We start from the raw sequence: 72,089 nt of genomic DNA, 5'->3' as shown, positions 1-72,089 counted from the left end.
CACTGTCATCATCCTGGTATGGTCTAGACCAATACCTTCTTTGCATAAATTAAATAAAGTATTGGATTAATGAAGATTGTAACAAATCTTTTAGTTTGACTCTGAATGAGTTCCAACTGGAACTCATGTAAGTTTGTTCTATATAGAACTCCCTAGGTCTACCATGAGTCAAAAATTATTCCCAGACACAGCTTGCTGGTTCTGTCATAAGAACTGCTTTTTTTAGGGTCAAAACTTCTACAGAAAATATTAGTGTTTGGTCCATTAGGGAGAATGGGTGAAAAAAAGTGGGTTTCAAGGTGATGTACAATGCTTTCTTAGTGTCTCAGGGGGAAAGTATAAACTAAAGTGTAAAAATATGAAGAAAATTTGAGTAGTTATCTTCTGAATCTTTTATTGTTAACAGCTTTCTGGATGAGTACAGTGCAACAAAGAGCCAGGATCCTGGTGCTGGTAACTCCCCAGTCTTGCATCAACAAGGATGAAACACAGAGGTTTAGTTGCACAGGATGGGATCTGATGACATTATGTTTAAAAATACTACCTAACTCTTCTTATCAGTATATGCCACAACATCTTATAAAGAGTGTCAGTGTCATTATTCCCATTTCAAAGACAGAAGAACAGACAAGTTAAAAGACGGCGGCTAAGATTACGTGTAAAACTAGAAACAAAGGTATCTGAAATCCACAACCACTGCTTTTCTGATTAGGAAATACCGTGACTTTACTAAGTTTTACAGTTTTTAGACATCTCTTCATTCACTGAAACCATTTTCCGTAAAAGAATAAAGGTGGGACAAAGGAAAAATAAGTAGTGCACTTTCTTTTTTTATATCATAATTTTTTTATGAGTAGGAACAGTGCCGAAATAAAATTCTAAAGAAGACAGGAGAAAACCAATTTAATATAAAAATCAAACTTGGGTGACAAACCATGGGTCCATTTAATTAATCTAACTTTCAAATCACATTCTCTCCAGGATATCTAAATCCAATCCACAGTAATCAATTCCAGGGTGAACACTTCATATTTCACACCATTAAAATTCAACACGATAGCATGTTTCTTATCTTTTGAAGAAATAGAGCTGTTATACTCATCAATATGCATCTCCAAGGGCAAAGGGTTTTCATGTTGGTTTAAGCAACAAGTCTTTCACAGCATTAATGAGATGAAGATGAAAAAGAATGTTTTATAGTCATTGTGGGATCTGGTGTTAAAACATAAATATCTATAGAAACCGTTCCATTAGTTCTATAGATTTATTTTCCTACTTAATATGCACTTTAAAACATGCAATTTTTAAAATTTGCAATTAAAAAAAATCAACCTTTAATAATATCCCAACAATATCTAAAGTCTTGATTTAGATCAAGTTCATAGTGGGTTAGACTGAGTCAAGGAGTCACTAACAAAGCTATGTTTGAGGAATATTGTTAGATATCCTTTCTCTTTATCTATATAACAAAAATAATTTATTGTTGCAATGAAGCATTTCCAGCCAGTATGAGTTCATCTATTACAAGCTCTCTGTGAAACACTAGTTAAGGGTGTCTCTTTTGCTGACTGGATACACAGAATGTGATAAGGCATTTTTTTTCTGTCCCTGGATTCTTTACTCTGCTGAGAGCAACTGTGACAAACCAAAGCAACTTCTCCACAGCTTCCTCAAGGCTATGCTCAAAGGTGGTATACTGCCGACAACAAAAATATTCAGAAATACTTCAGAGGTATTGCCTTTGCAGACACAGAAGGAACATAGTTTAGTAACTAGACAGTGCCTTTCCCCCTTCTCTTACATGTGGATATCAACTAGGTCATTTTGAAGGTAGACTGAAGGATTGCCTCTTGGGTTTAGTCCTGCAACAAACTGAAAGATCCCTTTCCTCATAGGGTAAACAGTCTAAACAAAACCACAGTGTCCTTTGATCACAGACATTCTTTGAAAGGGTATCCATTGTCCTTTTTTTCTCATTTATTTCTCAATTCTTTGACATCCTGCCTTTCTGCATTTTAAACTCTTCCTAGGATTTGGGGTTTTTTGTGCGTCTCAAAATGTTTTTTCCTCCCTCATTAGGTGGAATCACATGAAGAATCCTTCTGTATTCAAAGCAGTCAATAGTGAAAGAATTATGCAAAAAGCCATTTCACTGCCTAAATAACATATGATGCCTTCTTAGAGGAGTATCTCAATTTCTCCTCCAAATTATCAATATACATGGGAAGTACAGTCCATCCTCAGTGTAGATTTAGAAAGAATGGACATCCCTCCACTGAGACCTTTTTCCATTGGGGGATGTTGACTGACCTGTCTTGTGCAACTGTGGCAGGTCAAAGAAATGCAGTTTGAAAAAAAAAAAGAAATTAATATAGTTTCAAAGAGAGAAAATAGATATTAAACTGGATTCTTCTTCTTACTGAAGCAAACGCACACTACAGTGTTTGGAAACCCCTGGTTTCTCAGGTTTAGTACTTAGTCTTAAAAGGTAACTACCACTCCAGAGAATATGAATCAGCAGGAGCAGGAGACTCCATTTCTGTCTAGAAAAGAAGAAAATATAAAGGGGCTTCTATTTAAGGTAGGCCTGCCTGAATTCAACTTTTACAGTTTCAGCTGCAATAGGCCTGATGCTGAGGAAGAAGATAGTTAGCAATAGTGGGCTTTGAGAACATTAGGAGAACATTTGGAAATGTTTAGTAATCCTTTTGCCTCCAGATGCTCACATTTCAAGTGCCCTCACAGTCTTGTTTTTAACAGATCAGATCCTATTTGCCATAGTTTCATTTCCTCTAGAAATTAAGATTTTCACTACTTCCCAAGTAGAATAATTAGATTTTTCTCATTTCTAAAGAGCCATCACCCTGGATTATGTAGCACAGTGAGAAGTCACTCCAAGTGAAATGTCAGCCAGCAAAACTTCCAATAAACTCAGTCACTCAGTGGTGACAGCTGAGAATGTTTTCAATACTGGATATAGGAAACAGAATGATAACAAAAGGGCATGAGACAAGAGATATGATACCAGTAAACTGCAACAACAAAATAGCTTTTACGCTTCTCCTCAGACCAATTCATAGGTGTCCCTTCTGTTCCTATTCTATCTCAAGAGCAGTCTCTCATCCTGCATTAAAGCTTTTCTGCTAAGCTTCAGTTTAGTTTTTTCCCATATTATGCTCACAGTCATGGAACTTACTGCTATTTCAGCAAGACAGTTTGCTATGCCTGGAAATGCCCAGACAATCTGTTTGCAGTTTAATATCCAACCCCTCCAGCGAGTGTTCCTGTACAACCTCTTGGGAGCCATCACAGACTTTACCTTTAAAGGATGACAGCATAACATATCTTGGTTGAGGTGTCTGTGAGAGTGCCTTGACTTTTGCTATGGGATCTCAGGTTAAAAAAGAAGGGAAGATTTAGATATCTTACAACAGCATTCTTAGAACCAATGTCTAAATATCTGCTCTAAGTACTAAAGATTTAATTGAGCAGAAAATAGGTAACTTCAGATCAGAAAATGAGTCCAAAGGAATTTTAGTCATTACCTCTTTAAAAGAAGCCAGTTATTTTCTTGTTTGTTTTTCCTTCTCTTCAATGGTGTTTCAGGGATCATCTGTAATTCTAATTCTTCTGGGATGTTTTAATTCTTCTAACATGTTCTAGACGGAATACATGGTAGAACGCAAACACTCAAGAAAACAGAGTTTTAGGGGTAACTCCATGACACCAAGGGAGAACTTGTCAGGGATGTGATATTTGATGACACCCTTGGTGATACTGGCCATGAAACAGCAGAGATAAAAAATGGGGTGAGAAAATCAAGTAGCAGAGTGCGTGAATAATGTCTCTACAGTGAGTTATATCATAACTAAGATTTAATTCAAAATAACGAAGTTCTTTTTTGTATGAGAGTTCCACAGTTTTAGGGAAACTATTTCAAGAAGCATTCTGTACAAAAACAACAAAAGCAGCAGAAATATTAAAAAGTTCTTAGAATACAATTAGCCTTTTGGAGAAGATGCTTTAGAATGCCCATAAAACTGATATGGAATTATCTGTAATTACTCTCAGATAATCAAGCTATAATCTAGTTCACCAAGAGAAAAACCCATAAACTTAATTAATATTGTCAAGAAGATTTATGAAAAAAATATGATTGTTACTTTGTTTTTGACACCTAAAGTATATATTCTTGATATAAAATTGCATTCCTAACTTTCATAGACATTATAGGGAGATATTTATCTGCCTCTAGAAGGCCATCAACGAAAATGAGAGGTTTTTTCATGGTCAAAATGTAAAAAGATACTTTTTCCAATCTTCTTCCTACTGATTCTATTGGAAACAGATCACCACATCACTGGTTTAGTGCTATAAAACTACACAAATGTATTTTGTCAGTAGTAGTTAATTTGGTCACAATGTTTTGGGACTGAATAAGACTGTCAGGAAAGCAGAAACACTACAAACAGCCTGCAGAGGTGAGATACTCTCTGATGTGTTTTTAGAAACAAATTTCTTACACAGACACTGCAATAGATCTAAACTGTCTCTAAGTTATGGCCAGGGTTCAAAAAATTATGCAAAAATGACTGCTAGTTTTTGGATATAAACATATCAAGGAAAGCAAATTGCATACTTCAAATCCCATGAAAGTCTTCATTGCAAGACTAGTTATACATGCAGGAAAATATCAATTTTAGACTTTTTCCTTTAAAAGGAGAATTTAGTCTTTCGAAGCTAAAGTTATTCCAGAAAGATGTTTTATATATGTCAACAATTAATAACACTACTTGTTTCTTATGTAAACGTGTCATACTTTTAATAATAATGCTGCAGGTAACTATTTCTATAAAAAATTACCAAAGCAGCAATTTTTCAGTACTGGAACCTTCACATGGATTTGCTAATACAGAATTCATAGGGTATGAATATGAATTTGCATTGTGCAGCTGCTCTGTCAATTGAAAAAACAGAGAGTAAAATTTATGTATTAATGTTTCCTGATAAGTATAAATGAATACTTAGTTTCTTCCCTCTCTGGCAAAAAGAAAAAAAAAAAGAAAAAAAGGCATCAGAACCAGAGTTCCTCATACAGAAATCAGTGCTTTTACAATGCCAGAGTTTTCTCGTAAGAATTTTCTTGGAGGAAATTAGAAAAAACAACCATAAACCCCCAGGGATTGTCCTTTGTCATTGGGGCATTTAAAGAGTTTCTTATGTTTTGGGAAGATAAAACAATTATCTTCCTTTTGAATGTACTTTTGTGCACAGCCTGGGATACTTACTGACTTCTAGTCATGATTCAAGACATATTCCTCTTTTTCTTTAAAAGCAACTGGTTAGAAACAAATCTGACAACACAAAATCATCTTAAATTTTTTTAAAGGTAAATTTAGCAGTTGTTCAATTAAACAATTATACAATAGGTATTTTCTTACTTCTAGTTTAAATCAGTAGGAGGTGTGGATGCACAAAACCAACATCAGATGCCTAACTGTGTTCTAGGGCTTTACATTTATTAAATACAGACTGCAAGCACTAGTATGAAGCTAAAAGGCATTATTTATGATTTGTAACAGCACAACTAAAACAGGAAAAGATAATAGTGAGTGTAAAGTAAAGAACACAGAGTTACACTCTTTGCCAAGGTGATCATCTCTTCTGCAGGTATGTTGCACTGTGGAGTGGCAGATTGAGCCAGGAAAAACCATGGGGAGCTCTGAGACCTGCCAGGAGCTGGCAACTTGAGGCAGATGAACCATGGGGTGGGTCAAGGGCAATGATGGTCACCCCCACACACAGTAAGAGCAGTCCTAGGGAGTACTAGTGGAATGACCAGGAGTGGCATGACCAGAGTGGGCAAACAGGGTATTGAGAGTTTTTCCTGTTCAGTACAATTAATTTATTCTCTTACATGAAGCTTTTATCTGTATGATAATATCACTAAAATTTTGCTTGACATTAGGGAAAATACTCCTGAAAAATGTATATAAACTTGCAAAGATGAATAAGATAATTTGATTTTACAATTTCTTCAAACCTTTTAAATATTAGAAACAAATGTTTGAACTACGGTAATTCAGAAATGCTTGTGTTTGACTTTCAGGCAAAACTCTTTGAACCCCAAGTTTTCCAAAATGCCAAGCTTAAAATTGCCACTGTACAAGCTCATGGTGGCCCATGTTTTTTTATTCGTGATGGTTGCTTAAAAATTATTGAAAACTGCTAATTTATCAGAGTTTTGGGGAGTGGTGATTCTATTTGTAGGCTTTAGCTTCTTTGATTCTCATTATTTACTTTTTAAAGCAACATTTTAATTGCTAGTGTTGCCTGCCTCTGTAACATGAAAAAAGATTATATTAAATATTTTTATCTATGTTACCATAAATTGCAGAGTACCATGAAGCCAATTTTGAACTAGATATATTAAGTAGTCACAAAAAGATTTGGTAGTCAATTAGAACAAATGCTGAAATTTCAATAAATCATTTACCAGCTTGTAAAATCCTACTGTTCTTCTTTGTGTAGACTCCAGTAGTTATTATTTTAACATTATGTCTCACAAACAAATTAAGTTCAACTAAAAATACACACACAGTAGAGGGAAAAACAACTGTATATTCCACAGAATTAGGTTGTTTAAACAAATTGTCGCTGCTGGCTTTTAGGTAAGATAATCTACACTGGAAAAGATTTGAAAATAACATGGAGACTTATGGGAATGATTTAAAGAATAATTAGTCTTATTTTGTAGATAGATAAACTTGGGCAGTAGTTTTAAAGTGGCTTCTGAAAAAGTCTATAAAAAGTAAGTGGCAAAGCTATCTATATAACCCAGCAATTCTGCCATCATTGTTCTGTCCATTGCCTTCTGCTCTTCAATAATTCATGTCTTATTGCTCAGCCTAGTGATAGGTCTGAAGTGTGAATGTTGTTTTAGAGCACGGTCTTAAAGCACTGCTGCACAAGGGAGGACACTGCTGACCCAGGTGATGCAGCAGTAATTATGTGATTCCTGCTTCAATGTGCACTGTGGGGTGCAAGCACGCTACTCTACTCTCATCAACCTCCTATCTACTGCTCCTCTAACCTCCCCATGTCCATTAGAGAAAAGGAGGTAAATAACGCAGAAAACTAATTTAGAATGTAAAAAACCCACCTGCAGCATCAGGTATTTGGGAGTGTGCTGGTAAAGGGTAAGAAAGAGCAGGAATTACAAAATTAGTACAGTAGATGTGTCGATATTTTTCTTTCAGAACAGCAACAACTAAAGAGGGCACTGCTCCTTTTGGTGTCTATCAAATAAATTGAGGATGAGGTGTTAAAACTATATAAGTCCTAAAAATATTTTTGTAATTTTCTGCTTCTTGTCATGATGATCATGTATAGTTTACAATGTTATTTAAATTTCAATCTATATCAAGTATCAGGTCAAAGTTTTGGAGGCTGTCAGGATCAGCTGAAAAAACACCTATTAAAAACTAGAGTTCATTTTTCCTCCTATTCCTATGTCAAGGCTTTTTCTGCAAATGAGCTTCCACAAGAACTCCTGAATTTACATTAAAAAGGAATCTTCAAGCAAAGATGATTTTCAGATTTAAGTCTTGTGTCAGAAGTCTCTGTCCATTTCACCTTTATCTTTCCTTCACTCATGTTACAAGAAGTACCTAATTACTAAACAATAGTCATTTACTTGCCTTGTAGTAGGGGAAAAAAAGGAGAGTATCTACCAGAGATGTCTCAGATTTTTTGACTGAAATTGGCAATTCTTCTGAAGGAAAGATAAATTTACTGAGATGGTTAGGTCTGATAAATAAATTATACAGGAAAATCCCTATCTATTCTCCTTTCTGGAGGGAAAATGCTTGTATATGGGTTTCTTTGTGATTCTTTATTGATATATGTAAAGCCAAAGATAATAGTGGGAGGTCAATGTACAGCCTACTTAATACTAGAAAGTTGATGATTTTTAGGGAGCTTTTATTTGCAAATGTGATTACTGCCAATGGAAAAGCAATCAAAAGTCCTTTACAGTTCATTATTCTCCAACTGACAGGCACAGGGAAAGACACTTACTTCTCCTTTCCCCCCATCCCCACAAACAGAAGAACAGAAAAAACAATTATTGGTCAAGAAAATCTATATAGTACATAGAATGGGTATATTAAAATGGAGAGAAGGGAAGGGAATGAGGGAGGGAAGGGAAAAAGGGAGGGAAAGTGGAGGAAGAGGAGGAAAGGAAGAGGGAGGACAGCAAGAGAGGGAGGAAATGAAGAAGGAAGGAAAGTGGGAAGGAGAGAAAGAGGAAGGGAGGGGAAATGACTAAAATATAAAGTGATGATACAACGCAGAATAAGGTATAGATAGTACTAGCTAAAACGTATCCCATATGTCTGACAGCCACAGTTAGAACCTTTAAAGTAAATGCAGAAAAAAGAAAATATTGTTGACTTATATCTTGATCTTTCTAATTATCTGTCAAGAATGAAAATAGGATTTACCTGTAATTATTTTATTTTCATTAATTAATTTTAGTTCTAGAGAAGATGCCTTCTGAGAAAAAGCTATTGATCTTACTTCCTATTAGATATATAAATATTAATGATAATTTAAGAACTCAGCATTTTAAGATATTGCAACAGGTCCATCTGACTTAAACAATGTCTATCACCTCAGGAGAAGTCCTCTATCAGCCAGCATGACTACCCTTTCTGTATGAAAGTTCAGTCAAGCATTTATCCTATCCACATCTAGCTAACATCACATTTTAAATGTCTAACATATTTTTGTGCAGCAAACACACCCATGCAATATCTCGGAAAAAAAAAGAAACAAAACAACAAAAAAGAGGACATCCCACTCTTATCTGCCCTTCCTTATTCCAGTTAGAATTGAGAGGTAGCTTTTGTATACTATTTTCTTTTGATGGGGAAGTGGAGACCAGGACAATGGAGATGGTGAAGTTGAAGGTAATGGTGATGGAAGGTGAAAGACTTGGTTAGAAAGAACTCCAAAAGGAGTTCCAGCAGTGGAACTGAATACCATCAGCTGACAGAGGCATGAGGAGAGTGACTATTGCTGATGTTTCCACAGGGTCAGGCATGCCTCAGATGTATAGCTCAGTCCTATACTCTTTCCAGTCCTTCAAATTCTCAGCATGATTCTCAGCTTGGGTGATATAATTCATATACAGCAAAGGCTGAGATCATGGTTGATATCACAAGGAAATGGAAAAGCTTAGAAAGCTCTTCTCTTATGTCCAGATAAGACACCACATTCAAAAGAGAGGGAGAATCTATACCTGGGGACCTTGGGGGGTGGGATACTTAGATCCTGATAGAAGTTAAGACTAAGACACCTCTATTTAAGAGAAGTGATTGGTAGCTTTATAATAGAGTCTTAAACACATGTAAAACAGACGAGTGGGTGGTGGGATGGCAGTAATCAGCATTACTATGATTAACTCATTTTTTGATGGAATATGTTATGAAAGCAATGGATTATACTTCACTACTCAGTTGCTTGGGTTTGGACTTTTTTTTTTTTTAATTTTCTATAAGGAACAGATCAAAGCTTTAATTCATTATAGTTGGATATTTTGTATAACACCTGGTACAATGCACACTGCAGTAAACAGAAAGCCTCTTTTTAGCACCTTAGATATGATGAATCTAACATATTCACTGGCAAAACTAGCAGTGACAATTTCAGGCACTGCAAGCACCAACTTTTCTCTTTGCTGTTCTGCTGGCATTGACTGCAACCTCTCACCAGTCAGCAGAGAGGAGCTCGTGTGGCAGCCCCACGCAATTACATCCCACCAGTGCAGCTTGCAGCGCTGCACCAAGACAACAGGAGTTACCTCTTGGAACTCTGACAGAGTGGCAAGGCAACACTGTAACACTTAAACTTTGTTTAAGACAGTAATGTCTACACTGTAGACTTCCCATATCAGACTGGTAAATTAACTGCCAGGGTGACAAAATTCATTCCTTTAGAAGACTAGTTGCTAATTATGCAATTGCTACCTCAGCTTATTAAGTTATACAAGACTAATACTAGTATTTCATGTTCATTTAAAAAAGGTATCTAAAGATATATGTTTCCATGAGTATACTTTTGAATCAAAAGGGAAATTTATGGATAAAAACCCATTGGTTGAGAATGGTTGTGGGACTGAGCCTCTCATTTTCAAACTACAGAATTACTTGAGCAGCATGTCTAGGCAAAGCAGTAATATAGATGCTTTGAAACAGAAAGTTACAGCAGAGCTAAAGACAGAATTATTAATTTACCTTGAAATCTGTTATATTGCTAAAAAGCACTTTACTCAAATACAACTTAATTGGCAATGTCCATTAGTGCATTTTAGTAGTAATGTGTATGAAATCCTTTAAATAATCCATCTGTCTTAGGCATCACACCCTGGTGCTGTACTGTTGTGTTAGTGTTTGAATATAATGGCATAACACATCTTTTCATTCTATTTTATAGCACCTGTGGTGCACTAGCACAGGTTCATGTCAAAAGGAGTTTAGTTTCTTTATCGTGTTTCTTAGCAGGGTATGTATATTATATATACAAGTTCAGGAAAAGCAGACCCCTATGAGTATTTCCAAACCACACATGGCAAGCAAGCCTGAGCCTTCAAGAGATGTGAGATTAATAGCCGAGTACAGTTTCCAAGATGCAATGAATCCAGAAAGAAACATTACCTACCAATAGCTAGTGTTAGATTCTTCACACAGACTACACTTTTCTATAGTGTGTCTTGGCTCTTGAAGACAGAAACATTTTCTTGTAGACAAAATAGTCAAAGTGTACTATGTTCTACTGCTCTGTGCCTATGTGCGTGGTTTACATGGGCTACCAATTCTGTCTCCTTCAAAACCAAAAATCAAATATATAAAGAACCACAAAGAGAAGAAAGACTGGGCTGGAAGACTAATTTGTATGTGGATCCACACTCTTTGGAAAAGCATTTCTTAGTACTTTGAATTCCTGCATTCTGTGCAGTTGCTTTACCAGAAAGTGTCCAGCTGAGGATCTTGAATTCCTGTTTCATGGATTGTTATTTTAGCCATACCGCTTTTAAGTGGAACTGCGCCTACTGAAATGTTGGTGGAAAAACAGATAATCAGTCCACAGGCATTTTCAGGATCCAGATACTGGGCATGGCAAATGTAGAAGTTCTGGCAGGATGCTCCCTGACTTTCCATTGGAATGTTGTGGAACTTTGGCAGTTTCACAGATAATCTGGAATCTCTGCCCTTAAAAATCACCAAGGGCAGAGAACTGAGCCTCAGGTCTTCCTTCAGTGGGAAACCTGTGGGCAAAGACCTATTTAAAGTGCCTACACCTGTGGAAATAAAACACAATTGTCTTTCTGACTTTGAGGGAGAAGTGCTGCATCACACCTAAAAGCATGAGACATAGAGAAATAAACAGGAAAGTTAATTAATCTTTTAATCAAGAAACAGGCCAGGATGAAAGTCTGATGCTGCTTTAGGAATAAATGCAAAGTGATTGCTAAAGCTCAATCTGTCGAGTGAAAATCCCAAGGACCTAACTCTCCCCTAGTTGTCCAAGGCATTGTAGTGACTAGCAGAAATATCCTCTTTAAAGACCAGATGAAGCAAGGACAAGAGGTATCTATGAAAAGTTTGTTGAACACCAAAACCTGCTGTTACATGATAGTTGCTCGAGAAAAAGAATACACTCCCTGTTTCATAGTATTCTTTTCACTGTCATCATCAGAAAAAGCAGCACCAGAGCGAAAGGCCAGGCATAAACCAATGGGTATAACTGGGCATGTTGATCTGTACCCATACATTGAAATTGACAAACTAGTTAAAAATATAAAGTGCTAATTGAAACTTTGGCTGCTATAAAATATTTGCTCTAATTCACTTTGAATACGTACCACTGAGAAAAAGGCACTGCTTTTCTCAGAAATCCATACATTTCAGAGACAATTTGTAGCTAAATAGAGTCAGTTGAAAAATACAAATATTTATTTTTAAAATAAAGCTGATTTTAATTTTATGTTAGATACTTCATGATGACGTGCATGTTTTGTTAAGATTAATTCAGTTTGTAGTTCCGGCACTGTTTTCAGGATTAGTATTTCTTCTCATTAGCTTATAAAATTCAATTACACAAGAAATTTTGTAATAATTGTTAGTGGTTTAACCCCAGTAGGTAGCTAAACATCATATAGGCACTTGCTCACTCCCCCACCAGAAGGACTGGGGAGAGAATTGGAAGGGTAAAAATGAGGAAAAATTATGGGTTGAGATAAGGACAGTTTAAGACGGAAAGCAAAAGCTATGCACACAAGCAAAGAACATGAAATTTATTCATCACTTCCCATGGGCAGGGAGGTTTCAGCCAACCCCAGGAAGCAGGGCCCCATCACACATAATGATGATTTAGAAAGACAAATGCCATCACCCTGAATGACTCTCTTCCTTTTACTTCCCCCAGATTTATATACTGGGCATGATATCATATGGTATGGAATGTCCCTTTTGTCAGCTGGGGTCAGCTGTCTTGGCTGTGTCACCTCCCAACTTCTTGTGCACCCCCAGACTCCTTGCTGGGGGTGGAGTGAGAAGAAGAAAAGGCTTTGGCTCTGTGTAAGCATTGCTCAGCAGTGACTTAAACATTCCTGAATTATCAACAGGATTTCCAGCACAAAAACATTTGGAGGACACAAAGAACAGGAATAAATCGTAGTTAAAAGGTCTAGAGGTTTGAATGAAACAATATGGGAAATATGCTAGTTTTAAGACCTTAAGAAGTCAAATAGCATTGACAATAACAGAAAGAGATAAAAAAGGACCATATTGTAGCAATAAAATGCTTTGATTCATGCCACATGGAAAAAGTAGAGATTTTCAGAATTTAAACTTCTGCTGCAATCAGTTCCTTGACTTGCCATTTCTTATTTCCTCTTTCCTTATCTACTCCATATAATATGACATGAAGTGAGAATGACAGTGCTTACCTATTGTTTACTGTAAAGAATCATAAGCTCTATATTCTTCCTCTGCATACAGGATGTCTTTTATAGCCTTTCCTCTTGAAATCTCATTCAACTCACGTCACTGAATATATCTGTCCTTAGAAGGAATAAAAAAAAAAAAAGATTTATGATATTGTGCCAAAATATTGAAGAGAAAGAGATTCAAGACCCACTGTTCTTGTAGTTATTAGCTCTCAGATCGTGTTTGATATAGAAGAAAAGGTGACTGTATACAACTTCAATAATAATCTGATGCAGAATTGTCACTTTATGTTGTTAACAGCTATAGTAATAATTAAAGAAGAGTGACAGGTCATTTGTCATGATGTAAAAATTCATTAAATTTCTTTTTCACCACATACCCCTGAAAAAAATTGCTCTCTGACAGACTACCTAGGAATGCAAGTACAAATCTAACACCATTTCTTTGTAATTTATTAACATGAGAAAAGTTATGGATAGTTCTTAGCAATAAGCACAGGTCTGAAAAATAAAAAAATCTTATTGAGCAGTATTATCCACATGAACTTGTCCTAGAATGACACGGTAGTATTAATTGTACAACTAAGTAACGTATTTGTGTGCAACTAATGAATTCCTAAGGTAGTTGAAGAACTGCATACTGAGAAAAATAATTTTGTCCAGTCTCCTGTATATTTCACACAACCTTGAGGGATAAAACACATGAATAACAAGTAGAACTCATGGGAATTTTATGAATATAAGTAATAGGAGGGATAAGAGGTCTTTCCCTTCTTTGTCTCTGGAGCTAAGATGACATGAACCTGCCCCATCTACTCTGTAGATGAGTAATATAGGTCTTGTCTGTGAAAATAATTCCACACCTTCAGAACCTGTTAGTATTGGTAGCGTTGCACGCTAAAACGGCAACATATGTTCCAGAGCACCATCCCTCCAAGTTTATCACCTGTAAGATAGGAGCAGCTCAGCAACTTTCTGCATTTGTCTCCAATTCATCAGAATTTTTTGAAAGCTTTTTTTTTTATTTTAGTCAAAGTCATTCAGATTTGAAGAGTTTTAGCCATACACAGCTCTTCTAGTTTAAAATGGAACTAGGATTACGGAATTCACGTGTCTGAGATGCAAATTCTCTGTGCAGTACTCACTGGTTGCAGATTCTGCTACTCCAGGAGCCTTTGAAACTCCTGAAGCCACATGTCTAAGTCTCCAGGCTTCTCCTGTAGATCTTTCAAGCACATTTCTTCTTGCTATATGAAGAGATGTATTAGACTATGTTGTGGTAGGAAACACCTGAAATTTTTCAACATAAAATGGGTCATAAAACCCACTAGCTATTCAGTGTATTCTTTAGCATTCAGTTGTGCCTCAGTTGCTGTGAGATGCATATCAAGGCCAAACTTCATTTACACTCACCAGCAATCAGAAGGACTAACAAAATGGGAAATAGGCTTCAGTAATGGACTACAGATGTTGGAAACTCTCTTGTTGTAGGATTGGTAAGGCTGGGAATAATTTGTGTCTCTTGCCAAAATGATGGATATTACCTGCAAAAAACTTCACATAACTTTTTTTCCCCTGGGTCTATTGCTCCAGACTGTCTTCCCAGAAGGTTACTCCATAGACTAATATCCCAGACAACTTCGCATCTAGTCAGGAAAATCCACATTTACAACTGTTTTTCAATTCTGAGGGCAAAAAATTTGCTTGATGCATTTAATCTCTTTTAATTTCAGTGACTAGTTGAAGTATTCTCTCTAGTTTACAGAAAATGATGAAAAAATATGCTTTTGGTTTGTTTCAAATGGAAAATAAGTCAAAAGTAGATCCCCAGCTTTCATGTGAATTACTAACCTTGGCTTTTAGTAGCTTCTGGTAGTTAGGCACCTCAGCTGTGGTGCTAAGAGAAGTGGGAAGCATCATAGTAATGAATTTCAGGCAGCAGTAAACCTTCAAAATCAAAATGAACTTGACGCATTGGATATTTTGTTTTGTAAAATAAAATAAATCCTGTAAATTCTGAGCACAAGTGAAGCATAAAAACTTTAGTAAAGGCCATAATTTCACATCAAAGTTTCATTGTCATTTTACATGCTTTATGCAGAGTCCTTCAGAACACCTTTAAGCTCTGGAAGAGCAGTTTGCAGAACACAGAGTCAGTCTGTATAGAATACAGACAAGTTTTGAAAATATTTAAAAGAAATCTGTGATCCATAAACTGATTTTTGAACAGTTCTTGATCACTTATGTATTATTCATATACTAGTAAAGATAAACACTGATTGCATACCTTTGCCACAACCAAGTTGGATCATCAGTGGATGTTTTGATATTCACACATGCAGACTTTTAAACAGAAAATTATTAATTGCAATTTATTTTTGAACAAGTTAAAAAATTTGCTTGAGAGTATTGTAGCAAGACTCTTCATAATTTCCTTGTTAGTTGAAGAAAAATACTCTTTTATTTTGTTATACATTGCTAGGTTCATTCTTGAGCTACTTCAGCAAATATCATTAAAGCTCCACAGGTTTCATCTAAGTTCTTCTGTAAATATGACATGGTTCAGTTTGGGGGGTTTTTTTGGTATTTCACTGTGAGAGGTATATAATAAATTACAATGTTTCTGTATGGTTCAAAGGACATAAGGACATAAGGATTTCAACCAAGTAAGAAATAGCAATAATGGAAATAAGATTCTGCGATATACTTCATCATTTTAACTAAGTTTGACAGGTTTTCCATAACCTAACTTAGGCAGACAAAAACAAAATATTGGTGGTGGTAGTGCAGCTGATCTATAACTATCCACAGGTATACTTGGTTCGGATCTATCATTCACTTTGATTATGCATTATTTAAAGGAGTATTTACATGCTTATTTTTAAACATTCATCTTAAAATGTCCCACCTATCCATTGGACCCAAGGACCACACTAAAAATACTTAGGACTTCTAAAAAATTGATACTCCCAAAAAATCCTGCAATACTACTGCTGTTTTTGAGCAATGGGGCAGTAAGATTTATGAAGAACTTATGGAGAATTTATGATGAAAATGTGAATTTGACCTTATGCTTTAGTCTCACCTGGAAAGTATTGCAAGGCATCTTGGCACATTACAGGGTTTTCCAGACTAACATCCACAGACTACTGCTATATTATGTTTCAACAATTTGAAACATAATATAGTTTCAGATATATTGTGGCAGAAGAGCCACTACTCTAGAGCAGAAAGAGAATGATCTTTCTTCATTAGAGTGTGCTACTGTGCAGCAACAGAGCAGAGAGTGTGCAGACACCTCTCAGGCTGCTCTGGAAAAAAGAAGCTGAAAGGAAAGCAGATGAAAGCACGATAGATGGCAAAGATCTGGAAACAAAAGCATTTTCACATTTTAGATTTTAGGAGGAAAAGAAAAACCAAGAAAATACTTGTGTGACTGTTCTTATCTAGAAATCTGTATTTGTGAAGAAAATAATAACTTAAAGTGAAATGCTTTCTTGGAAACCCTAAGCTTCCTTGGGAAGCTAGTAGTGTAGGTTCAGGCTGACTAGGCTCTGAACTGACCAGCCCTTTTTATGCTCAAACTAGGTCTTGTCTGAGTTACTTTGATCACTGAAAACCTTGGTTTTTATTCTCTTTTTTAAATTATTACTGTGCTAAATAACACAGTGATTAATGATAAAACACTGAGGGATTTCCATAAATTCCATGGCATTCTATTATTATATGCCTATATGCATGTCAAATGTTTTCATGATGATTAGTATAAAACCAATATCAACTGAATTAGAGACTTCCTCTGCCTGCCATCCATGCCCCTCTACCCCCCAGTTTGGTCAATGAATAAGATCAAAAAGCCAAATAAATTAACAATTTTTAGACAAATTATCTATATTGGTAATGATTCATCAGCATATAATGTTAACATATTATTGTCTTAGCTCACCATAAGTAGCAAATATATTTCTTTTGATAGACATTGTTACAATATTAAGTTATTTTGTTAGTCATATTGATGTAATGACTTTGGAGGAAAGTTGTTTTCTAGACAAAAGTCTTTAATCAGTGAAATGCACTAATTCAACTGTATTGTTGTATGGATCTTCACTGAATCCTAGTCAGAAAAAGATTATGAAGTAGCTCAGCATTCCTAGCTATGGAGCAGAACAGTGATCATCCTTCAGAACATTCTCAGGTTTAAGAAAACATAAAAAAAGAAAGTAAAAATTCCTACAGGTCAAATGTTTGCCTTCTCTGAAGACAATCTATAACCAACAACAGACTATAATTTTTTTTTTACAGAAGAAATAATATCTTTATAAATACCTGTAATAGAGGCTGGGGACAATTTAGGGAACAGTGCTCTTTCTGTTGAAGAAAATTGTTTTGCCAAGTTTTCCAAGAATGATGCATGTGAAGAAGAAACTTTAAATTCTGAAAAGTGCAACCACTGAGGGAAAGAGAAGCCATAGGTTACTGTAAAATACACAAGTACTGGTCTATCAATAAATAGGAGGAGAAGGAAGTATTGTGTCTCTTCACTAAAAACTTTGCAAAGGTTTGTTCTCTGCTTTTCCAGAATACAGTGCTGTGTAAACATAAGAAAAGTAGTTTAAATCAGGTGTACGTGGATCCTTTCTGTGCAAGAATAAAGCACCAAATAGTCTGAAACTAGAGGTAATCTGATTCCTCAGTATTAAAAAACTTGATGTGGTTCTATTAAAAAGTGTTTAAACACATCTGATGTGAACAGGAATCTGAAATTAAGAAAACCAATAACTAAGTAGTGTTAGAGGTGTGAAACATTGGTGAAAACAGTGATTTTCCCCCAAAAAAGTAGAGGTACCAAAGGCATTTTGACCTTCAAAATATTTTGATTTATCAGTGTTGAATAACGAATGGTAGCTTATGAACTGAAAGATGAGATGGATAGTAAGTATGAGGAGAAATGGTTTTTCATAATTATTATTCTTACTACATATGCAGCCTATATCTATGAAGATTAATGTTGCCATTGCTAAGGTGAGAGTATAAACGTTATATTAAGCAGCCCTCCAGGAACAATGGTTATAGGAGAAAGCTATGTTTCTCATCATGAACATCATGGACTTAACACAGACTCTGTTTACAAAAAAAAAAAAAATATACAACAAAATTATCTGACTGATCAAATTCGTTATTGGGACAGTCCCAAATTCCTTATCCTTCAATTATAAGATCAGTTTCTGGAAAAGGCAGTGTGTCTACCACTGCCTATTTCTGTTAGACCACACATCATCTGTCTCTGTGCTGTGAGAGGGCTGGTACTCAGGCTGTTGCTGTCTGCATCGTGTGCTGCTGTGCTCCTTGCCTGTGAGGGTCTGAAATGACTCGTAAGAATGGCGCTGTGCTGTGCATCCTTGGAACTGACTCTAACAGGCAGAACGGTCAACATCGCACAAGATGTGGTACTGTCCACCTCCCACGCTCCTACAGCCTCACCAGGCTTCACTCCTCAGCATACTTGCATCATACGTGAAGGCATAAAGACATCTTATCAATTCACTCTGTGAAAAAAAGACTTGGACAGGCTATGAAATGACTGCCATTAAATTTGAATAGAAAAGGCAAATTCATACAAAATAATTATGGGTTTAGGGTCATATAAGGATGAGAGTGAAGTTGTAATGCACGCATAAACAGTGAGGGTATGCCTCTTGTTCTCTACACTTAATTTGTTTTGTTTGCTGGTATTGATGTAGGCGGTGCCTGCCATTGGAAGAATCAATAACAATGGATCTATATAGTCAAGGCCATTCTGAGTCACACCACATGCTTGTTTCTATTTTTTCCAAAATAAAATAAGTAATAAATGGAAACCCAGGAAATAATAAATAATTTGAGAATTGTCTGTGACACTTCTGCCTCATATTCTTTCCAATATTTTTTTGTTCTGGAGGTTCTATGTATGTATTTAGTAGGTACCTTTGGACTCTTCTTCCATAAGTTTTCCCAATCTCTCCTTTAACCCATGTTCCTTTTAGTATTTCCAACATTCTATGGAGCAGTTCCATCAGCCTACAGATACTGTGTGAAGAACTAAAATAGTTTTGAACCTGATTTCTACTAACTTTTATTTTGGACAATTTTATAATCACAATAGATTATGAGTGCTTACTTAATCTGTCCCAGGGACTCTTTTTTAAAGAGCTCTTTATTCATCTCATTCTTTTATCATTTTTTTCCAAGTTTTACAGTCTTCTCTTTTTTCATTACTTTATACAAAGAAGCTGTTCCATATAGTTGATAATCCTTGTTCTCCTTCCGTTTTCTTGTTTTCATATATTCTATTTCAAGTGGCTGAGAAAGGGGTGATTCCAGAGAATTATACAATGAGATATTATGTTGCCTGTTTTCTTCTTTATTCCTTTTAAAAATAATTCTTAGCTTTAATTTGCCTTTCTAATCAATATTGGGCTGACGTTTCCATAGAACCATTTATTACAAGCCAAGATTTTGTTCCTGAGTGCTAATGACCAGTTCAGGGCCCATTGTGTTGTTCCCATACACATGGCTGGACATTTATCTACACTGAATTTCACCTGCCATTTTATTGGCTACTCATTCATCTTCCTAAGGTTCTTCTGGAATTCTTCATAGTCTACCTTCATTTTTACTGAATAACTTGTTATCAGCAGTAGTTTGCCACTTCACTAATGACTTGCTGTTCCAGGTCATCTATGAATATTATGAACTGTACAAGACCCGACACAGTTCTGTGTGGAATTCACTGGCGATTAGACTGTAAAGAGTATTCATTCCTACCCCCTCTTTTGTCATTTAACCAAATGATGAAAAAAAATGAGGAACTTTATCCCTTATGCTGTAGCTGCTTAGGATCATTAAAGCTGTGGGTGACAAACTGTCAAAAACTTAGTAGGACTCCAGGTAGGATATATCAGACAGAATACCCTTACCAACATGCTGAACATTCAAAGAAATACAGTGTGTTTATGACACAGGATTTCCCTTCTGGAATCCACATGGTCTCTTCCCCAGGATATTGTCAGGTTTATCCATGTGATTTAAAATGTACCTTCATATCAACTAAGTACTTCAAGTACCAGGAGAATTTTAAGTAAATCTTGGATGCATAATTTGATCCTGACAAATAGTCAGTGTTCATTTTATCATTGCTGTTGCTAATTTTATTCCACCCTAGCAGATTGTCCTCTTTCCACCAAGTTTTGGTTATGTCTGCTATTTTAATATTCGTGTCCCTTCACTGACAACTTAGATTTTCTCTTGTTACTGTACAGGTTTGGTTCTCTTCTCAACATCCAGTTTAAAACATACTGTGTGTTTGACTAATTCCATCCTGGGTTCTAGCCTTCACAGAGACTAAAAACATCACGCTTAATACATATGTCATCTTCATGTCTGTGCTGTTCTGGAATTGTCAGCTTGCTCCTACTCTTTCATTGAAAAGCTTACTCTCAATCTCCTGGATGCTAAGTGGTTGCAGCTTGACCCACTTGTCATTCAAAGTACATCTCTCCTGCATGACCATCCAGTGTCTCCAGCTTCTGATGCATCTTAACCCTTGCTACTGGATTCTCAGCCCAGCACTGAAAGTTTGCCTCTCTTCCTCCTTTGGTGCCTCAGGAATTATGGAGAGCATTACAAAGAACACTAGTTTAGTGGGTTTGGTACTCGCATAACATTCTTAAAATCTACTCCATCTCTCTCCTGCCTTTCATTCTGGTATTTTTATTCCTACACGCACCAGCTACAGATCGCCTCTGTTTTCTTCCTACAGTTGGTAGAGACATTTCACAAGGTCTGACACATTTGTGCACTTGGCAAGCAAGTCACCATGAAATTCTCTCTGCAGTCACAAGCCCAGCTTGATATTTTCGTGGTAGCACTTGCCCACCACTGCAGTCTGCCACTTGCTTCCAGCAGAGCATTTCCTTGGTGAAGGATGGCAGATGCGTAACTTTCAGCAAGACAGACTCCTGACTGGGATCCTTTGCTCTTCACGCACCAGATGCACCCCATCCTACCCCCAGTGGGGCGTTTTCTTTGGTCTCAGTCCCTCTACGTCAATCTGAAGTGCAAAGACGAACCTCTCTGTGTATCTGTGCTGCTTCTCAGCAGTATTGGTTTTGTTGACTAGAAGAAGAGAGTGATTAATTAAATATCTCTAAAAGCTCTTGAAGAATCTCTCCAGACTCTTAGGTCATTCAGATCAACCACTCTAGCCTCAGAACAGTTTGGGGTTTTTTTAATGTTAGTTACGGCGTAACTGCAGTATACACATCTGCTACTTGCCCATTGAAAATATATCCTTTAGTATGATACTAGACACAGCAAAATGATCCATTCCCTCCACCTTTAACCTGGAGAACATCATCTCTATTTCTTCTCTCCGAAAGGATGAGAAGTTGATTCCTAGTGTAAGTATGCAAATCTGATTTAATAATTAGCCTATAAAAAAACCCAAATAACCTTTAACTTTACCCAAAATTTATACATGCTTTTCACAGTTTCATTGTAACTATAACTATTTTTCAATGCTAAATCTTCACATAATTGACTAAACCAATGTTATTCAGCTCTATGTAATAAAGACATTGTAGGGTTTAGTCAAATATTTTCCCAGAAATCTTGATCACTTTTGTAATATGTCATGTACTTTTTATCTTTTATTAATACACCCATATTTTAGTCAAAATCAAATCTGAAGACTCCTATAAAATTGAAAATAGAGAATTTAGATTTTAATTTGAATGTAGATGGGATAGTCAGTTTTCTATGTTGCATGAAACACACACTATCTAAACTGTATCTTCTTTGTCGAAGTAGAACTCACATACTTGTACTTCAGTGTTAAAGACTGAGATTTAAAACAAAAGCATATTCATTCACTGTCAAAAAATGAAACCAGACTTATATGAAGCCAGATAACACACTTTCCAGAGCTGATAAGAAAACAAGAGACTCTGAGATTTTCACACAATGTCAAATGTTACTTGCAATATTTTCATTTTTTTTCACTATTATTTTGTCTCCAGTAATGTTTATGATTTATTTTTATCTCAATTTATGTACTATGTGATTTGTTACTTCAGCCACTGAATAAAGAAAATAATGATTTGAAACAACATTTCTCTGCTGGCACCCTGGATATATTGCTTGCTTCCCACAAATATTAATTTTGTTCATTTTTTAAATATTTTTGCAGACACAATGGCAACTTGTCTTCTAGAAAAGGTCTTTCTTTGAGATGGATTATTTTCCTGCCTGTAATTCCATATGATTTGTCTGTGAAGAACTGTGGAAAACTCATATAAAGTTTACTATATAAATGAGGATTGTAGTTATTAAGATCTTAGTTATTATAGAAGCTTTTCCATTCTCTTTGTAAATCATAAATGGTTTCAATGAATATTAACTAAATAAAAGGTCCATATTATTTATTGTAACCATTTACATTAAACAAACAGAAAAAATTACATTACACAAAATCAAGATTAAAATGTTGATTGTAATGCTGAAAATTTCCAGAGAAAAGATTTCAGGGAAGGTCACAGATCATTTCATGTACCACTTAAAATACTATGTTAAAGAAAAAGGTCTTCTTTATTATTGTTGAAACACAAAAAAATTTCAAAATGTGTTTTGAGTAGAAAATACTCTTGGTCTTTTTTTAAATCAAATTCTGTCACAGAAATGGGTGGAAATAGCAACTACAATTCTTATCTTCTGGAGTTTATTTTTACTTATTTTCTGATAGAGAGACAAAAAGAAAACTCAGAGCAATTAGAACTAGAGAGAGATTTTGCAGTTGCTGTCAAATCATAAAATGCATCACTGTGATTTAAAATGTATTTTTAGTGGGGTTTAATTCAATTGTCTAACAAGACGCCTTTCCATTGGTGTAATTTGAAAGTAAGCCACGCTCCAATCTCATTCTCAGAAAGCTTTTCTTGATATTCACTTTAAATGTTCCTTTTTAAAACCTCATCCAATTAGTCATGTTATAGCTATATATATATATATATATCACCTAAACAACTTTTTCCTAGATTCATGGTGATGTTTTTCCAAATGTTGTGTGCAGACAGCTATGTCTCCAAACTACACATATTTATATATCTTTTTTTCCCTGTCAACATTTACCTACATAAGATAATTATATCACCTATATTGCCTTTTTATTTCAGCATAAAAGACCTGCATTGTAAAAAAGTACTCCTTCCATTTTACAGGTTGGGAATGAGGCATTAAGAGGTAAAGCAATTTTTAGATTAATGAAAGGGAAATTATTTGAAGGTAAATTGAAGGATAGTGATACAATCACTGGTTCTCTTCTATGAAAAATACGTTTACTTTCTATGGGTAAGCATAGTAAAATATAAAGCTAATAGCCATTTCTGCCAAACTAAAGCAGCACACATTTACATGTGAAGTACTGAAATTTTGTTTCTTTATTTTATGGTAAACTTATTTGGAAATGTGATGTAATATCTAGATTTTCCATAACTGATGTGGATCTATTTTATAATTATTCTGTTAATCTCTTCCCAATAGCCCAAGAACCACCACTTATTATATGCGAACATGGTAAAAGTTGGAATAATGGTTTTGCCCTTATCACTACTTTCTCACTTGGTAGAAGAACTACAGTATGACAGTGGAAACAAGTGAAAAGTAGTCATTTTGTGGAAGAGAAATAGACATGATAATTACACCCAGTAAAAGAAAAAAATGTGATAGTCAGCAACGGTGATAAGTTTTTACGCCTGTACAGTTTCAGTTCTTGGCTAATAATATGCAGTTTATTTGTCTGGATGCACACAATACTGCAGTAGCATGCCTTTGTCACCAGTCAGCTGTAAGCAAATTCCATCTTTGCCGTTCGTTAACACACAGCCTCTGTTACTTTTAAGGATCTCAGGTGTGCCTGTTCATCCAGAAGTCTTTATTCAGAACAAAAGGAACAGATGGTTCTGATGTCTTGCTGGGATCCCCTCTTTTTCTCCACATTTCTTTGTCTGACATGCAGACATCACTCATACTTAGTTACATGAGTTGTTGCTTTGTTTTCTGAAATAGCTTCTAGCAGTACATTCATGAGTGTTTAAGTTGCAAAATGATAGCATTTTGTCTTCTATATGATCATCTAATCCAAGAGACTAGGTGTAAAGTCCATCTCAAGCACTAGGAACTTGCATCTTTTAAAATGTGACTCCTTGTGATATCCCCCTTTATTTTGTTGGCATCTTGGTGTAGCTGGTGGCAGATGCCATTTCAAGATGAGAGCCCAGCATGTCTACAGAAAAATCTAATGAGAAAGGCTGTCTAAAGGAGTGACATCCGTGGTAGTATGATTGCTCTTGAAAACCAGAAAAAGACAATGACTGATTATGAAAATACAGATGAATAAGGCAAAAAAACAGTCGTCTCAGCAGGAACAAAGGAATAAAGGAGGCCTGTGGTAACCTGATATATCACCAATTTCTTCACACACCACCAGGAACCCTTGCTGAGGAGACAGTTTTGCATTGCTCCTGTTATTCCAGTCTTTCACTTTTTCACAGTAAATCTTATATTAAGCTGAAATAGTGGATTGTCTGTAATATATTCTTTTACAGCTCACCAAAATTCATACCAGCATCTTGACAGTGTTCCTGTACCTGCTTTTCGTTATCTTCAGGGAAAAGTGAGAAAAGAAATTTAGTCTGCTACTGGCTTTGTATGCCTCTCTCATCTTCAGAAGAGTCTTTTGTTTAGTGGGGTTAAAAGGTGTTTAGGTTGTATCTGAACCTTCACAGGTATATGACTGCACATAGAGATTTTGACAAAAATATGACCATTTCTAAAGTTGGCTAATTACAAAGTTTTTCTGAAACATTGTACACAAATCCATATAGGACAACAAAGTGGTAGAAACTTCAATTTCATTAAAATATTTGTCAAATCATAGATCCTTTGAGTAGAAATGAAAAAATAGCAGTCAAGAATGAGGAAATATTAAGAGTGTTTCTATGATAACTTAAAATAATGAATTTTTGTTTGTTTGTTTTTTGTTGTATAACTGAAATGATTCACACTTCAGGGCAATATGAGGAGCTGGAATATTTTGTGAATTAATTTTACATGCAGTGCAAGAGATTTTATATACTTTCAAAACCTATTGTTGGATCCTTTTCCTCAGGAAAGCTACAAAGAATTTGGACCCCACATGTACGTTCTTCAAAAATTTATGAGTTCAACAAAGATCAACTTCACTGTGAAAGGCTGTGTAAGAGTAGTTTTGCTTTTGGAAGCATTTGTAAACCTACCATTTGGAAAGCTAGGAACATGTTTTCACTTAGGAAACCTGTAAAGTACCTTCTCAAGGGGGTTAGATTTTTTTTTTCCCCTTCTGCAGTCCAGAGTGGGTTGCAGAGAGAGATGTGTTATGTCTCTCTCTGCTATGCTGGAGAGAGAAAACCCTAACAGACATGTACAGAGGCCTTGGGAAGATGGGGCAGAAGTACAGAGGATAAAGAGGCTCTGGAGAGGGAGGGAACTTGCCTTTTCTCCCTGGGGCTCAGTGCTTCAATTAGCACTGTGAGGTATTTTTAAGTTTCTTGTGTTCTGGCCTTCTAAATAAACTTTTGAATTCTCTCCACTGACTTGGCATGTCTAGGGATACCTGTGTATCTTAATTTACAGGCTGTAAACGTGGAGACATAGGGTTGGGTCTGTTCACATAAAAGTTCTTTGCTTTTATTCATAGTTGGGTATATAAATATTTGGACGTTACAAGCCTATACTTCATTATGTTTGCTTTTATAATTTGGTACTGCCTCTAGTCAGCTTCAACCAAATAATACCATTTACTGACATCCCCATTTCTAATGTTTTATGATTCTTATCATTCAGGGACATTAGACAGTGACATAAATTTTAACTTTCGCTCTTGCTCATTTGAATGCTATAAAACACTTAAAATCTTTAATAAGGTGGTAAAGTTTGAATTATATTAGTTCTCAATGTACAAACTGTTTTTCTCAAAAGCCCTGACCAGTCTTACATGGAACTTGCACTCACATCTTCTGCCCACGAGCCCAGGAGCTCCATTTAATCTTGGGTCTGGGCCCCCAGTCTTGACCTGACTTGTGATGTGGGTGTGCCACCTCCAGTCCTGTTTCTGACCTGTCTTCTTGGTGAACCCTGTACCCACATTGTAGTCTTTCCTCCAGTAGAGTCTCCTGCTGCTCCTGGTTGAAATCCTTGTATGGACCCTGAATCACTCCTTTTATCTGGGACTATTACCCCTACAAAGCTGAGCCGACCTAGCTCAAGTGTTACAGGACTGTGCCCAGGTCAGTAAGGACAAGTGCTGCAGTCACTCCTGTCACCTCATTCTTCCCTTGAGGAGCAGCCATGAACTTGCTGCTCTCTGACATATATCAACTATGGTCTAGTTGATGTTTGAATATAGCACTTTTGAATTTGAGCAAGAGATGGGCAATCAGGTAGTTCTATGGTCAGATCATGTAACAACCTTACAGGAGTGCCTTTTGTATAGGGCTGTAGGTCACATGCTAACAAACCAAACCTCTTTCAAAAGAAAAAAACCCATTTTAATAATTATTGATAATGTGTTTTTCTCTTCCAATCAAACAAGGAAACTATATTTGTCACTTTGTCAACTGGATACCAGCATTTGACTTTCATTTAGGTCTGCAATAATTGAAACTACCTTAGCTAGCCATTCTTTCTGATTTCTGTCTCAAGCATTTGTTTACAGGTAAAGGCACTTCAGTCATATCAGTGAAAAAATTTTCACATTATTTTTGACAAAATGCAATGAAATGATTGACAGTAAAGGAGGCCATCAGTTAACAAAGGTGGAAGACAGCATAAATGATGCATCACACTCCTTTCCAACCTATAAGCAAAGTCACACAGGGCACTAGAAAATGGAAACAGTACTGAATGAAAAATAAGATACTGTGCATTTGTGCAGAGCAATTTCAGCTCATGAATTTGTAAAGATGTCAAGTTGCTATTTAAATAAGAGAGGAAAATAGTTCTGGTATTCTCTCATTAACTCTTCAGGAGTCATGAACCACAGTCTAAGACTTCAAGCTAGACCCACATTAGCCCTCCAGTAGCAACCGAAACTCTTTGATAGGATGCAGTCCTGTGCTAGGATACTAAATGCATGCAAAGACAGAAAATATCCATGCAAAGAGACTCACAGAACAATGCAAAAAGTGCATTATCTACAACTAGTAGTAAAATGTACACCTGTGTAGAGATCATAGGGCAGATTTGGAGTTTCAAGGAGGCACTAATGAGGTTTTGAACATGAAGACTTCTGTAACTTCTGTATTATTCTCAATATCCCTCAATCTGATGCATACACCGAGCTGTGTAGTGAGGTCAACATGCTCGAGGGAAGTGATGCCATCCAGAGGGACCTTGAAAGGCTTGAGAGGTGAGCCTGTCTGAACCTCATGAGATTCAAAAAGGCCAAATGCCAGGTCCTGCACCTGGATCGGGTCAAGCATGAATACGGACTGGGCAGAGAGTGGATTGAGAGCAGCCCTGAGGAGAAGGACTTCAGGGTGTTGGTGTAGGAAAAGCTGGACATGACTTTGTAATGTGTGTTTGCAGCCCAGAAAGTGAACTGTGTCCTGGGCTGCATCAAAAGCTGCATGACCAGCAGGTCAAGGGAGGTGATTCTACCTCTCTACTCTGATCTTGTGAGACCTCACCTGGAGTAGTGTGTGCAGCAATGGGACCCTCAGCACACGAATGACATGGACCTACTGGAATGAGTCTAGAGAAAGGCTACCAAGATGATCAGAGAGCTGGACCACCTCTCCTATCAGGTAAGGTTATTCAGCCTGGAAAAGAGAAGGTTTTGGGAGACCTCATAGCAGCCTTCCAGTACCTAAAGGGGGCCTAAAGAGAGGCAGAGAGATATTTTTCAAAAGGGCATGAAATGATAGGACAAGGGTTAATGGCTTTAAACTGAAAGAGGGTAGATAGATTAGATACTAGAAAGAAGTTCTTTACTCTGAGGGTGATGAGACATTGGAACAAGGGGCCTAGAGAAATTGTGAACACGCCACCGCTGGAAGTGCTCAGGGCCAGGATGGATAGGGGTTTGAGCAACCCAGTCAAGTGGAAGGTGTCCCTAGGGGGAACTGGAACTAGATGAGCTCCAAGGAGCCTTCCAGCCTAAACCATTCTATGATTCTATGGAACAAGACGAAATCTTATTTTGACTTATCAGATACTTATTTAGGAGGAGATATTAAAGAGAAGCAAAAGGAGATATGGAATTTTTTAAAACACTGTCTAGAAAATGTAGTCATCATATTTCTTGTGTAATAACATTAGCATTTGCTAACCATAGATTTGAGAAAATCAGATTTATTATAATATATGGGAAGAAAAAGGGATCTCAGACATATAATTAAAAAGTGCCTACATCTAAAAAATGTTCCCTTTGAAAGCATATGGAATTCCTTGCCAGATATCAGACTTAAGAGCTATGATTAGATAAATTTAAGTATAATAACATTTCACTTTACTAAACATGATAACAAAATAAAATTATGCTTCCTGAAGAATTCAACTTAAAAATTACTTAGGTTCTCAAAGTTTTCTGGAATTTTTTTTCCCAAATATAAGAATAAAGTTGTTTGTTCACAAATTACTATATGTCTGCTCTTTGTCAGGATGTTAAAATTAGCGCAGTTTGCAGGCAACTGGTGATGTGGCATTACGTTTTGTGGTATTTTTTCCAGAAAACAAAATATTTCCTCAAAAAACTCTCAGATGGAATTTAAAATATGTTCCTAAACTGTAAGTTAAGGTACAATGCTGAAGAGCAATTCCAAGTATTATTCTATATTACTAAAAACTTAACTATACTGAGTAGATTTAAAAGATCCATAAGAGATTTTAGTTTTAAATTTAATATTTTCCTCATTAGAGGAAAACTTTTTTAGATATTATTTACTATTTTAGGTATCTCAAATGTAACTGAGTATACAAAAATCTAGATGTCAAAATTAATCTCTGCTTAAGAGATGTTGTTATTTCAGGTTTATATTTTGTTCCTAAAATTTCAGTTTCAGTGATATTTTAGTTCTGACAGTATTTTGAATCAAAAAAGAGATTTTTAACATCTATCTTTTCTTTTGCCATTTGCAGATAAATGCAAGCATAAGTTGCATGAATGTTTGGATTATTTTAGTGATCAACCTGAAAAGTGTCCCTGGTTTCTTTCTTTCAGGTAGAGATACTCCTAAGTCAGACCAACGAGCCTGTAAGATTCACTATGACAGTGAAAACACCAGAGATGCTTCAAAGAGGAGGTGCCCCCCATGAGGGTAACAAGGTTTTAGAATGGTTTCAACTAGTCATGAAACTCAACCTTTAAAAAAGGATTATCATTGCAATAATGCAAAGAGAAGCAATTGTAAACAACAAAAAGCCACTGGAACACTGGTAGACAGGACTGGAGTGTTAATACAAGAAAGGAATCAGAGTCAATTGGCGGAGAAGAGGAAGAAGCAGCAGTTCTTCAAAACAACTACTAAAAGATACCCCAAGGAGGAGCCCTCTTGCCAGTCCACGCCAGCTCAGACCTCTCTGAGAACAACTCATCTAGCAATTTTCCTCTTATTTTTTTAAGCCCAGTTGCTCTATCTGAACAATAAAAATCTATAGATGTTCTTATTTAACACAACATCTGAAATTAAAACACAGATATAAAAAGACAGTTTATATTCCTGAAAGTAAGAAATGAACTGAAAAACAGTAACCTCTACAGTGATTCTTCATTCAGTGAAAATTTTCTTACTAATCCTGAAAAATGGAAATTCTTTCGCAAACGGGGATTTAAGTAGAGATGAACTATCAGACAATTAACAGACAGGTGATTACGTGCCTGCTCAGAAAATGACCATTGACTAAAGCTCTGAATGAATCAGTAATACTGTATGTGTTAATAATCTGGCACTGATTCACCAGGAATTCCACAAAGACTTATCAATACATTTATACACACACATACATGCATATACTTTATATATAAATGGTCTTATTTATTTGTCTACTTATTTATTTATGCTTTATCTATCTATCTGTGTGTTCTTATTTGTTTATTTAATTAAAAATTATTTTCATTTACTTTTAATATATATAGCTTCTCTAACAAAAGAAAATTAGAAGTTAGATCCAGAATCTTGTCTCCTACCACAAATGAAGAATTTAGGAATTAGAATTACCTCCTTATAAATATCTTAACTTTCCTATACCTAATCTTTGGCATTTTAGCAAACAACTAGGTTTATGAATCTTTGTTGGACAGAAATTTTTATCACAGTCTACCAAAAATTACTTGTGAATTTTAAATTAATTTTTACTATCTGACAAAGAGATATTAACATTAGCTATCAAAAAAGAATTTATTGTAGTTGAAAGCAAAACCCTTTTAGAGTTTGATGCATCTAATTTCATTCCCTTTCTCTGGTCTCTTAAGAGTGCAGAATTATACTAGGACAAGTTTGAAAACTTGGAAAAAACAAGTGAGTGCCTAATCATCATATTAGATGATGATTTTCTTATTCTTCTTTTGATGTAAAATCCAAATACTCCTGAAAGTTGTAACAGCTTCAACAGAAAAAAATATCAGGCTCTTCCTTCAAGACTATCTCCAGGAGTCTAGACAGTACATATTGAAATCTGCGCAGACAGGGAAATAAAAATAGAATTTGGGTTTCCGGTAGTTCTTCAGTAACAGCCTTAGCTACCAGAATGCTTGTTAAAATAACAGTGAAATCAGCTATCTATCTTTCTTTACTTCCAGAATTCTGTGAAATGAGAATTAAATTTTACCTGAGGATGAATAAAAACTTTAGTCCTTGCAAAAATATTTTTTATGCTCCTTATTTTCACAACATTATGCCCATTTTGGGTCAGGTACCAAAAGAAGAGGGAAGAACGTAGGGGAAAAACTATCTCGGTAACCCTCAGAGCAGAGCAGAAAGCAGATATGGCAATAAATACATCCATAACTGTTATGTAAAGGATGAAATTTCTCACTATCTCATCATCATAAAATTGAGTACAATTCAAGGGTGCTGAGTTTTTATGTGAGACCACCTGAAGCTTTCACTTAAGTTTCCATTCCCAGGCATTCTTTGATTGAAGATGGAGCCACTTCATGAAAGATTGCTGAGTCAGAATTCATTATGTGAACCAATCTGCAGATAAAACCATTTACTACCTTCACTCAGTATGAAGACATACACTGATTGAACCAGTTTCTTGATATTCGTCTTCACCAGCTGAGCATCACCCCTCAAACATTTCCAAAGATTGATTGGAGACATTTTATTTCACAGAATGACTGTTGCCAAATGTTTAGTGCTACAAATATGAAGTTTCATCTCTTCACCAGGAATGTTCTGTTCCGTGCACTCAGAGTACACATATGATTACACTATAAACACGATTTTGGAGACCTCTAAGATGCCATTGTCATGTTTGTTTCTACTCACACAGAAAACAAAATGTTTTTTGTGTCTGCTAGTCCTCTTCTGTCCTTTAATATGAGTTTAATATTGCATAGAGTCAGATTCCATGTCAGATCATCTCAATGTTAACTGTTTGAGAAGAAACTCCAGTTCATTCACTCCCAACTTCGGAAACATTGCAATTTATTGCCTAAGTTTATTTGCCAAATCACAAACAAAAGAAAGGCCAAGAGAATATGGCTGATTTCATAAATATATACAAAAATATACATGACACAATATATTAATACTTCTCTTGAAAATTGTTTATGTCTTATTCCATCTTAATAGCTCCTGCAGTCACTCCTGTATAAATATGTATATTCATGAAGAAAGTTTAATTGCTTTCTTCATAATCTTCTCCACCTAAAAAAAAAAAAATGGGGCTTTAAAGATCACTTAGAGGTCCCTAATTCACACGTCACACGTTCACTGTTACACAAGGGGTAGGTTTACCACAGAATAGAACAGATGTATGTGTTCCTCTCAAGACTTCTCTTGGTGGAAGAATCTTTATGTGGTCTTGTACAGTCCATTAGTCCTTGATTTACAATGACTTGCTTGATGAAGGTTTTGTGATCCTCATCTTGGATTTATTTTTTGTAAAGTACCTGTTTCTGTTTATTGGACTATCTTGTTTATATTACCCCTGTATACCTAACATAAAGTTATGTTTTACTTCATCACCATGGTAACCTGAAAACTATTTTCTTTGTTCTAGGCTAGCAATTAGTATTTTGAGTGGTTTAAAACGCTCCATGAAATATTTATTCCTCTTTCTCTGGGAGGGCGGGTTAAGGTCTGAATTTTGGGTTCCATCATTCCATCTTTTTTTAGGCGAGTCTTACAAATCCTATTTTACTTATTCCTTCATCAACAGTATCACTAGATTTTCATCAGCTGTGCTTTCTTTTTTTTTTCTTAAGATTTTAATTGATTAAATTCTCAAATGCAGTTTTACCATCAGTTGTTTCAATAATAGATGACCATTTTCTCAGTTAAGATTTTTTTTCCAGTCTCCACTGAAAAGTGTAATTTTATAATTAAATTATTTCTGAGATGGTGCCTGAGATTATGTCAGGATATCAAACCTCAGAAAAACACTCCTTCTGTGTCATGAATCTTTTCTGTATATATAAAACAGACACATTCTTATTTTGCAATAATTAACTATAAAGAAGTTTCTCCACTTTATATAATCTAAAAGTATAGGACAATAAGTGTAAACACTGTATCCATAAAACAGAATTTCTTTGTGATCCTAATACTTTGCTTATCGCAAGAAATTTTCATTCTGGTTTTATACTGGTCATGAACAGTTAGGAATTTATATTTTGTTAATTTTTATATATAAACCCCCTGCCCATTTATTGCTTACATTTTTACTTAAAAGATAGAGAATTAGAGATACTTTTGGAGTCTACATGTTTGTCTATCATTCCAAAATCAGTTCTTCCCTATTAACTTTAATAAACAGTAGTGTTTAATAAAAAAGCAATAGTGAGGTTGAAAGCAGAAACAAGGTAAGTGTGTTGGAAACTTCAGAAGAATGATGAAACCCAAAATTCAGACCTTAACCCGCCCTCCCAGAGAAAGAGGAATAAATATTTCATGGAACATTTTGAACCACTCAAAATACTAATTGCTAACCTAGAACAAAGAAAATGGTTTTCAGGCTACCATGGTGATGAAGTAAAACATAACTTTATGTTAGGTATGCAGGAGTCAACTTCATTAATTTTCAAAGAGTGGATGTAGCTTCACAAGTGCAATCAGCATTACCGCTACAAAGTTTAATGCTAAAATACACCATTGCTCCCTATGAGAAACTATTAGTTATTCACATTTGCTCAGTAGTTTTTTTTCATGTAGTACATATAGATATTTCTGTGCTGATACTTGTCCAATGCAAGCTGTCCCTGTGGTAAGAGAGCAAAACGAATCATGTTGCAAAGCAGTTTTACCTTAGTTAACTACGGAGTAAAACATATCATATTGGTGACCACGGTAGCCACTCTTAGTTTGGTGACCAAGTTTCTTCTTTCTGTATTCTCCTGGATCTGTAATCAACACAGATATGCACAGAGTGAGCATTCTTCTCAAAAATTATGTCAAAACAGCCAAAGCTTCTGCTTGATGAACTGGTGATAGTGGAGAGCTGCAAGGCTCTGATTTTGCAGAACATAATCTAAAATTTGGCAAGGTATTGTAGCAACAGAAAGGATTTCAGACTGAGCTTGAGCAGTTGAGAAGACTTAGAGACAGCTGCAGAGTGACAGGAAGTCTCATTATTACTGATGATGTCTGGAGAAGGCAAGAAGAAGATGTCTTTTTGCCAAGGATCTTGAAGATGATGTTCCCAGGGACATTAGGTTCTTTGGAAGAGTCAAACTCAGAAGAAGGCTTCCTCTGTTGCTTGAGCATGGATCTCCAGAAGCTAAGTTTTCACTTTTGCTTTTATTTGAGAGGATTTGAGACAGAGGCAGCCGTTAAACTTTGCAGGCATGTGACACACTCCAAGAAGCTATGACCCACAGGAACATGAGCTGGAAAATGGAAGGTGACCTTGCTGGTGACATAAGATTGAAGTGAGTGTTCAGAGAAGGCATTGAAATCCAAAATGATACAGAATAAAAATCTCTATGCAGTGAGAAAAATCATCTGCGTGCTCTGACTCAGTAGGCTACTTGGGCAGTTCTGAAATGGAAATGGCTGTCTGCTTTTTCACTGTATAAGCACTGAGCAGCAGTAGGCAGGGTAGCATAAAGGGAAACCTTCCTGCCTCTACAGTGTAACACAAGCATATAGGCTATTCACTTTTAAAATTTTTTTATTGTTATATCTAATGAAGAATTGGATCTTGCAAGCTGCTGGAACCAGGGATGACAGGTGCCTTGACAAAATATAAGCTCCTGAAGACTTTTGCTACACACCTACAAAGTTAGAAGGATCCTTATCCTACCTTACCTTACTTTGGTAAATGATGGAAAAATCTCCTATGAGCTGTATTCATTTCCTACTCAGACAAATTTGATTCCATGATAATCTGTGGTCTTCATTACCCTTGAAAATAGGTATCCTTCTTCTAATTAACTCCCTAAACTTACTTTATCAGGTTTTTTTGGAAACTTTCCCAGTAACATACATAGAAAACACACAGTACTTTTGAAAGAAAAAATCCACGTAACACTATGTTTATTACAATAATCATGTAGAAAGTCTGTTTCCTTGCCTGTGGGTATTCAACATCTGAATTGATATAAACAGACAAGGGTGCTCTAGAAAGCAAATTGGAGCAATTGCATTCATTACAAAGAATTCACTTAGAAACACGACACAAAGTCCAAACAACATCGTACTGATAAAATTACTTTAATACAAAAAAAAATATGTCTGCAGCAATGTGTCAATCTCATTTTTATATCCTGATAAAATCATACTGAATCACATAGTGATTAGAGTCACTTTGGATACACCATGATGAGGACTTGAACCCAAGCTTTTAAACCTTCTTTAGCATTTCAGGAATGAGAACTTTCAATTATGCATCCATCTGTTCCTTACTGTACTACATAATGAATATATAGCCTTAAAATACTTCTTGCAGACTAAAATGAACAGCTAGATTTGCAGTGTGCGTGCAAGGATGGAACTCACCCTTAGGCAATGGGCCATAACAAAAAGTTAAAAATCATTTATGTCTTACTTAAGACTTACTTTGAAATGTTACAGAATTCACAGGGGTTTTTTGCACTGGATGTATGCTGGGACAAGCTGAAGTTCCCCCTAAAACATATTCTGGAGCATAATTTCTTTGATTTTTCCCACATTTTCCTGTACATTTTTATCTCCTAATTTTTTAAAGAAATTAGCCTTTATTAAAGTAGTTTTTGGATGGCTTCAGAACACCATTCAGAACAGGGCATAATGTTCATATAAAAGTGTTGGCATCTTAATTCCCTGACAGTGCAATGAATAGAATCTAGCAATTCCTTTTTCAGTACTAGAAAGTTTTCTTAAGTCTTAAAGTGTCGTGGCATTCCATGATGAGGCCACCTTATAAAAAAATTGAATATAGTACCAAATATAGCATTATAGAAAGAGTGGACAAAGCACTTTCAGTTAAGTAACTTGAATTGGATAGGAGAAATGCACTTTTAAATAATACATTAGATAGGAAAAAAATAACTAAATCAAACATTCCTAGATAACAGAGGCAGAAAACCTATTTTCTAGGAATTAAGAATGAGATATGAATTTAAGGAGTAATGTCTTTACAAGGATCAGGACTGACTTTAAAATAAAGGCTTTTGAGAGGAAAATAAACAGAAAAAAAGAAAAAGCAAGCCCAGAAAATACTTAATCTTACTGTCATAGAAAAAACACAACCAATGAAGAACACCAGGTAATTCCAGAAGTGTACAGAAAATGGAAATGACCATAAAAACGCCATCTAAACCTGCTTAATCATCGAAGGTGTTGTTTTTGTTTCTTTTCCAATGTGACATTTTAGCTGCAAATGACGAGAAAGCCCTTGTGTTTAGCATCAGACTCTTCCTTCAAGGCAATATTTGGTATTCCCAGCAGTGTATCAGATGTGCCTTTTAAGACACGCTACAAATTGCATATGAGAGCCATGGAGGAAATTCATGGATGCCGTATAACGCTCTGCACTCAGCACTTGTTAGGCTGCACCTTGAGCACTGTGTCCAGTTCTGGGCCTCCCAAATTAGGAAGGAAGTTGAGGTGCTGGAACATGTCCAGAGAAGGGTAATGAGGACAATGAGGCTGGTGAAGAGTCTGGAGCACAAGTCCTATGGGGAGAGGCTGAGGGAGCTGGGGTTGTTTAGCCAGTTGTTAGGGGAGAAGGTTCAGGGGTGACCTTATTGTTCTCTACAACTACCTGAAAGAAGGTTGTAGCCAAATGGATATCTGTCTCTGCTCCCAGGCAACCAGCAATAGTACAAGAGGACACAGCCTTCAGCTGTGCCAGGGAAGCTTTAGGTTGGACATTAGGAAGAAGTTATTCACAGAAGGGGTGATCGGGCACTTGAATGGGCTGACCAGGGAGCTGATGGAGTCACTGTCCCTGGAATTATTTGAGACTGGATGTGGTATTTGAGACTTAGTGCTACAGTCTGGTAGAAAAAGTGTTGTTAAGTCACAGGTTGGACTCAATGACCTCAGAGGTCTTTTCCAACCTAGCTGTGATTCTGTGAAATGAGGTGGCATGACATTCTATGGTATGGGATATCTCTTTGACCAGTTTGGGTCAACTGTCTTGGCCATGCTCCCTCCCAGCTTCTTGTGCAGCTCCTCACTGGCACAGCATGGGAAACTGAAAAGTCCTTGATTTGGGGTAAGCACTGCTTAGCAACTACTAAAACAGCAGAGCGTTATCAGCATTATTCTCATCCTAAATCCAAATACAGCAGTGTACCAAATACTAAGAAGAAAATTAACTTTATCCAACCTGAAAACAGTACTCAGAGATATAACATAAGATATAATTGTTTTGCCTATCCTGGTTCACTGTAGACTACTTAAGGATCTTCAAAAAACAGCACAAAACTCCTAAAACCCACATATACATGTAAATAGTAGGCCTTTAGCGACAATGAGTCAGACTGAAGGGGGAATATGATGATATCTTACTGAGCTTGAGCATTTCTGTGAAGACTAAATTCACCCAGAAATTCAATATTCTATTTGCTTCACTTATTAGTTCTCAGGAAAAATCCTCAGGTTTGAATTTGTATCTTCCTCCAACTATTGTAACTTTGTTTTTGTTCCATCTAAAATACTTCTATACCTTTGTTGTGAACTGTAATTCCTGACAACTGGTTTAAAGAGGACATAATCATTCACAATCAAGCACTCACTGGAAAACATGACTACTTAATTTATTATAATACATATCCTGTACATATATTTATAAATGAGATGAATTACACTGTAATTCGAATAACATGTTATCACAGTAAACCACAGTGATAGCTATAAGGAAGAAGAATTTGATTCCAGAAGATGCAGTAAACCAACTTATCTACCAGAGCTGGACAAGCTAAAAATTCCTACCACAGTAGTTTAATAATAATCAGGACATTCACTTCTCTCAGATAATCCAAATAGGATGGGAAAAGGAATTAGAAGACATGTATTTATCATAAGCAACACTTTTTAACAGTCTGAAGGTGGCTAATCTGAATAAAACCCTGTTCTTATTTTATTGTCAATAAAGTAAAAGGCTGTATTTTGAAGAAATGTTACAAGTATTTTATACTTACAGATCCTTTCTACTAGAAAACTAATTGATAATCCCAAACAAAATAAAAAGAAGTTGAAAATTCATACTTCCAGATATGCCTATACTTACTACCTGCCATACTTTACAGAACCACAGAATAGTTAGGGCTGGAAGGGATCTCTGGAGATCATCTAGTTCAACCCTCCTTCCAAGGTAGAGTCACCTAGGACAGGTTACGGAGGAATATGGCCATGTGGGTTAGGAATCTCTCCAGAGAGGGAGACTCCACAACCTCCCTGGGTAGCCTGTTCCAGGGCTCTGCCATCCTCAATGTAAAGAATTTCTTCTTCATGTTGAGGAGGAACTTCTTGTGCTTTAGTTTACGGTCATTGCTCCTCATCCTGTTGCTGGGCACCACAGAAAATAGTCTGGCACCATCCTCTTGACACCTGTCTTTGAGACACTTATACGCATTCATGAGATCCCCTCAGTCTTCTCCAGACCCAGCTCCCTCAGTCTCCTCTCATATGAGAGATGCTCCAGACTCCTAATCATCTTTGTGACCTTGCTCTGGACCCTCTTTAATAGTTCCTTGTTTTTCTTCAACTACATAGCCTCACTGGGGCCAAGTAGAGGGGGAGGATCACCTCCCTCCATCTGCTGGTCACACTTCCGGATGCATCCTAGGATACCATTGGCCCTTCTGGCTGGAAGGGCACACTGTTGGCTCATGGTCAACTTGTCACCAAGACTCCCAGGTCTTTCTCAGCAGAGCTGCTCTTTACTGGGTCAGCCCAAAACCTGAACTGCTACTTGGGGTTATTCTTCCCCAGATACAGTACCCTACATTTGTCTTTGTTGAACCTCATTAAGTTTCTCTCCATCCAACTCTCCAGCCTATCAAGGCTCTACTGAATGGCAGCACAGTCTTCAACCACTCATCCGGTTTTATATCATCAGACTTGCTGAGGATACATTCTTTCCTTTCATCCAGGTAATTAATAATCAAGTTGAATAAGACTGGACCCAGTACTGATCTCTGGGAAACACCACTGACTACAGGCCTCAAACTAAATTCTACCCCACTGATCACAGCCCTCTGAGCTCTACCATTCAGGCAGTTCTTGAGGCATCTCACTGTCCATTCATCTAACCCACATATCCTAAGCTTACCTATCAGGATGTTGTGGCAGACAGTGTCAAAATCTTTGCTGAAATCAAGGTAGAGTTACCTCTGATTTCTGTACTTCTGTACTTCTTACAGTAGACGCTCCATCACATCTTAACAGCTTATCAAAACATTCATCATAATTGTACACAGACTAGAGCATTCTCATGTGCCCACATAACAGTTTTACACTTTTAACCCTTTTGCATTGCAGAATGATAGGGCTGATTCCAATGGGATGAGGTTCAAGGTGAAGTGCTGGGTCCTGCACTTTGGCCACAACAACCCCCTGTAGCACTACAGACTGGGCACAGAGTGGCTGGAGAGCAGCCAGGCAGAAAGGGACCTGGGAGTTTGGATTGACGGGAAGCTGAACATGAGCCAGCAGTGTGCCCAGGTGGCCAAGAAGGCCAATGGCATCCTGGCCTGGATCAGGAGCAGTGTGGCCAGCAGGTCCAAGGAAGTGATTCTTCCCCTATACTCAGCACTGGTGAGGCCACACCTGGAGTACTGTGTCCAGTTCTGGGCCCCTCAGTTCAGGAAGGATATTGAGGTGCTGGAGCAGGTCCAGAGAAGAGCACCAAGGCTGATGAAGGGACTTGAACACAAGTTCTATGAGGAGAGGCTGAGGGAACTGGGGTTGTTTAGCCTGGAGAAGAGGAGGCTCAGGGGAGACCTCATCACTCTCTACAATTACGTGAAAGGAGGTTGTAGCCTGGTGGGGGTTGGTCTCTTCTCCCAGGCAGCTATCAATAAGACAAGAGGGCATGGTCTTAAGCTCTGCCAGGGGAGGTTTAGGTTAGATACTAGGAATTAATTCTTTACAGAGAGAGTAATTAGACATTGGAATGGGCTGCCCAGGGAGGTGGTGGATTCTCCATCCCTGGAGGATTTTAAGATGAGACTGGATGTGGCACTGAGTGCCATGGTCTAGTAACCATGGCGGTGTTGGATCAAGGGTTGGACTTGATGATCTCAGAGGTCCTTTCCAACCCAACTGATTATACGATTCTATGATATGGAAGATACTAGTTTCAATACTAAAAATCCTTAGTGAATTTTAAGAACTGAAAGGTTAAGCCTTACGTGAACTGTTATTCTTCAGTAACATCAAGATTTCAGAAGGAAAATCTGTTTAAAAAATCGATTTAACCTGCCCCTGGGTTAACAGTAGGCCATTTAAACATCTTTTATATTTGTTGATTTGTGTTTGTTCTGTTTTAGACGGTCTTGTCTAAAAGTTGTCCCAAAGATTTTCCCAAAACAAGGGAGAAAAAAATTTCCTGTGACTGTCTTCTGGTGTATTTTTTCTTGAAAACAATACCTGCAATTCATAATTAACAGACTATTCACATTAACTAATGCTATGCAGTATGTACAAAAGTTGCATTTTTGTAAAGTATATTGCCTGATTGATGAAAGCTTAATAAAAACTCATTTTTTTTTCTCCTTTTCTTCCTCTGGCTCTTCCTGTGCTATGACAGAAATAGAAGTAAATAGATACAGGAAGGTATATAGGCATATATTCTGTTCAATCTGATTTACAGTAAAGAGAGGATATGTACACGATATTCAATCTTCCCCTGTGGAATAATTGAAAGAGGCTCTGTTTGCATCTGTACTTACCTTTCTGTTAAATCACTGGGTAAAAGACTTGTTTATATGAATAGAAGAAGGACTAAATACCATGTCATATTTTTCACTTCAGTGGCATAAAAGTATCTTTATAAAGTCAGCATAATCAAAAATAACACCCAAAATAATGAAGTTCTCCCAGGAAAAAAGTATTTTTTAACAAGTCCAGCCCATGCTGATTTGTAATGAAATCTTAATCAAGCCCTGATTGCTTTCCTCTACCACATCAGGAGAATTATCTTCCTGCCAGTACTGCCTCCTGCAACATAGAGGAAGATATTTTATGCATATTGTACAAACTTAACGTAAGACTCAGGACTCCCTTACCAAAGTGGTCAGATAATTAGCATCAAAGATGTAGAAATGCTAAAAAGAATAGATGAGGGTAAGAGGATTCTCATTTATATTGGTTTTTTATCTACTCTAGATGAAAAAATATTGCTGTGCTTTTCCAACAGTGGATAAAAATTCATGTCTGAAACAATAGCTCCAAATACTCAAAGGTCTCTCTTGCCACATAGAGCTTTTAGAGCAAGAAATAGTCTGCTAACTGCACAGTATCTTTTTCTCCCATGTTTTCTTTTTCATCACAACAGTTGTGCATTCTTTATGTGTCCCAAAATTCCTCTCTTTCTTTATCGAGAAAGTGAAGTATAGTAGGGCTGACATTTCAGAGGATCCCAGGCTCCTACACTTCTCTATGTGGTTTTTAGAAGAACAAACATGATCTCTATCTGCTAATATCACTGTGCTAATCATCCAGGAAAGAAAGCAACTTCCTTGTTATTTTTTTCTAGAATGTTAAAAAAAAAGTCAGTATCAGTAGGCCACAACTGAAGAATCTATTTTGCTTCAGAGCTGAAACATTATTTCCCCAACCCATTGGATAAGCCTGTTTTTATTGTTCCCAAGAATGGATCAGCCTACAAGCTAGTCAGTTCAGATCCCATGACATTATTGGAAAGCAAAACATTGGGCAACAATCCAGCATAGGTACTACCTATATATTTTTAACAAACAAAATTTACCACTCAAATAGCCCATTTTGAACTCTTACCCTCTTAGCTAGGGTTTTAAACATAATGTTTTTTATATCTCTTGCATGTCCAGCATCAATAAAGAATAACAGACCTATTCAGATGTGACACCTCCTATATAATGTAGGGAAAATTTTAGTACCAGGACATCCCTCTCCATATAGTGGTGTGAGGATTGAAAATAGAAATGCAGTCAGAAGAAGCCAGAAATTACTTCCAACAGGAGAAGGAAGACTCAAACAAGTATGAGCAGACATTCATTCATCAAACTTTCTATCTCTCTAACCTAGATTACTGTCATGCACTAATGGATAATAGTTTAAATGCCCTCTATGGAGATCTGTGGAGTTTTACTCCTTATTTTCTTTCTTTTCCCCTTCTTAGATGATTTCTTTATTACTAGCTCTGAACATTAAAGCACTTAACTGATGATCCTTATTCTAGGAACCGCCTTTTGTCATATTATTTGTGCCTTATTTATTTTGAAGTGAAGCTTTTTGGGGCCAGAATCTGAATCTTCTGCTTCTATATTTTTATGACTAGCAGAATGGGACCTGATTTTTATTAGTCCTTATCAGAATGGAAAACAATTACTACTTAGTTGGCATTCAGTGAAGTCACTTTCACATTACATGTCCAGCAGACATTGAAGAGAAAATGAACATTGCAAAACAACAATTTTACAGAGCAACATGTTTCATATAAGATACTTTATGTAAAAAGGCTCTCAGTGAAGAACTAGACACATTTTTTATTCCAGTGGTCTTTCATTATTTGAGCTGTTTGTTCTTATTTTTTTTTTTTTGCATGAATGCATTTTGAAAGAATTGACAGTAGCTCCAAGATAACTATATGATAGAAAAATTGAGCAGTAGTTGAATGACAATATAAAATACATAGTCATGCAAGGCACATTGTTCCCTCAAATTCTGTCAGACTGTATTATTTTAATGAATAATTCTGGTAGTTGCTTAAAGTTGAGTACTGCTGGTAGCTAATCCTCAAAGTTGGTGTTGTCATGAAAGCCAAAAATCAAGAAAGCTCTGTTTCTTGTATTACAGAAAACTCCACAACTTTACACATGAATTTTCTGCTCCATGCACAAATTTTCTACAGATTGTAGATTAATAACATTAAGAAAGTAAACAATAACATTATTGTATGCATTCTGTAGGGATCCCTGATTTCTGTTGTGTTTTATTCCGTTTGGTTCATAGTAACAGAAGTTAAAGGCAGCAAACTTCTTTTGTGCTTTTACCAACAACATTTACAATCCCATTTGCCAACACCACATTTTCAAGCACTCAAAAAGGCAATAATGAAAAATATAGATTTACAAAGCATTCAAAAACATTTTTTAGTAATATGTTAAATAATTTTTCTTCTCCAGTGCTCACCCTCTTGATGGTACTAAAGAAAGTAATCACATCATTTTACACACTACATTTTTTTAATTAAGCTAATACATCTTTTTGTAAGCTAGTCTGTAAATCTTTTTACATGCTAACAGTTCTTCTGTATCCTGATGAGTATTTGTATTAATTTTCCTTGAACACTGGTGATAAAGGTTATGCCAAAGATTAGGTAGCATTAAAGTATGCATAATTATCTACATGACTATGGATAAAACTGCTTACAGACCAGGGCAGAAAAATTTGATCCTGCATTATGAGTAATTAGAGTTAACAAAACTGTGACTGAGCCTGCTCTGTTTTGCAGCACAGGAGCATGGGAATGTCTGAGGTATTTTTCTGAGTGACTTGGATGAAATTAGTCAAAATATTCCCATCTAAAGCATGTAAGATGTAAGTGAATAAATGTTTTAAAGTAAGTTATGCACAGTATATGTTTCAAATATGACTGAGGCACATAGACTGTACATTTTAAAATTCTTATTTCTTATAGGCAATTATTGAGACAAAGAAAATTTAAGTTTTAAATCATCAGTATTAAGGAAAATGGAATCCTCATTCTCAAAGATATCCCACCTACTACCAAAGCCTGTAGACTACTTCTTTACTTCTCATGTGTAATGCTTATGTATGCATATAGTTTATTCTGAAACATAAGAGGACTCCTTCTGTCTAAGATAAATTTTCTCAGGAGTTAATAAATATTATAATGCATTGCAGCTTTTCTCATGATCTATCTCACAATGAAAAAAGTTGTTTCAATCAACTGAGTTCAGATATTTTATCACACTTCTAGTATCCAATATTACATTTAAAATGACATTACACTTCCACAACTGAAGAACGAGTGACATTTAAAATCTAACAGCTTTATGGAATGAGGGAAATGAAAAAATGACACTGGAATAAGCAAATTAATGAGTTTTTTCAGATCATCAACTCAGTCACACTTTGCTTTATTCCAACTGCTATTCCATACATTTTCTTTCAATAAGCCTATCTTTTTATCTCAACAACTTCTAATGGTCCCCAAGGGGCCACAAAGATGATCAAAGGAATGGGAAGCCTGCCATAAGAGGAAAGGCTGAGAGAACTGTGTTGTTCAGCTTGGAGAAAAGAAGGCTTAGCAGAGACTTTGTCACCATATTACAGTATTTAAAGAGTGGCTACAGAGCAGATGGAAACTTCTTTTTCATCAGGAGTCACATGGAAAAGACAAGGAGTAATGGGTACAAACTACTCTTGGAGAGATTCCAACTGGACAAGAGAAAAATTTTTCGCAGTGAGAACAATCAGCCATTGGAATAGTCTACCTATGGAAGCAGTATGTTCCCCAGTGTTGGAAACTTCCAAGATTCAGCTGAACAAGGTGCTGGGCCATCTCGTCTAGACTGTGCTTTTGATGAGAAAGATTGGATCAAATGATGCTTGAGGTCCCTTGCAACCTGGTATTCTATTACTGTTCTACTATGATGATGATTGATGGTTTCTCTGGTAGTTTTCTATTCAAACGCATACAGAAAATACTGCTTTCTCTCAGTCTCCATGAAACTTCATCAAACTCAAAGGTAATAAAGAATACCCTTACAATAATTAATGCTATACAATATCTATGTGGATTTTTTTCCCTCTTCCCCTCCCCCCCATGGCCTATATTATACAATCACTTCATAAAGCAACCGAAGAATAGTTGGAGGTCAAGCTTTATTTCACAGCCACTGATCTGAGCTTAGATGAACTCTTTTCCTGAACTACCTATTACCTAAATTGAAGATTACATAAGGGTGAAAAAATTAGATTTTTATAAGTGTTTTCTTTCCAAATACAGTCTTGCTTTTGAAAGATTATTAATCCCCTCTATAATGAACATTGTACTAATTACCCTTATCTTACTTATAAAAGATACAACCCGGAAAAAAATGGCAATGTGTGTAAAAAGCCCTCTCTGCAAGAAAGACTATTATCCAAGTTTTCCTCTGTGTCGGACTTCAAGGAAGTACCTGTGACTCTAATTAGCTCTTTCTGATCTTTATTCTTAGTCTAGGCTTCAAAACCCATACTGCATGAGTATAGTGGATTGCATTTCCCTGACAACACCTGCCACAAGGATTACAGAGTAATTCATAGTGACAGTTCAGTGATTTAACTTTTCCTGACTAAATATTGAATACAAGTTCAGTTTATTAACGAGTGGAAGGAATTTTTTTTACTTTGCTTTGAAATGACTTTATATTTTATTTTAGAAAACAATCTTAGAGAGCATGTTCATTTTACATTTCCTCTTTTCAAGACTGTGAATCATCACATGAAAAGGAACATAGAGTCTCTGTATAGGTGCTTATTTTGTTAAAGAGTCAAGGGGGTTCCTAGAAAGAGCAGCCCAGCATGTGTAAGTTGCAAACATTTTGACATCTTTTTTTGTGTCTGGTAAGATGACTAAACTTGAAAGAATCTAGTTGCAGTATTAACTTTCTCATAGAAATTTTTTTTATAAATCTTAGCTAAATTGCATAACCTATCTTGGTTCTTTTGTTTGAAAATTACACAAGCACAGTAGAGAAATAAAGTCCATCTGATATGGAGGTATTAACAAAAACTAAAATATATTTTCTCTATTTATATGCATTGGTAAATTATCTATATGCATAGATATCACAGCATCCACAATTATGAACTGTGAACAAAATTATTACCTGTATTTTCAAAGTTAACTAAGCTGTTTAAAATCATCTCAAAGAGGTTAAAATTTAGAATGACTACAGAAACACATTTTCTGAAGTGTAGCATTTTTAACTACTTCTAACTTTCAGAATATGATTTAAGGAAAATATATGTAGAAAACTGGATCCTTGACAAACAAAACAAACCAACAAGTATATTATTCCTCGTAAATAGTATTTTGATCCTGAATAGCATGTGATTTATTGGCCAAATTTTCTCTTGCCTATGCCATAGCTACATGTAGATTTCAATGACAAATTTTTAATATTTTCATTACTTATGTGCAGTAATAAAATTGGATATTTTCATTTTTCTGAAGATTAAATGGATCCAGCTACAACATCTTATTCAAATAATAACACATTACATGTCTAATTTGTGTCACCTTAACTATGCTTTACGCCACTGTTATTCAATTACTGTCATATTTCAGCTAACAACAAAATTTTTGGAGCATAAAAAGGAAATAGTGTTTTTGTAATCCCTATTTCTGATGAACAGCCTGTATAAACTAACAAATAACATTTAACTACTTATTTAGAGATTTTTCTTCCCTGTTCCCCAGACTACAATCGGAGCACCTGACATCCATTAGAAAATATATACACTGATACAAACCAGAAAAAACTATACTTATTTAGGGAGAGAAAGTATACACTAATAAAATGAGATGCCTTCATTTATACAAAGTCCCAAGAACAGGCCTGTTGAAGTTCAGTTAAACACATAAAGCATTAGACTTCTTCCCACAGACATATTTGTTTTAATTTGAATGTCAAAAGTTTTTTGCTCTTTCTACAAGCTCTTTTTGATCCCCAAAACCCTCTCCATTGTTACTAGAATTTTCTCTAATAACATTCTACCTGTAAAAACTATGAAAATTTTGTCATATTTTGGAAGGTGCTTATACCACAGATGTTTGAGAAAATGATTTTACATTTTTTCTGATCTATCATAAATGAGTATGAGTGTGATAAATATTATAGTAAGACATGAATGCAGGACAAACTTTCTACAAAATAGACAAAAAAATGGTAGATCGGAGTTACATTCTCCAAACCTGTGAAATTAAATAGTCTGAAACAGTATTACTCAAGGTTTCTTTAAAATTTTCACATCTCAAGAGATTGCCTCCACACTTGTGATCATCCTTTGCTCGTTTGTTAAATCCGCCCTTACTTTAAATTTGACCTGGAACTCCACACAGATATTGCCTGGTGGGAAGCAGTCCATAAGATTTATCTTTGCTTCTTTGTTAGATTCTGAGCTGACATTAGTATGACTGTGCTATACTGGCTTAATGAAATATTCTGCAATGAATAATACTCATTGAAAAGAAGCTTGATTTTTATTTTTTTCTTTGCTCATTCCTGCAGCATTACCTTTCTATTATCCAATAAAAAGCTTAGTATTATCACAAGCAGGTATAAGTGGCTTCAAGTTCAGGCAAAGTTATGCAAAGCTATATATTATGTAATACTAAACAGTTACAGTTTGAATACAACCAACTTTAACTGTTGAGATCTACTGAATTTTGGAAAATTAGAGAGAAGTGAGACAAATCTCGAAGATATATTCTTCACTGAATTCTAGAAATTTGTTCTTAGTTGATCTAGATTTTTTTTATTAATTTCTTTCAAACAGCTAAAAAAAGGCAGTTATATTTCAGAGGAAAGATTACTACACATGTAAGTTCCTCATGATAGTTATGAAAGCTCAACAGCATAGAATAGTATAAGGAATTCCAGAAACTATCCTAATACTACATTTGAGAACACATGCATGTACCAAAGCATTTTCATTTTTACATACATTAAACAGTTATGTAATATTTTGGTAGTGTGACATTTTAAAATAACTAACAATTGGCATTTAATTTGAGCGAAGTATCATGTTGGCAGTCTTTCACAACAATATCCCACTAATTGATTAATTAAGGTTAGGAGGACTGAAAATATCAAATAAACTTATAATCCGAGCCAAATTATTTTGTTGGCAGTTAAATGTGACTTTAAAATTGATGCTGACAAAGAAGGTCCAACAGCAGAAAAGTGGAAAAGTCCCGTAAAATAATGCTAAAAAACTTTTTTTCCCAGTTTAGAAACACTGGGGAGAAAAAAAAATCTAACTTAGGCAATTATTTATCTAACTTTGGTTAACCCTTAATTTCTTATCAATGAGGGGAAAAGGTTTTCCAGATGACCTGACAAACAGAAAGTTTCAAACTAGTTTGAAATGCATGAATTTTTAAATTTGAGAGCTTCCAGAACATGTCCATCTAGAAACTCTCTTTTTCATATGAATATAACTCCTATTTGAAAGTGCAACTTCTGTGAATATTTGTAACTGTGTAATACAGGGCCAAAAGTGCAGAGAATGGATGCAGAAAACTTAGGGATCCAGGATAAAAGCTGGATCATACCAACACAATGTGTTTGTTCTTTGGATGTAATTATTACACCATTTTTAACACCACTCAACCTTCTGAACCTCAGTGAAAAGATAAATTATATTAGAAGTAATAAAAATAGTTGAGGCACCTTGTGGTGCATGAAGTCTTACTTTGCATCATTATTTTCCACTTCCAGAAAATACATCTAGATCCAGGGAAGGAAAAACCAAAACCAAAAACCCAAAACCAAACCAAAACTAACAAACAAACAAAACCCCACAAACAAAACAAAAACCAAAAAACCCAAACCCCACAAAACCCCTACCCCCTATTTTAACAATCTATTTTCTACAAGGAAGTGCTGTAAATTCCTTGAGATCCAGGTATAAAATGATGCTGAATTCAGTAGAAAAAAAAGGAGAATTACAGTTGTTTTAATATCCAATGATTAATTCCTTGCTTTGCTTTGCTTTTATGTGTGGCTTTTGCTTTCCCTGTTACACTGTTTTTATCTCAATGTATGAATTTTCTAGTTTTTACCCTCTGTTTATAGAATAATTAGTCAACTACTTAATTGAAACAGTACTTGGTTGCTGGCTTGGGTTAAACCATGACAGGGCTCAAAATCAATTCTAGGGAAAATTGTACCGCCTAATGCACCTGCCTAAGACTTATTTCTTCTCCCACACTAGTTCCTCCTGAGATCTATAAACAAATACTTAGGATATCCATGCAGAGAATCCTTATCAAAGGATTGACAGGCTTCATTAAAATAATTCTTTAAACCTTGATACGTGCCTAAAGTTTGCTGTTTTTTTAAGGACAGCAGTTCATCTAATAAAAGATATGAAAAAATACGAAATCTCTCTACACAGATAAGCCAATTTGCAAATTCTTAAATATTAGCTTGTGCTTTCTGAGACATTTTAGGTTGAGAGCCCCTCAGCTTAGTCACATAATTAGACAAATCAGGACTACAATTAGTATCAATGATATGTAATCTATCATATCATAGAAAAAAGGAAAAGGACACAATTCTTTGAATTTTATATAGTGACAAAAAGAACAATTTACCACATCCTAATGGAAAAAATCTGTCGAAACTCAGAAAGCTTACAAAGCCCTTCTTAGAAAAGTGAATTTCGTGAACAGTGTACAAATTGAAAAAAATCCTTCTGGAAGTGCACAGTGTCCCACAAAACTACAAAAAAAATGACTGCATGTTATTGGGCACAAATTCTTATTCCACTACATTTAATTTTACCTTTAATCTGAATTGGTAAAGAATTAGGACCTTAATCTTATCACTTAATTTTCTTATGATAACTTTGTTTATATCAAAGTCCTCAACTTGTCAAAGCAATTAAACATAAATTCAACTATGTTGTTCAAACAGCTTTTAAGTTAGTGAAAGCTGTATTTATAAAAAAACCTTGAAGAAATCAAATATATTTATTTATATTACTTATATTTATTAACTAATAATCAGCAACATTAAGAAACATTTATTTAAGTAATTCTTTCAAAATAGAGTAGCTTTAGAGATGCTTCTTTAACAGATAGTCCTGTTTCCGTATAATTGTAGCTTGCTGACGTATTTTGCAATTCATCCATATAAAATGCAGAACAGGTATGGAAAAAAGTCAACAGTATTCACCTCCTCCTGTTTCATCTATGTCAGAATTTTATTCCAAATTAGACCAAATTCTTTTATACATAAAAGAACCAAATTCTATTTGCTTTATTGAGGTGAATAATCCAATTTACTTCATCAGGGTTACTTAAACATACAGTAATGCAGCAGTTCTCACTCTATACTAGCTACTGAGATGTCTATTTAGAGTCTGTACTTTGTTTTTTGGTTTTTTTACTTCCAGCATTCTATTTAATTGTTTTATTGGCTACATGTTCTAATACTAAATACTTCAATATTAAGAGACAATATTACAAATCATATATAAAAACCATTTAAATTACAGGTTTAAAAAGCAATATCCATGTCTCAGTTACAAGAATAAAGTGCTGGAAGTGAAGCATCTGAAAAAATGCTATTAGAACCACACATTAAAACATGCAAACAAGACAGCAAGATTGAAGTGCAACAGTTGAATATTACTCGTTTCTGGGATTTTTGGAGGATTATTTTAAAGAAAAAAGTATGCAGGATATGACACACTGGAGAGATCAATAGACTAATTTTATTTTTCTCTTTGTAGCTTGAGCCTGTGTTTCTAGAAGATTCTGAAAGGTCTGAAAATCCATTTTATCAAAAGCTTACATCGCTTAAACTATGTTAGAAATTACATAAATCCACAATTTTTTTTTGATGGTGGGGTTATAACTCTCAGGCTTTCATTAGTTAATATATTAATTTATTTGCAGATGCATAAGATTTACATTACTGCAATGTATGACAGTTAATTGTGACATAAAAATAAAACCAAAATTCCAGCATACAACCGGTGCACCTCCCCCTCCTTAGTGTGCCTTCAACTGACCTTAAAGTGAGAATCAAATTTGCCTGTGAAAGTAAGACTTAATATTATTTGTATACAACTTTTATATTTGCTGTCTTGAAACAATTCGATCATGCTATTATAAGGCCAAAATGTTTAACACAACTTCTGTAGTACATTCTGTCCCAGGGCAGTACACTTTTCCTGAATAATGTCTCAATCGAAAACTCAATTCCATTATCAAGAGTATTATCTAAACAATCTTAGTTTTTAAGCTTGAAAATATGACCTGAAATCCAAACTGAAGATACTTTTGATTACCAACTTTTCTTTTAGGAATACTAGAACTGTATAAAATTTAACTGACAGGGTTTCTGTTTTCAATATTCGGACTGTACCTGTCCAGTGGACAACATGTTTCTAGCAACAATTGGGTTAAAAAAAAAAAAAAAAGAAAAGACAAAGTTTTCATTCAGAAGCAGAACACTTAAATAGTGTTTAGAAAAGGTATTATACCTAATTATATAGTCTCATAAATTAAGTAGATTTTTTTTTTTAACCGCTGATTTCAACAAAAGCACCAACATATGTCATTACTGGACGCCAACTCCTGAATTATTCAGTGTAAGAAAACATTTCATATTTATGTGGTTAATAGAAACAACTCTGCAAAGGCATATGCTGGAGAAGAATATGAAGAGGTAGATCTTCAAGTAATTAGGAAAGTGAACACATTTTAAGTCTTGACCAAAGTATTTTCAAGGCTGGTACTCCCCTTTTAAAGTATGAGAAATGCAGTGAATATAGGAAAATAGGATTTATATTTTAAAGCAACATTTTAGAATGTTTGTACCACTTTAGCTCAAACCTGAATTTCTTTTTTAGTAACAACCTTTCTACCTGGTCATCAGAGAATGACATTCTGGAAGCAAGGTAGCCTAGGGAATGAAGAAAACTGTCTGGATATAAATTTGTTATGACCACATGGAAAAATTAGGCAAGGATTCTCTCCAGTTACCTGAAGTCAGCATAGAAAAACAACTAGCTGATGCAGATGGGCACATTTCCTCATCCTGCAATAATGGAGAAAGATGAGGTACACTGTGCACTACAGTGCACTACAGACTGCAAATGTGTCAATTTGACTATACTGTGTAAAAATGTCAGTGAACAGACAACGGGATGAAATGATGCAGATTCATCATAGGTGAATGGAATCAATTTTTTCTATCAATATTATGTTCCTTTCAAAAGTGAGGGGCTGTGCTGGCAGAGCTCTCTGAGGATGAGCAGAAATGGTGTCTCCATGTCAACCTGAGGCTCCTCCAGGACAAATGGAATCACAGAATAGTTAGGGTTGGAAGGGACCTCTGGAGATCATCTAGTCCAACTCCCTTGCCAAGGCAGGGTCACCTAGAGCAAGTTACACAGGAATATGGCCATGTAGGTTTGGAATGTCTCCAGAGAGGGAGTCTCCACAGCCTTTTTAGGCAGCCTGTTCCAGTGCTCTGCCATCCTCAATGTAAAGAATTTCTTCCCCATGTTGAGGTGGAACTTCTTGTGTTTTAGTTTATGGCCATTGCTCCTCATCCTGTCTCTGGGCACCACCAAAAAGAGTCTGGCATCATCTTCTTGACACCTGCCTTTGAGATATTCATATGCCTTAATGAGATCGCCCCTCAGTGTTCTCTCCTCTAGACTAAACAGTTCCCTCAGTCTCCTCTCATAAGAGAGATGCTCCGGACTCCTAATAATCTTTGTAGTCCTCTGCTGGACCCTCTCCAATAACTCCTTGTCTTTCCTGTTCTGAGGAGCCCAAAACTGGACACAATATTCCAGATGTGGCCTCCTAGGGCTGAGTAGAAGGGGAGGATCACCTCCCTCAACCTGATGGCCACAAACAGGTTCAGAAGACATGAATCACAGAAGGTAAAGAAAAATACCACTCGAAGCCAGGTACAGAGGCAAGGTACCAGCCTGGAAGGTCATAGGGTCCAAGAGGCTAGGTGACTATAAGCCCATTTTTTGTTAAAACACTTTACTAGAATTTTCTCTATATAAAAGCAGACATTTATTGATATGCATATTGTTATGAGGATTTTTTTCCTTTTTTTTTTCTTTAAAATAATTTTGGTCTTTTTTGGGAACTTGTACAGCAAGAGATCCAACTTTACTGACCTCAAAGTTCTGACAGGATCACCCACCCCTTTTCAGAGTTTAAGAGGGGAAAATCATGCTGAATGCTGAGGTGGGGCATGCAGGCATATTATGCAGTCAGACATGGTCTTTCTACATTTTTTCTGAGCTAATGGGATGCAAGCTGATACCCGTTCAGAAATCATGTCAGAGAAGGTCCCCATACATCATCACAGGAGTTGTCTTTCCCAAATTTCATCACTGTAACAAAACTCTCCAGTTTTATGAGAGCTTGGACTTTCTACGAGACTCCAGGCATTCAGATCATGATTTATAATCTGCCTTTTGTCTGCCTGACACACTTTGCTAGAATGCTACAGATTGTTTCCTGTTGTGTATGCTGTTCACATTTGAGACCTCTGCTTAGTTTCACTAGGGACATACTGGGTGATTTTGCTGGCTGGATGATAACCACCATCCCATGCCGAATGCTGTAGGGCACTGCAAAAGCTGGAAGTGACCCGGGGGCATGTGTTGGCCCATCAGGGGCTCCCTTGGACCCATCATAGCAGTGTCTGGCAGCCAGGACCAGGGCAACCAGGAGGGTATGAGGGCAGCCCCAATCCTGAACAGGTTGAAACCAGGCTCAGATGTGGACCCATGGGTGGGCAGGGCAGGGCTGTAGAGAACTGGAGACCGGTCCTGCTGTGGGGTCACTGGGACAGGGGCTGCTGGCCCTGGGGGTCCTGGGCTGTGGGGAGGTGGGGGAGCCCCAGGGGTTGTGAGGGATGGTCAGGGCTGGCAGTGCCCTTGGGGAGCTGAGAATTGCTCAGGCACATAAATAAAAATATTGCTGAATCAGGGTATTAACAAGGGCATATTGATAGAAATAGTAAAAGAGATCATGCAGTGCCTTTCACTTTACTGAACCATTTAGTGAATGATTTAATTCCCGTTTGCATTTTTGACTCCCTCTATGTTAACTAATTCTGTTTACAGAATAATTAGTCAACTACTTAATTGAAACAGAAACAAAATTTAGTGTATTTCTAAGTTTGTAAATTATAATTAGGCTGCTTATTAAATTGCATTTGCACAAATGATACCTCTTCATGTATAAAAGGAAACACAGCTAAAGGATTTAGTGTTTTAAAACATCTGTGAGTGCATATGTCAGAGGCTGTGTGTGCCAGGTACATGATTATCTGTCAAGGTAAAAAGAACAAGTTCAAAAGAGTTGTCTTTCAAAAGGTTTAAAACCAAGAAGATAGTTCAGAGATTTGCACCTTTGAAAAAGTCTGAACAGTTTTCCCATGTCCCGTGTTCTGAAGGTAGGTAGACTTTGCTGTGTTTAAACTATTTTAATAAAGTAACACCCAAAGTTGAGGACTTTTGGATAAGAATTCACTGCAGCATATCTAGTTATTATTATTCCTGTACTATGTAGGACAATCTACATATAGGAGTTGGACTCAATAATCCTGATAGGTCCCTTCCAATTCAGCATGTTCTATGACTCTATAAAATAGACACAGTTGCAAAAGAAAAGCTGTTATCAATGATCCTTTGCAGGTTGCATTTTATGACTCAGTATTGGTAATTTGAACTTTAATTGTGAATTCAAATGAACATTACACTAAAGGTTCCTTGGAAATCCTTGTGATTTCCTGAAACACTAGATTTTGCATTCAATTTTACAGTTTGCAGACTTAAAGCTGTCTTTTGATTACACATATAAGGAGACTTGCAATGTACTGTATTACTGAATACATTTTGTCATTGTGAGCTCATAGTATTCTTGCTTCCAAAAAGAATATCCACAACCTGTTGCTATAATATCAGAAAAATTCAGTAGCCATGCAAAGTTAAGATGTAGAAATGAGACTTGGGAATTAAGAACTACACAAAACCAAGGATTTCATGCAGCATATTCCTCAGGCTAACATAGCAATTTTTAGTTAAAATCATAAAGTTTTAGAAACATTTCTCATCTTATTCAGAGTATTTACTCTGAGTTCTGATGGTAATTTACTCTCACAATTATAAAGCTGCACTTTATTTTAATTTTAATTTCCCTCAATTAATTTCACAGCTACTGGACACTACTCCATCTTTCCTGTTTAAAATATTACCTCTAATTTTGGATGGCTTCTTATCTATGTTGGTAAGTATAGAATCAGGTCAAAATTACTGGGAACAAGAAGGAAGGAGTAGTACCATTCTCAAGTTGCAGATGAGTGTATAGCTCATTGTTTTAAAATACACATTTTGCATATTTGAGTCCTATAGAGATAGAGCCCTATAGCTTCATGCACATAAAGATACCCAATGAAATTATTTAATTCACATTAAAAAACAGTTCATTTATCCCTGCTCTTTAGTCCTGAGCCAAAAAAAATATTTGTAGCATATCTGAAGGAGGCAGCCACCCTAAAGAAGGTTTCTCAGGGACTGCATAAATAAAAACCACATTATTCACAAATGCATACAACATTTTTTAAACTAATATTACACTCTGATACCAGTGCATTAATTAAATTGATTTGGAAGCTGCCCATAAGAATAATCTTAATTTAATAGTGATATACAGTTTTCTATCATTAAATCTCGTGACAATCACTATACCTTTGCTTGTAAGTCAGACCTTAGGGTGAAATGGTGTGTCTTTCACCTTTGTGTGACATAAAAACAAAACAAAAAAATCCCTTTTATAGAACAGTAATTGTCCAAACACTGCTAGTTTTCTCACAGTGTGCTTCTAAGTTAAAGTTCTAAATGGAAATTGCCAAACTGGGCATCAAATTAAACAAATCAAATTTACTAGGATTTTACAACCTCTTTGTAACAGACTGAGAAAGTGGCAAAGGAGTGGAGTAATGGTGAAATGCAGAATTTAGTTCTGCATCCTCTTTCTTTTAACAAAACGTCACAAGAATCATATCTGCTGATTTTTATAGAAGTCTAAGTAATTTTTTTCCATTAGCACTTTGATACAACATCAACACTTGCAAAGGATTTCCATTGATGCAAAAACTCACTGACTTTAACAACGATAGCGTCTTAAGATAAAATGAGTTTTTTCCAGCCTGAAATCTGAGCCACAAAATTATCTTAAAAATACAATAAGTCACAGCTGTTTTCAATAATCACTTAAAAAGAGTTTCTTTTTTTTAAAAAAAAAAGGAAAAGAAAAACCCTCACTTAACTAAATAATTAATAAAATCAATAGCTGAAAAATATGCTTTGCAGCAATTTATATATTACCTATTATATTAGCCATAGAAAGTTTTCAAAGTAATAGATGATTTAGATTTTTTCATGCAGATTTTGAATAAAAGAATTTCAGTTCAAAGTAATGTCATTTAAGATTTTAATATTTTTACATATTGAAGACAGAATAGTTTCTGTCTTCATCTAAATTTAGTTCTAGAGGTTGTGACATTACAGCAAATCTGGTTTAATCATACTGGTAGTTTTACATGTAAATTAATGCATGTACTCATACAGAATTACAGCATTAGAGAATCATTAACAAAACCAATGATGGGCATTCCCCCCAGAATACGGGATCCCTAATGAGCTATAATTTGGATTTTAAATGAGAATAAATTACCATGCCAACAGTTCTTTAAACACAGATTGTTTTTTGAGCATATTTTCACTATGCAAAATGTAACTGGAAGTGAATTAATTATTTAACTTCAGCAAAAAAATCAAATGCATTGAAATAAAACTTGTCTAACTGTCCTTTTAAATTTTAATTTATTAGGATTGTTCTCTTAGAATAACGATTGGTATTAAATCTCTCTTTACATTTATTTGAAGAAGAAGAAAAGTTTTACTTGCCTACCAATAAATCAGATATCCCATTTACTTGGGAACTTTAGCATATCATGAAGATAGTTACATTCAAAAGTGTACATCATGGACATATAGAAGTAGCACACAATAGCCAAAGGAAATACTAAGTACTGTAAAGTAAGGTGGTAAAAGGAGAATCAAACATGATCTTTCAATTTTAATATGATATTAAAGGCAATTCGAGGAATGTGGCTATTTATTTTGTGCTTTGTTCGTTTATTTTCTTGCTGTCTTCTGTCTTCATAATAAATGCAATGAGACAAAATCTAGTTGAATTCTTGAAGCTGATTGATAAAGTATATGAAGTAGTTAAACACACATGAAGTACACTGAAAGTGAAAAATCACTGTTCATGCAATAGCCAATAGAATCTCCAGTAGAGCCCAGATCCTCATTAAGAACAAAGTTAATAATTTTATATGACTAAACAAAAACATAAAAGATCCTCTTTTTATCATGTGTTGGAAGAAATGCAATATTGCAGTAAGCAAAGAAATAGGTATTGCAGAAAAAGTCACCCTGAAGAAAAAGATTCAACAACAATTAACCATATTGCCTGAAAATCTTCTATTTGTCTTCCTGATGTGAAATAATTTATGCAATTTTTTTTAAATATTTCAAAAAATATTGAAAGCTGAAGAACATGAAACTGTTCCCATGGGATGAATGTCGGGAACTGTGGTATAACTTACAGGCTCTAGGGCAAAGTGTTTCTAGTCTTGGCCATCTACAGTTTTCATTATCCAGAAGGGACACATGAAGACAGACACTAAGTATTTATTAACAGTGCTGCACAAGACAACTAACTCCACAGGTGTCTTGCACAGAAATGAATTGGGATACTTCATGTCCTCAGAGTAGACATGCCTTTTAACCCTTTTCCCTGCCCCTTTCCCTTCCCAGATCCATTTGTTTAGTTGGTTTAGTCATACTCTGAAGTTGAAACAGGGTATATGTACATTAGTGCTGTAAATTTGCACTAGAATGTGCTTTTGAAGTGAAACTTCTTAACATCCCCACTTGTCATGCTTTTGATTTATGTCACAGAGCACTAGCAGACTACACAAACTGGATTTGTTCCAGATGAAAATAAATTAAAAAATGTGGTGCAGGAGCCCAGAAATGTTCTCCAATCACTTATGAACATTCAGTCCCAGGTGTGAAGTCCATGCCTTCCTCCCATCCCCACCCAAACACATACAGTCTCTACCAACTGTGTTTCAATACATAGATCTGCCTTTACTTGCTAACATACCGTAGTCACAGTCATCCAAATATCTTGTTGGAAAGTGATCTTGGATCTAATGTATCAGTCTTCCTTTTAATTTTTGTTTCAGAAATAAATATTTGATACATTATGAATTTTAGAACTTCACAGCAACCACTGGAAAAAAGAGTTACCCTATTGTATAAACAGATAACCATGCCTGAGTAGCCTTGTGCAAGTCAGTGAAAACACTATATATATACAAGTATTCATACAAATGTGCTAAATATAAAAGTATCTAAAAGAAGGAATACACATGGAAAAAAACCCAACACCTATGACTGTGATGACAGGGTATTTCAATGTCAGGCTTCCCTTACAGAATTTTCTTCTTCATTTAGTTCGTCCTAATTGTAGGAAGATATTTTGGCTACTGATATTGAAACAATCTCTTTGAAAAGGTCCAAGAAAAACCCTTAAAAATACTTCTACCAAATATTTTGGATTTGACTTGGAAGACAAGATATGTCACGGCAGGAAGTGTTTTTGTTAATGTACATTAGCATCCCAAATCCGTGGACATATGAAAACTTTTTTAAAAAAAAGATAACTCCTTGCATAATAGTTTTTCAATACTATTACTAGAATTTACTGTATATCTAGAACTCTGACCGTACCTGTGACTACACTTCTACATATTCATTTTTTAAAAATTCCTGACATACCCACTGGTTGCCTACCATGTGATATATGGTTTAGCATTTTATGTCTCAAGTATGCACCCTTAAAAGTTGTATTTACTTCTTTACTGGCCTACAGAAGCCCTTTGTCATGTTTTACCTGTTTGATAACATCATAAAGCTTGGAAAATGTCAGTATATGATTCTTACTAGCACTCTTTCTGCTTGAGTTAGTATTCATAAGTAATTTACAACACAGTGAGAAGTCAGTTTTGAAATCTGAAAGTGATGAAGTGATTAAGATTATTGTTTCCAACAGTAAAGGAGACTGACTTTTGTACTTCCTCCCTTGTCTTGAATACAATATGAAATAAATCTATACTTCTTTCCTTTAAAATTAACTATCCAACACATTCTTAAGCTTTTTTTTTTAAGCTTGGGCAGATACCAAACCACCAAATTTATTTGCTTCAGAACTGCATAAAATCCTGATGTACATATGCATAACTTTCATTTTTAAGTCCAGTTATTTACTCAGAGCATCTGAATGGTTAGTTTCCTTGAGAAAATCAACTTATACATAAGCTAATAAAATAACCTCTGAACATTCAGGAGCTGACTTGCAATGGCAAGAAAAAGTGATAGGAGACTTACTCTTGTGTTTACACAGGTTTCTCATATTAATTTCTATGGCAGAGTATGCTTCTGATCATCAAGCATTCCAGTTAGCATCAAATCCCAAGAGAAGACATGGTGTAGTTCTAATATGTTCTTTACAGCGCTATTATCTACGAATTAGTAAAGAAATATTCAATACTATGACCTAGTAGAACTGGCATGTGTAAATCTCATTTTGCAGCCGCATTGTTCAGGGGCCAACAGGAAGCCTGGCTGAGATTAAATGCATCATCATCACTGACTGGTAACAGTGTTGTCTGTGCCTTACAGGAGTTGTCACCATATGACAGGTTATCATCACACCAGGGTCTGAAGCTGATGGTCTGAAAAATGCAGCAGTGGAAAGCAGTTACGCTCCACAAATGCTGAGTGTTGTAATAAGATCAAATAGCAGTCCTTGTACGCAGAAGAGGTTCAGAAGATGATGTGTCATTGAATGTGCTGTACAAAAACCCCCAACTTTTATTGAAAAAATATATGAATATATATGAATAAAAGTATATTTATGAGATATGTGTTATGCATTTTTATGCTATTACAAGAGATATCTTCATCTTAGTTCAATTTCTGTGTAATTCTGAAGGAAAATTCAGCAGATATAACTTCTTTTAGAAGTGGACTAAGAAGAATCTTGGAGAAGGAAAGTATAACAAAGGAAATTTGGAAGATACTGTATTGCAATGAAACTAGAACAAAGGACAGATGTGAACATTTAAAGACATACCTCTTGGGACAACCTGCATGAGAATTTAAATACGTTTATATAAAAAGTATAAAAGACTTCAATATGGAGATGCTGGTCCGGTAACTAAGCATTAACTACAAGCTCTTAACCAAATTGTTGCTGATTTCTGAATGTGCTCCTAAAGCCCCTGGAAATCTTTATAGAAACATGTAAATAATTTATTACCCACTGATTCTTCTGTGCATGACTTTGTCATTTCTCTGGCTGTAAATCCTAGTTCTAAGAATGTATTCTCTTTGATTTCTAAAGACTGTCTTTCTGGAATAATATCAGATGAGTCATAAATGAGTTCTTCAAATCAAGACTTTATCTTCCCTAAAATATTTAAGCTTCTTTATGGGGACAAAGTTTGACCTTCTAAGCACTATTCTGTTTTTTGATGCTGGGAATTTGGCTGCAGATCTTCAACATTCCTTTTTCATTTTGGGCCTTTTGTGATTGTATCTACAAGAGATTTGATTTGTGGCCATAAAACATATTGTACTACTTAAATCTGTCATTTCATGTCCACAGTGCATTCGATTTCTTTGATTATCAAGAAAGAGATGCCTGAAACATTTCTGGTTTTATAAAGCTCAGAAAGTTTCATTTTCCATTGAAGTAAACCTTTATGTAGAAGTCTTGAAAACTTATGAGCAGATGTATTTTCTTCAAAAGAAATTAAGAGTTTGGCAGTACTATCATCGTAAAATTTCTGCTCTAATGTAATAATCTGTAACTGTGCTAACCACATGACAAGTTTTAGCCAAACTAAAATTACTTCCATTTTGGTTTATTTCAATTTTTACATTTATATCTACTTTCATTGAAAAATACCTATGGGTAAGTATTTATCTATGATATTCATTTACATTTATTTTCCTGGTAATTAATTTTTTAAACCAATCATCTTCCTTATCATGTGTTTGTCTCTTCCTTAATTTTACAGAATTTTCTCTAACTTATAAAGTGCCAAAAAATGAAAATGCGACCACGCAGCTTTACAAAACTTCCTCTCCTCAGAAGAATAGCAAGAAATGGGAAATTATATCAATGAAACTGTTCTTTGCTTTTGCCTTAAAGAGACATTAAAAGTTTCGAGAAAAATTCTTGTTCCATAATTGTTTGAACTGCTAATCACACACTATTTATCTAGTTAACCTATAGATAAGAAATGTCCATAATTAAAAAAATATAAAGAACTTTTTCAGATTAATGATTTGATGACTATTCCTGACTTATTTCAATGCAGATAAACATATGCACCCTAACCCAAATACCAAGGGAAAAACAATGTCTCTGCTCTGAATCTCACCAGAGAAAATTTCTCAGCTACGGTTATATTCTTCAAAGATGTCTAGGTTTGAATGATCACAAAACAGCTGTTGTTGCTGCAGGGATGAAAAATAATTTCATTGCAATTATGCAAAAATAGACTATAGGAAAAAGGAAGCATTGTCATTCTCTTGTGAACTACATATTGGAAACAAGTTGAAAATAATAAAGCATAAATTCTCCAGAATTGCAAATGCGCTAAGTGCAAGTCCAACGCACAGGAAAGAACCTGCCCAGTGCAATGAAGTATGTGTCATTTTTTTCTTTTTTTTTGTTCATAAACGAGCACATCTTCGAAAGAAGAAACTTTAAAATGGTTCTGTATATCTGACACTATCTTCTTGAGTGGCAGAATAACTAAAGTTTATCTGACAAAAGGAGAGATTATGTCATCTCATTAGCTGTACATCAGTTTTGTTTCTCTATGATTAGCAACTCAACACTCACTATTTGTTCTTGCTATATGATTACATCACATAATTTACTGCATCCACTATTTAAACTAAGGCAGAAATGGGATTAGATAATAAAAACTGAATTCTGAGCTCAGAAATTCCTCCTTTACCAGCCAATCCAACTCTGTTGATGTTTTCATGTACCATATTTTTGTTTCTTAGTACAAACGAACCTGCAAGAAATTGAGCTGAATAGGAAAGTAGTCTGTATGTTATTGATCAATTCCTGTTCTTTCCAATTAGGAGAGTACTTTCAAATAAAAGCAAGCTACATATTCTCTGCTTAGCAAAGCAGTGAGATGTTGGGCTGTCTTACAAATTAAGTGACATAAAACCTTACTAGCTTCTATCTGTCTGTGGTGTTTTAGTGCTCCCTTTCATTGCTGCAATACCATAATTAATTAAAATTTTCACATTACTTAAAGTAATGAAACAAACACAAAGTATCAGTCATTTTTTCAAGAAAGAATAATGTAACTTCTAAAAATGGAGGCTTGCAGTAAACACAGGCTTTCACTTTAAAGTTATTTTACACATTAAAAAAAAAAACAAACCAGCTTGAGGAGTGCCCCTGGCAACAAAAAGGACATCAGACAAAAAGATAAAATTACATGGAAAAGCCTGAGTCACCAGACTTTATGTTCTTCTTGTAGAAGGCTAACTGCTCAGAATAATTAAGCCAACAATTTATTTCAGTTGTTTCTTTATTCTCTTGTAGCTAAGGCAAACAAACTTGAGTGAACATATTGCCATATCTACTTCTTTCTTTCTTGTATATCGGGTCTTTATTCTCTCTGTCCTTTTTGTTTCCACTAAGATATGTCTCCACAAAATAGCAATCTCTTTGTTCAACTTTCTACTCATTTTTGTCTACTTAGAGAGGCTTTCCTTTGGTCTGTTAATTTGCTAAACCCAGAATTGTTATATACTAATTTAAAACAAAACAAAACAAAACAAAACAAATGAATATTTTATAGCTTTCTGGCTGTTATAAGAAGTTTTTGTTTTGAATATTTGAATATTTTCCCCATTAGTCAAAGCTTACTTGATTACTTATATGTTTTCATAAGCTTTACAAATAATATTGAGATTGCCCTGCAAAAAAAATATACAGTGACTTGCAAGTTATCTGCTGTGAGACACAGATTCTGAATATTTTGCTCCAGCAATTTTATTTAGGTTCTTTCTTATAGGAGAACTACCTGCTCACTAGGAAATAAATGAATACCTAATATATTCCATATGAATAGAGGAAGTCAAACAGAGGGTTTTTTGTATCCTGAATTGATGTTTAGTAAGTAATTAATCTCATTGAGGTGTGGTAAAACCAACTAACCAACCAACTAAAACCCAACAAAACACAAAAACCCCCAATAGTTTTGAAGACATGATGTCAATTCTCTTTCCAATGTAGATATTTCTTAAGACAGTTACTACGGCATTTAACACTGCTGTGATAGCTTTCACCCTAGGCTTTTCTGGAGACCAGCTTGTAACCAGGAAGGAACTAGGAAGGTGACCAAGGAAGTATTCCATGCTATTCCTTTACATAACCTGAGGTCTAAATAAGGCATAGATAAGAGAGCTTAGCCTCTTCCTTTCTGGCGAGGTTCAAGAACGGTGGGTCCCTGTCTCGATCTTGCTTATCTGGAGCTGACGCCTACAGTGACTGCTGTTGTCTGCCATGCGTGAGGGGAGAGTGCTGGACTGTGTCCAGCCATCCTTCTTCTCTCAAGGGAAGTGGTGAGATTCTGCCAGTTCTTTAGTTTACTGGTTACCGGGTTTTTAGATTGTGCATACCTGTTTTGCTTCTGTCCCTTTTTGTCCTTTTTTGTCCTTTTTCCCTTCTCCCTTCCCCTCTTCCCTTTTAGGAAGCTATTTGGGGTTTCTGGGATTACATGTATAGTATTCTCACTGTATATATCTGTTTTATATATAATATATATATATATATTTTGCTATAGTTTTGGCTGTTCATTTTTTTTATTTCCCTCTCTGGGAAGCAGGCTTTTGCTGAGCATTGGAGATTTTGGCAGGGAGCCAGCTCAAACTTACTCAACTACACAGATCGACTACAGTCTAATGACAATGGCACTAATTAGGTTTCTTCTAAACTTTTATTCATTTATCATTAAACTTAATATAACTAAATGGTCTATTCTTACTGGAATAACTTTCTCTCTGAAAATAAATGCTGGTACTTCTACTTCTGGTGTGAGTAGAGTTTTGAAAGGTCTCTTTGCCCACCTGCTTTAATTCTGAAAAAAAATGGGCATTACATCTTTGGAGATACAGGAAAGAGGTAACATAAATGCTATAGAAACTCTTCAACAGAAAGATAAAAAAGCCACGCAGAAGTAAATTGTGGAGAATTTTTCACTTTTCCTTCTCAAAAAGAAAAGTGACAATCACACGTAAATGGGAAGAATGATTTTTGAATCTGAATATTTTTGAAAATAAAGGGAAAAAAAAGCTAAATATCATTACTTAAAAGATAAAATACTCCAAATCAGTATCAGATCCTCTGTAGTCAGAATATGCTTTCATAAACAACTAGAAAATACCTAAAAATTTGGAAATTTTTGGCCATTCAAATTAAAACAACGTGGAAGTATGAATAAAAACAAACTATCTCCTGACCCACTGTCTAAGGTAGAGGGAAACAGAAAGGCAGATTGCTCTAAGTAGAAATTTGAAACCTTTCTCTCATTGTGTAGAAAGTTCTAAATCAACTGGCCTTATGATACTCATTCTTTCACTATTCTAACTCAAACATAATTTGGGGTGGAACTAATGTACAATTTTTAGTTGAATATAGAGATATAATTTTCTTAACTTATTTTATATTGTTAAAATTGAAGTTAGAATATTTTTAAAACTGCTAATTTGATCAGAAATGTAGATACTGAGACAAAAAATTTCACTTTCTGCTTTTTATGAATAGCTTTTTTTCCCCCTGACATTTTGTAGTTTTGGATTAATGAAAATCATCATAATGATTTTAAAAGTTACATTTATTGCTAATATTCAAATATGGAATACTGTGTTAGACATACAGAATCTGTAGCTTTAGAAAAAATATTGCTTCTACCCATACTCCTCTCAAGATGACATATGATACACGATTAATTACGGAACAACAGAACATCTAGCCATCTAAAAAGCTAAGAATATTACCTTAGAGAAATGTTCTCAGTTTGTTTTGGTACTCCTTTTCATTTTTGAGAACAATGATTGGCTTCTAAAGCTTCTCTTCAAGATACATTTTGACAAAAAGATACATTCTTGCCTAAACAGATGCCCTGAGAACATGAGCTGTACATTTCTGGTTTTCTTTATTGTGTTTAGAGGAAATTGGATGTCACCTTTTCATTATTGTAAAAATAATTTGTATGCTCCTGGTTCACAGATTTCCTATCTTTGTTCACTTGTCCTCATTTTCATGTCATGTCTGCAATAATGAACCTATATGCAGCATACAAATCAGTCTCTCACATATGTTTTCATAGGCTTCAGTTCTGTCATGGAATCCTAATCCTCTTTGGTTCTTCACAGCAGACTACCTTTTCCATATCATGTACCTTGTAGTTCATTACAGTTTGTGGGCTATTCAGTAAGGGGTTACATCGTCTGCTGAAATGAATCATAATACACACTATTACCTATATTGTCTTTGTTTCCCTATTGTCTCAGCACTCTTGGTCAAAGAAGAATTTAATTTTTTTTTTAATTTATTTTAAAATTCAGTTATTCACATCATTGGATCTTTTTCAACAGTAGATCTCAATAATTTTTCCTTGTCTTATGAAATTATTTTAAAGAATAATACTTTATTTCATTCTGCATTCTTATCACCATCTCTCTCTCTCTTCCTCCTTTCATCATTTGGTAACTTTAATCTATGTCAGTGTTCAAGAACTCAAAAGCGATGTGTAGCTTTAATGTACCCCAAGCCATGCCCAAATTAAGTGGAAACATGAAACAGGCACATTTTCAGAAAGTAATGATCAAATACACTTTGAAGGTAAGGCTTCTTAAAAAAAAATCAAATAGGAGTCCAAATAATAACAAAATCTGAATCACTAGTTAGCTTTGAAAATTTTATCTGATTACATGATTATACAGTATATATTGATTGAAGTAATACAATCGTATGTAGAAAAGCATTTTAATTTATATATATTGATGTTTAAGATGTATTTTCAAAACTGCACTTGGGACTTTAATAAAAAGATATTTAAGAGAACTGTAAAGAGAATACTTTTTAAAATCAGAATCATCAAATCCAATTGCATTTGTTTATCCGATGAACAAAAGTTAAATTCCTTAAAAACATTGTTGGACATTTAGTATATCATTCACTTTTAAAGAGTTCATTTCTTTCTCATCTTGGACAACAATGGCTGTCTATACCAATGATTTTAAAACAATGCAATAAAACCCAATTTTATGCAAATTTTCTTTCCCAAATAAGTAGTTTAAAAAAAAATGGAAAGCTATTATGTCATAAGTTCCATCCGAGATTGATAACAGACCAGAATATGTTATTTTCTGATCATGTTTTAGAATCAAATAGGGGTTTTTGTTATTAATTGGATTCCATTAACTTTTTTCTTCCATGCTATCTAATAAGAGGATGACCAAGCTAACACAATTTATTTTAAAGTAGTCTATCAGGAGAGCCTATCACATGTAAGAACTGTATCAGAGCAGAAGAAATACCTTTGTAATTATTTTCAAGGCAAGCTGTTCTACATATGTATATCGCCAGCTAAAGAAGAAGAAATTGCTTATGCATATTTTGACTCCCTTACTGATATCAAACTGTAATAGTCAATATTTTCCTTTATGGATTTTGAAAATTGTTTTATTGCATATTCACCTATTAGTAATTGCACTTTTGATACCAATTTTGAGTAATTTTTGTCTATAGTTTTCTTCAATATCCTTGTTTTGGTTTGAGAATGGGTTGACAATGTGGAAACTAACTGGGTAGTTCATCCTGATTAGTTCCACGAATTACTTTCCAAATCTTTACATTCATTATTCTACACTTTATCCCTGAGGTCCAGACAACAGTTATTATTAAAAACCGAATATATGCCCCTTCTTTGGAGAGCCAGATTACTGAAGCTAATCCTGTATTTATTAAGATTGCACCCCTATATATATCTCCTGAGCCCTGGTTGTTCGTAATGTGTCTGTTCACTTGACAAACAACAAGAATTGGTTGTGTTTGGTGGGTGGCTGTACTTCTTCTGCATAGATGTTTCCATCTGTGCTTTTTTCCACTCTTTTCTATTCCCACAATACAGTGGCTGCTGACCCCTTACTCCTTAAGACAATACTTCTGCATTCAAATGGGAATTCCAGCATCTCAACTGAGCTGACATTGCTTCTGAGCAGTCTTTGTTGTCATCAATACATGTTCTTGAGGGACCTTCTGAAGACCTACCACTTCCTGAATCTATAAGCAGTCCTGAGAGACTTAAGCAGCAGTGTGAAAGGCCCACTCATATGCCCATGATTCTTTGGGATATCCACCCCTCAGGCATCCTAATCCTAACATTCTTGGAATTTCTGAGTCTGCCACAATGCACATGTATTTCCACTGATTATTGTCAAGACTAATTTGTTCATGCATGACTGTCATACGCCTATTCATTCTAGTGCTGACAACAGGCACCCTTCCCATTTGATTTAAGAGTGATAGCATTGGGCACTGTTGTCTATGAGGGCTTCATGTTTAGAATCAAGTGTGCTGGGCAACCATACCCAAACTATCGATTTGTGGGTGTTCTTCTCCTCCTCACCAGTGGAGGTGGGACACCATTCTTACAGGGAGTTGTGGGGGAACGCAAAGATTATGAATCCTGAAAAGAACAACTTTAGAAGCAGGTCCGTCACAGTGGCAGCTCTCCGGGATCAAGTGGAGTGGAAAAACATGGGTGATTCGCATTTTTATTACATGGTTTTTCCCTGGACTATGTAATTCCCCTATCCACATGCCCCCCCCACACGCAGTGCCATGTCATCTCCCCTCCCCGAACCGGTCTCCGCCTCTGCACAACCATTATTGATTGTTTCATCCGCTTCTCCTCAATCCCTGGTTTGTTATTGGACTTTGGTCCTCCTGTAGCCCCCATTGGTTAGCAGAGCCCTCAAGCCACTCCTTTTCCCCCAGATCTCGGCCCAATCACATTCCTCCTTCTAAGCCCTCCCGCAGAGACCTTAAAAGCCCGCGGGAGTTTCAAATAAACCACTTTTAGCCCTGGAATCCAGAGAAGAGACTTGGTGGCTCTTTCCTCCTACTGAAGGGGGACCGCACCACTGAGACCCTCTCTGAGAAACCGTGAGCGAGGAGTCGCTACCATCGACTCTGTTAGGGAGTCACTAAGCTATTGGTGCTAATATTTCCTTAATGGAGAGTTCACCTCCACCTTTTTTTTGTCAGCTTTGTCTGCTTTCCATTACCTCTCAATCTGTTCACATAACTGCGAGGTGTGGCATGCTAATTTGTCAGTCAAGTATTCATGTCACTCGACATTACTCTTGAATACCTCATGATCCACCTCTAAAGTGTTTCCTTGATCGGAAATCTTTAGTTCCTTTTTTTTTGAATTGCATTGTAGTGTCCTTTGAATTTTTTGTGTCCTTTTTTGGGTTGCATTGTACATTGGTCTCCCTTTGTTGTCTGGTAAGGCTTCGGTCATTTGACAGATCACCTGAAAGAGCTCTTCTACTGTCAGTCCACAGGTTGGGCACTTTAAAGACCAGCTCCTAAGCACTGGTGCTTTTCTCACTGATTTCCTTCATGATTAACCAACTGACAGTCTGCACATGTCAATGGGTCAAAGCTGAGGCTTTGACCCATTTCTACTACTCTTTCTCTCAGTAAGCATGTCCTGCTGTTCTCTGTGATCTCATCTATGTGGGCTGGGAGCCCTTGTTCCCAGCATTGGTGTATCCCACAGGTTTCTCTCACATTAAGTTAGTCTCTATATGGCGGCATCCCCTGCTAGTGCTAGAAACTGCTGCTTTTCACCCTCGGCTATACCTATCCCTGTGGGTCTGCCATTGTAGCAATTCAGCTGTCACTTCTTCCTTCATTCATTGTTTGAATGGGGTGGCTTGTAACATGCTGCAGCTGCCTGGGCTCTGCAGCAACCACCAGATTGTCCAGTCCTGCTCTACCAGCTATAGAGCTGGGGCAGTTCCTTATGTGGACCTATCTGGCCAAGTTCTCCTCTCATCTTTCTCTAATGACCACAATGGCGGCTTTTTCTTGCTGCAGAGTGAGCAACCCCTCCTCATGCTTGGAGGAGAAAGGAAACCACTTCCCCACCCCTGTGCTCCAGGTCTAAATATGGAGCATTTGCTACAATGACCTCATTTATTGGGATTGCAACACAATTCACTCAGCAGTGCAGCAGTTGCATTTTTCCGGCATTTTTCAGCTCCACTGCTGAACTGTCTGCACTTTTCTGCACTTAGGCCAATATGAAGAAAAAGTAGGATAAAAGTCATACAATTTACCTAAATGAAAAAGTATATAGGGAGCTTTGCAATAGTCTTCACCTCTTCCTTACAGTTGCAGAAACATTTCTTTATGAAAGTGACACTCATGGATTTCTTTTTTATTTCATTAAAATACATTTGTTTGGAAATGTGGATTACTGAAGCAGTGGTCCTTACTGTAGAGAACCTCCTGGTTAATTAAAACATTACCTTTTAAATCTCTGGATGATACTAGTATCACAGTCGTGCTCAACATAAACATACATATTTTAAGAATTATTATAATAATTAGTGTTGAACATGCATTCTTTCATAGACAGTCCCAAATCACTCTTATCTGAGACATACAATAGGTACATTGTGGGGTTTTTTCAGTGATAAAGCACGTCAACTTTGTCAAAGGAAACTTACAGAAGACAATCTTAAGGCAGATTCCTCTGGAGTGTTGCTTTGCCCTTTCTCAGCTAGTAGTTGTATAAACTGCTTTGGAAGAAAATACCTCTGAGTAGAAACATAATACATTATCAGCTCAAATAATTACAACAAAAATGCTAACTTGCTGTTTTCACAACATGGATAATAGGCTTGCTTAAGGGCATGGAATGCAAAATCAGTTTTGCATGTCTTCTTGTATTTCAGAATCATTAAAATGTGCTACAGTCTGAGTACAGAAATAAATGCTTCTGTTGCAGAGTGACAACTGGCACACTGGGAATTCAACTGTTTGAAAGGGTGGCAGAGCTATCAGCCAGAGAGTAATGTGGATGATTTTCTTAGTTTCTATCTCTGTTGAAATATTTCAGTTTTAAATTCAGGAGGCAGAACATGACAGTCCAGTATTGAAATTTAGAGGTTCAGAGTAACGAAACAGGAAAGATATATGCTATCATTGGTTAAATTTATGTTGAACTTTAGCATATGAAATCAAGAGGTTTCCATTTTAAAACATCGTAGGAATATTATCTAACAGAATGAATACTGTTTAAGTTGTATTTCACATCCAGAAATTCTTCTATACTATTAGTTTCCAAACAAATTATTCACAGGGTTTGTACTGGTTTTGACTGGGGTATAGTTATCTTTGTTCATAGTAGCTGGTATGAGGCCACATTTTGAATTTGTGATGAAACCAGTGTTTGTAATGCAAGGATGTTTTTGTTGTTGCTGGGCAGTGCTGACATAGCCTCAAGGCCTTTTCTGCTCCTCATCCCACCCCACCAGTGAGGAGGCTGAGGGGGGAACACAGCCAGGACAGCTGATCCCAACTGACCAAGGGGACATGCCATACCATATGGCATCATACTTATCACAGAGGAAGGAGGAAGGGAAGGAAGTTCAGAGCTGTGGCTTTTGTCTCCCTAAGTCATGGTTATGAGTGTTGAAGGCCTGCTCTCCAGAGGATGGCTGAACACATGCCTGCCCATGGGAGGTGGTGAATGAATTCCATGTTTTGCTTTGCTTGCATGAGCTGCTCTTGCTTTCCATATTAAACTGTCTTTATCTCAGCCCAAGAGTTTTCTCACTTTAACCCTTCTGATTTTCTCCCCTGTCCCACTGAGGGAGAGTGAATAAGTGGTTGCATTGGGCTTAGCTGCTGGCTGGAGTTAGATCACAAAAAGGTTAGATTTTATATCCATAATTAGTAAACCCATGTTCAAAGAACATCCGTATGTTGTACTGAACAGTCTAATTTTATTAAATAATCACAATAATGTCTGGTACAGAAAAAAATCTGATCTCAATTTTTTTGAAATTGTCTGTAACTGTGTCTATTCTACAAGCAATTTAGCAGCTGTTGAATATGTTGAATCTGGCTGTTGGTAAATATTCAACAGAAACGACTCCAAAATGCCAAATACGTACATATACTTATAAATATTGATGCATGTATATCTTTATGCATATGGCTGTCTGCACCATCTATGAGGAAAGGTATTTACAGTATTTTTTCAGTTTCCTGTTCTAATGAAGTTTGCCAAAATGTTCCCATACTATTGCTGACTAAGCATTAATTATCATACACTGATTGTTCCAGGCAGAGATTGCTAAAATACTCCAGTTTCAGTTTAGTTTTCTCTTAATGGATATACTCCTGCTTCTCTACCTAAAAGAAACACTCATACTCCCTGACCTGTTCTCTCTTCTCCAAGCTGAGGATAATTCTTCTGCTCTATTATAGCAGCTCTCCAACTCATTCCTCTGCTCCTTTAGTTTCTTGGGAAAATAAGGCAAAACCATTCTTTCCTTTCTTCAGTTATCTCTTCTTTCTTAGTATATTAAACAGAGTACGTTAGTTAAATAAAATATACAAAGGCGTTTGCAACCAGAATATGACTAAGGGTGTTGTGCTGTCATGGACCTCCACTGAAATCAGGTAACAGGGGAAAATGTAATGTATTAACCCAGAGAAGAAAACGAATGTCCTCTTTGTTCAAGGATCCTGTGTTTTGAACTGCTCTCCCAAATACCAGTGCTTTTCATGGGGCAGGATGTTATGCAGACTGCCTTCAGCAGAGTGCAACTTCATCTTCATACATTGCAGCTAAGCTTGTTTACTGCAGGAGCTGCATGTAAGCAATACACAAGTATCCAGAATCATCATCTGTCTGTAAGCTCTTTTTGACCTGACATACATAGGCTTTTTTTCATCAGAGTGCAAATGTTTTACCTTATGCAAATTGTCTTAGTCCTATTTACTTAAATAACCTAATGACTCTAAACCAGCTGAGGATCTGATCCAAAGCAATTAGCTCAAATTTTTCTTTACTCGTTACATGTTGATTTGAATAATTTAGTGATAGAACAAGGCGTAGCAGCTTTAAAAGGAAAGAGTGTAG

The sequence above is a fragment of the Chiroxiphia lanceolata genome, chromosome 1 (genome assembly GCF_009829145.1).
Source record: "Chiroxiphia lanceolata isolate bChiLan1 chromosome 1, bChiLan1.pri, whole genome shotgun sequence".
NCBI lineage: Eukaryota > Metazoa > Chordata > Aves > Passeriformes > Pipridae > Chiroxiphia > Chiroxiphia lanceolata.
The sequence above is the reverse complement of the archived record's forward strand: the minus strand, read 5'-3'. Positions refer to the sequence as shown.